Source organism: Mytilus galloprovincialis, chromosome 12, assembly GCF_965363235.1.
Source record: "Mytilus galloprovincialis chromosome 12, xbMytGall1.hap1.1, whole genome shotgun sequence".
Taxonomy (NCBI): Eukaryota; Metazoa; Mollusca; class Bivalvia; order Mytilida; family Mytilidae; genus Mytilus; species Mytilus galloprovincialis.
Genome location: NC_134849.1, coordinates 31,569,822 through 31,625,953, shown reverse-complemented (window position 1 = coordinate 31,625,953; position 56,132 = coordinate 31,569,822). Strand labels below are relative to the sequence as shown.

The window sequence follows — 56,132 nt, the reverse complement described above, 5'->3', positions numbered from 1 at the left end:
ATTTACAAAAAGAAGCATTTAATTCTTAGATACAATGTAACCTGCCTAATCAGACATCTGAGTACTTCAACATTGTGCTTAATCCGACATTTGTCGGATAACACAGGTTATTTTGTAGTTAAATTTCTACATAGCTACAAATCATCCGATTTCTATATTGCCGAAAGTATTCAGAAAATGAGGGTGTTTGACCCATTCACTAACAATGTAGCTTTGAAAAGTAAAGGAGCAACTATGCATCATTATTAATAAACTCATCATAGATACCAGGACTAAATTTTGTATATACACCAGACGCGCGTTTCGTCTACAAAAGACTCATCAGTGACGCTCGAATCCAAAAAAGTTAAAAAGGCCAAATAAAGTACGAAGTTGAAGAGCAATGAGGACCAAAATTCCTAAAAGTTTTGCCAAATCCAGCTAAGGTAATTGATGCCTGAGGTAGAAAAGCCTTAGTATTTTTAAAATTCTAAATTTTGTACACAGTTAATCTATAAATATAACCATATCAATGATAATTCATGTCAGCACAAAAAGTGCTGACAACTGGGCTGGTGATACTCTCGGGGTAATATAATAATAAAATATATATCAATAAAGGTGAATTATGTTTTTGTCAAAATGCTCGCGACAATGCTAAATATCAAGTTCTATCACTTATGGTTTATCAAACACATATCTTATAATTCTAAGTTTAAAACAAAAGAAACAGGACAAAAATAAAAGCAATAAAATACATAGAGAAAATATCATTTAATTTCAATGTATTCAAGTGTTCTTAATTATACAATGATAAACGCGTAGTGAATGAGTCTCTTTTTCTGAAGTTGGGTTTTTAAGTGCTATTGTCATCAGATTATTTTAGCGTCTTATATTGTTCAGTTTCAGTAAAAATGTTTATCAAATTCGCAATGAATCATACTTAATACAGTGATGATATAAGCATTTTCTTATTTATCATTTGTAGATAAATAGGTAGATAAAAGATGATAAAACAGCATACTAACATTATATCAAACTATCTATTTTATCATGTATAGTGTATTTATCATGTCTCAGGTATGTCGTCTTAATCAAATATGAAGATATAACTGTAAATCATGAACATGTATAAATAATATCACAAAATGCATATATTCAAGTTTGATTACCAATGTTTGTAATCTTGTTAATGTTGACAATGCGTGTTGTGTCGGGACTTCTATTGATGTCATTCCTTACCAACTTTCTAGACAGTCACGGTAAGTGAAATAATGTGGAAGGTGAAAGAAACGTTTATAGTGTTGTCAGAAAATGAACGTACGATTGTAATCCGTTCTGTTTTAGGTTAGTTAACTTTTTTGTGTTTTCTTTGTTCTCCTTTTTCGAATATACCTATATGGAGTTATTTTTTTTCAGAATCAACCCGGACGATACCATGTTTCAATAAAATATGCTCCAATGTATAAGATAATGACATGTGTGAGGTGATTATTTTCCTTGATAAAAATGCAATCTATAATTTACTTCAAAATAAAAATCTGATAGTTTTTTTGTTGCCGATTTGGAATGTTATTTTTTAAAGTTCGGTCAATGATCAGTGTAAAAGAAATCGTAATTTAGAAACAAATATAACTTGAAGTTCTGTTATTTTATCGCTACAATACAGAAACATTTTTAAATATCTTATTGATTCATACTGAATATGTCGATTGATTGTTGGTTGCTTACTTAACGTCCAGTGGCAAATATATCATGCATGTTCAGGACGATACACACTGAATATATAAAAAAGAAGATGTGGTATGATTGCCAATGAGACAACTGTCCAAAAGAGACCGAAAGGACACATACATTAACAACTGTAGGTCACCGTACGGTCTTCAACAATGAGCAAAACCCATACCGCATAGTCAGCTATAAAAGACCTTGATAAGACAATGTAAATCAATTCAAACGAGAAAACTAACGGCCTTATTCATATAAAAAAAAAATTGCACGAAAAACAAATATGTAACACATAAACAAACGACTACCACTGAATTACAGGCTCCTGACTTGGGACAGGCACATACATAAATAATGTGGCGGGGTTAAACATGTTAGCGGGATCCCAACCCTCCCCCTAACCTGGGACAGTCGTATAACAGTACAACATAAGAACGAACTAAAAAAGTTGAAAAAGGTAAAACTCATCAGATGCAGAAAAATACAAGTGGACGTGGCTGGGAACTTATACATCCCGACACAAAAAAACAACGAACAGATCTGAGATTACTCGCAGTTATCTGGCAGCTAGTTCAAAGCCACTAACAACTAATAAAAAAATCATGCATCTAAGACTAAACTATCAATCCGTACACATCTAACATCCAATGGATTTAGTGTAAAGACGTCATAAACAGCCAGAGAAAAACATGACCTTGTGCAATGCCAAGTTACAGGTATCGACAGATTGAGATCCATGAATATGTAAATGTATATAACATACTAGTAATATTTAGTTAGCTTTTAGTTTACTAATAACAAAATCAATATTTATACCAATAAAACAATATTCAATGATCTTATTACAGTGTTGAATAGGTAACCTTTTAGAATAAGTTTATTTAAAGGAGCGACAAGTTCACATGGATTATTTCTAAATTTCCGGGCACGGTTAACAACATTTTCCTAAAATGAGGATGTGCTATCCCGTTTGAAACAAGTACAGGTACAATCAAACTTCAAAACCAAATCTTTATATCTATGGAAAAATTTAGTAAAGGTTTTAAGTAATTTATGGTAACGATATCCCTGGTTTAATAATTTACCAGTAATACATAGATTGCGTTCGTTCAAATCAAAAACGTCACAACAGACACGGCCATAGCGAACGAGCTGTGAAACATAAACACCGTAAGATGGTGCCAAAGGAACGTCTCCATCTAAAAATTGAAAATTAACTATAGGGAACAATAGGCAATCATACTATGACCTAAATGTATTTTTTTTTTTTTCGTCTTCGTGTAAGTTCGTAACATTTTTACATTTATCATGTTTATGTATACCTTCTATTCTATTAAATGATCAACTAATAAGATATTTTTATATCCTATTGAATAACATTCACGTAACTCAAAATAGGGTCAATGGGGAGGGTATATAATTATATCTTGATTATCTGTTGAAAAAATGTTTTGCTATTCAAAAGACAATCTTTCTGAATATTTTATTCGATTCAATCAAAATTGTTAAAAGAAAATAACCACTTTTCCAAGATAGAAATGTCATAACAAGTAGAAAAAAATACACCCCCTTTTCCCATAAACTAAGTTGTTACAATAAATAACTTACAATGTGTCGTGTCTTGTATTTGCCATACACCGTTATCGGATGGTAACAATTCATTTGTTTCTTTCTTCATGCAGTTACAGTAGTATGTTTATTGCGTATGGATAATAATTTTTAAAAGGTTTATATCTAGATTAATTAGCGAGTTTTATTTCACATTCTAAATGAGCCGTCGGGCGTATTAACATCAATTCTCTGTATGCATCAACCAACAGCTGGCCACATAAAAAAAAATGTGATAGAAAAACTACCTCTAACATCAAAGTTAGTTGCATTATTCATAAAAATCACATTAAAATCTTAATCATCCCAGTCCTTATTGTCGGTTGCTAAGGAACATAATTTTCCTTAGTAACCAAGGAAAAATTTACCTCAAAATGACCAAATTTCAATTATGAACAGCTCATTTACTATGTCAGATAGCTTTTAATAGTTTACCATTAAATGAACAACAGAATATGCTTTATAAAGATATATTTATTAAAGTAAATCATATACGGTGAAATACAGTATAGAATGTCAGAGGTAATAGCTATTGTAGGTACTGTGGATCTTAAGCAAAAAGAGGCAAAATCGACCAAATTTGGCCCCTAAAATATTTTTTTTTGCAGAAATATAGCCAAAACATGACTCACTACACTTAAAGATTAGGTATTTAGCTAATCATTAATGAAAAAATATCTCTGGGTAAACATATTTTAAATCAATGGCGGATAATTCAAATTGGGTCATATTAGGGGTGTAAACTGTTCATGTAGGTCAATTTTTCATATTATTGCTATCATACCAGACAATTTCCACCATATAAACCAACTAACATGTTATATTTATGTTGGTGTTTGTTGAATATGTTTGTTCAAATGACTGACCTATGGTTGACAATAAAAAAAAAACCTTAATGCAAACATTTAAAAAAGAGGGGCGGGAGGGGGGGGGGGGGGTAGTGACATATTTTTTTTTTTTTTTTTTTTTTTCTTTTTTGCACAAAAAATTTAGAAACAGAGAGGTACTAAAATCAAAGAATTTTGGGATGGATACTACAAATGATTTTCTTTAAATACAGAGATAAACAAAATGGGTTCATCACTAGGTTCATTATATTTATTTTACAGGGTTTACCTTGGGTAATTAAGCAAAAACTCTTTTGAATCAAAACTGAACTTATTTATATAACTTGGTAATTTTTTTCTTCAATTCAATTTAAAGTAAAGGTTAGAGGACAAAATACTATATCTTTGTTGAAAAACCGTAATTTTGGAATGAAGTGTACATTAGGCAGATGCTAATTTTAATAAGTATCACTTTTTCTATGTTGTGATGTTATGCTATTGTTTCAGAACTAGAGTTTCTAAAGAGCCTGTGTCACTCACCTTGCTTGGTCTATGTGAATATAAAACAAAGGAAGCAGATTGATTCATGACAAAATTGTGTTTTGGTGATGGCAAGACAAGACAAAATGTTTTATTTCCTCAGACACAAACGTGTACAAGAGGTCAAAACATAATAAAGTATACATATAAATCGATGGTGATGTGTTTGTACATCTTACTTTACTAAACATTCTTACTGCTTACAATTATCTCTATCTATAATGAACTTGGCCCAGTAGTTTCAGTGAAAAATGTTAGTAAAAATTTACAAATTTTATGAAAATTGTTAAAAATTGACTATAAAGGACAATAACTCCTTAGGGGGCCAATTGACCATTTTGGTCATTTTGACTTGTTTTAGGTCTAACTTTGCTGTACATTATTGCTGTTTACAGATTATCTCTATCTATGATAATATTCAAGATGATAACCAAAAACAGCAAAATTACCTTAAAATTACCAATTCAGGGGCAGCAACCCAACAACGGGTCGTCCGATTCATCTGAAAATTTCAAGGCAGATAGATGTTGACCTGATTAACAAAATTATCCCTGCCAGATTTGCTCTAAATGCTTTGGTTTTTGAGTTATAAGCCAAAATCTGCATTTTATGTTCAATTTTTAGCCGTGGCGGTCATCTTAGTTAGATGGCCGGGTCACCGTAACACATTTTTAAACTAAATACACCAAAGATGAATGTGGCCAAGTTTAGATTAATTTTGGCTAGTAGTTTGAGAGGAGGAGATTTTTGTAAAAGATTACTAAGATTTACGAAAATATGTTAAAAATTGACTATAAAGGGCAATAACTCCTAAAGGGGTCAACTGACCATTTCGGTCATTTGACTTATTTGTAAATCTTACTTTGCTGAACATTATTGCTGTTTACAGTTTATCTCTATCTATAATAATATTCAAGATAATGACCAAAAACAGCAAAATTTCCATAAAATTACCAATTCAGGGGCATCAACCCAACAACGGGTTGTCCGATTCATCTGAAAATTTCTGGGAAGATAGATCTTGACCTGATAAACAATTTTACCCCTGTCAGATTTGCTCTAAATGCTTTGGGTTTTGTGTTATGAGCCAAAAACTGCATTTTACCCCTATGTTCTATTTTGGCGGCCATCTTGGTTGGTTGGCCGAGTTACCGGACACATTTTTTAAAGTAGATACCCCAATAATAATTGTTGCCAAGTTTCGTTTAGTTTGGCCAAGTACATTGTAGTTTCAGAGGAGAAGATTTTTGTAAAAGTTAACGACGACGGACGAAGATTTTCAAAAAGGGGAAATAACTCATTTTTCGAAATTACATCCAAATTAGTTTGAGCATGAAATTTTCAATTGCTGGAATATGTCATTTGATATATTTACCCTCAATACATCTAAAAATAGTTTTTTTCATAAGAAAGGACTATTCTATCATGAAAATATTCATATGAAAAATATTTATTTACAAATAGAACGTAAAAAAGGGGAATTTCAGGGTAAATTACAATGATTAGTATTCCTCTTTTGGCAACTTTCTGCAACATTTTCTAAGAATTTTTTGCAGCATTTTGTTGACAAAACATCCATAATTTTATGGTCCTTTATGTGAGGATTTCTGCGTTTTCGGTAAAATCAGATGTAAAAAATGACAAAAATCGGGAAAAATCATGCCGATTTTTGTGTTAGGGGGACCCCCTCTTGGACCAAAAAACTGTTTTTATTCGAAAGATTTGTCAGTTAGCAGTTTAGATGATTGAATTCTTCTCTTATACCCATGAGAATAGCAAAAAATGTTATGCTTTATCTCATTTTTACCATAAAATACGATGTTAGCCATTTTTCCTCGCTATACTAATATTTACATATGATGTCATGCTGTTTCCATGGCAGCCAGACTATACAGATTTTTTTTATTGATTTTTTTTTAACTTGACTGTTAGTTTGGACCATTTAAACTTAAAAAAATAAGTAATCGAAAAAAATTATCTGGCCAAAATTTTTCATATTTGGTGTATTATTACAGAGAATTGATGTTAAAACCTAAACACATTAGAAAGGAATATCCCACTTTAGTGTGGTCGGTTAATTGGATACTAAATTTTGCAAATCTTTATAAAAAAATAATACTTTTTGACGGTATATAAGTCAGATAAGGCATATTTTAAGGTTTTTCTTGTCGTAGAACACACCTCAGGGTGTCAGGATTGCCCAAAGAAAGACCTCCCTACGGTCTGTCTTTCATTTGATTAATCCTGACACCTGTCGGTGTGTTCAACGATAAGAAAATCCTTAAAATATGCATTATCTATAACATAATGACGTTGTTAGTTTTTATCGACTTCTGTGGGTTTTGGATGTTCCCCCTTGGTACAATGTAAATTTAACCTGTTATTTTTTTTAACCAATTAGACAATATCTATTTCGTCAAAGTATTCGTACGACTTGATTGATTCAAACAAAAATTATGTTCATTGTTTAAAGTTTTGTTTTGCAATCATTCTGTATAGGAATGCAATCATTTCAACTGATCTAGCATTATCCATAGTTATTGATAAAAATAAATGTTTTTCAAATTATTTAACCTACCGCAAATATTTAACAGAGCCCTATATAAATACTTCAAATCTATATACCATTATACCGACGACATATCTTATTTTCTTATTTCAAGCCAACAATAACCGTTACGGTTTTTTTGTTTCTATTAAGGTTTGTACCTTTATTATTTATGTTATGAATTTCTATGAGAATGCAAACACTGGTGACACTAACCTACGACAACATTGCTTTTTTCTTCTTTTTTTACTTTACGAGTATAACTAAGTTATTACATATGTATAACCATCAGCTGACTTACAATCAGAAAATGTGATGATTTTTCTTGAATATTTCCTGCGAACTTAATGCTTCGTTGACTAGCTTATTTTTTTTTTAATATAAATACATATTCCTTTTTTTTTTGGGGGGGGGGGTAAACTGTTATGAGTTATGTTTGGTTCCATTGTGAATTCTCATTTTGTGTTACTATTTTAGTTTTGCTGTCTCCACGTGGACTGTTCACCTGGATGGAAGCATATAACACATGTAAAGCCAACAGTGGATATCTGGCTTCTAAGATAAGCTACAAATTAACAACCAATTCCACAAACTCGTCGTTAGTATGGACTGGAAAAGTTGAACTACAGTCAAAATGGTTGCAAATTATTGGTAAGAATTGCAAACTAATGCATAAGCCTGAAATGTATTCATTTCATAATGTTTTAAACGTTAAAGAAAAAAATATAATCGTGAGGGCACTTGTAAAAACTCGAATATTATAATAGACTTTGGAAACACGATATCAGTTCAGGATTTCGTTTGAAATATGAGAACACGAAAGTACAAACTGAATAAATCATGCTGTCAAGTGGATCACACATGGAATACGGTTTGATTTGTGTGTATTCTATAAACGTATCTGAAGCACTTTAACAATGAGAGGACATTGACACGGACTATGTGTTTTCCTTGACTTTTCGTAAAACAGCTGGCACATTTGACTTCCTGCAAGTTTACAATTACCCACAAATTTGTATTTAAAGAGCACACGTATTAAAGCTAATGTTTATATCTTACAACCGATAAAAGTTATCAAAGGTACCAGGATTATAATTTAGTACGCCTGACGCGCGTTTCGTCTACATCAGACTCATCAGTGACGCTCATATCAAATATGATGAGAAATAACATCAGCAAACCCATATAGATTTCAAAATCTAACGCATGTTTTAAAGGTTGTCGATTTTAAATATTCACCAAATGAATAACGTTAGGTAAAACAAAAATATGACATTTGTATCAAGTAAACTGCTTTGTTGTAAACATTGGAACAATTGAAAAATAACTTGTGTTCGAGATGTTGAAAATTTCCAAGATAAATTGAATCAGAAACAAACATAAGACAATATTAAATCAAGTCACGTTAAAAGCCTCAGATTTCAAAACAAGGTGCATGAACAACCGGACGTATACCAACGTCCGATGCGAAAATTTATTTATTTGCTAAGCTTTGAAAATTGAATTTCCGATTCAAACAGGGAGTTGATTCAGAAGTATATGTTCTTGGTATGTAAACAGATTATCGTCTTCAACTGACATATGTTATATATAAAAACGAAAATACAAATGTATGTATAGACTTACACACTGCAACTGTTGAATTTTCTAGACAAATATTTAATTCAATGTTTATATTTAGGTTGTTATTACTTTAATGATGCTAGTGGAAATATCTTTCAAGTACCGACAATAGCTAACTGTGAAATGGTGTGTAGAAGGTACATATATTTTACATACAGGGTAAGAAGTAAATAATTTATTTTTTTGTAAAAATGTGGGGATGATTTGATATAGTCCTTTGGTGGATTTCATTTCGTTGTTATACCTTGATTTTTTATTTTATTTTATAGTAAATAATGTAGATAAATATCGTTGGTTTAGGATCATTGCATTGGTCTTTTCCACATTATAGAACTGGTCTTGTCAATCATTGATAATCAAATAAATTAGATTAAGCAACTACTGCTACATTTTTCTCAATTTTGTAGCACCGTCTGAATGCACTAAAATGTTTGTTGGGTTATTTATAAATCTAGTTCAATTTTTCTGTAGTTATTTAAACAAATCAAGGAAACAGATATTAGTTATTTATGATTTTTATTTTGATTATTTTTTGTCTATTTATTTTATGTGTAAGAGTAAGCGAGAATTATATTTTGTAGAAGCAGAAATAGTGTTTTGTTTTTAATAGAAAGTCATTTTTAGCTAACCTGACCTGAAAGGTCAAGTGAGCTTTTCTTAATACTTGGTGTCCGTCGTCTGTCGTCGTTCGGCGTCCGTCGTCCGTAAACTTTTACAAAAATCTTCTCTTCTGAAACTACTGGGCCAAATTTAACCAAACTTGGCCACAGTCATCATTGGGGTATCTAGTTTAAAAAATGTGTGGCGTGACCCGGCCAACTAACCAAGATAGCCGCCATGGCTAAAAATAGAACAAAGGGGTAAAATGTAGATTTTGGCTTATGACTCTGAAACCAAGGCATTTAGAGCAAATCTGACATGGGTTTTATTGTCTATTAGGTCAAGATATATCTGCCCTGATATTTTCAGACAAATCGGACAACCCGTTATGAGGTTGCTGCCCCGAAATTAGTAATTTAAAGGAAATTTTGCAGATTTTGGTTATTATCTTGAATTTAATTATAGAAAGAGATAAACTGTTAACAGCAATAATGTTCAGCAAAGTAAGATCTACAAATAACTCAACAAGACCAAAATGGTCAGTTGACCCCTTAAGGAGTTATTGCCCTTTATAGTCAATTTTTAACCACTTTTCAAAAATTTTAGTTTTCCTTTACAAAAATCTTCTCCTCTGAAACGATTGGTCCAAATTTAACCAAACTTGGCCACAATCATCATTGGGGTATTTAGTTAAAAAAATGTGTGGCGTGACCCGGCCAACCAACCAAGTTGGCCGTCATGGCTAAACATAGAACATAGTGGTGAAATGTAGATTTTGGCTTATATCTCTGAAACCAAAGCATTTAGAGCAAATCTGACGTGGGGTAAAACTGTTAATCAGGTCAAGATCTATCTGCCCGAAAAAAAAATTATGACAAATCGGACAACCCGTTGTTGAGTTGCTGCCCACGAATTAGTAATTTTAAGGACATTTTGCAGATTTTGGTTATTATCTTGAATATTATTATAGATAGAGATAAACTGTAAACAGCAATTATGTTCAGCAAAGTAAGATCTTCAAATAATTTAACATGAACAAAATGGTCAGTTGACCCCTTAAGGAGATATTGCCCTTTATAGTCAACTTTTAACAATTTTCATATTTTTTGTGAATTTTTGTAAATTTTTTAAAAATATTTTCCACTGTAATTATTTTGCCAAGTTCATTATACATAAAGATAATTGAAGCAACAAGAATATTCAGTAAATACAGATCTAAAAACACATCACCATCACCAAAACACAATTTTGTCAAGAATTTATCTGTGTCCATTGTTTAATATGCACATAGACCAAGTTGAGCGACACAGGCTCTTGAGAGCTTCTAGTTATTAGTGCAAGAGGTTAAGATATATATTATTCAATAATGACCGTTTTGAATCATATGCAAATTAATAAAAATAAAATATAATCAAATTCAAAACCAGGCACATGTAAACCCGCTGTGTGTATGTTTGTCGCAAAAACCAGAATCAATTGTACTTCCACATTATTGTGACAGCCTCGAAACATACAGATATTCAATTGTGTATGGCAGTAAGTACTTAATTCAATATTTTATAAAACGTCATATTTTTCTTATGAATAAAGTATACAACAAAAAAGCGCCAAAGAGTTAGGCTATATTTTTTTTTTGCATTTGACTATTAACTTCAAAATAAGTTCCGCGTGTATGGACGAAGATATGAATTATCTGTCAAAAAATCCACTGGTTGTTTTTTTTTTTGTAATATACCTCATTTTTTATACATGTTTTCTTTTAAAACGTTTCATCTCGAGTTAACTTGTTCAACGAGAAAACTGTAAAAGATTTAGTAAGCATTTTTTTGCTATTTTAAAGTAAGAAATGTGGCATGGTGGCTAACGAGAAATTTATTTATCAAAGACCAAATGACTTGGAAGTCAAGTATATATTTTGTAAAGCTATTTGTAAACTTTATTCATGTGTTTTGTTCCTTTCTGCTACGCATTTGTATTTTAGGATATCCACGATCAACAATGTATGAAAATAAAATAGGAAATTGTATGTATAGCTCATGTGTTTCGCCTTCTGTGCACATAGATGGTCCTTATGTGACCAATTGTACTTCAACTGCAATAAGAGGGGTTTGTGGTAGGTTTCATTGAAGAATAACAATCGATTTAAAATTAAAATTACACTTTTGATTAAAAGAATTAAGGAAAATAAAGATAATTCGGTTATTGTTTTCCAAAATTCAAATGCTTTTTTCGCAGTTTTGTTTTGGTCAAAATCGGACACTGAACCAGTGCTATTTGTTAAAATTGTCATGAAGATCATTTCAAAAATATTTCCATTATAAAGAATAAAGGATGCATAAATACCTATGAACGTAAAGATCTATATGACCGAACGGGACAGAAAGAGACCTAGATCAAATAACAGATTGTTTAACTGTAGCAGACACTGTCAAGTAAACAAGTTACGTATACACCCGCATTCTTTTTCATTATTGTCATATATATATATATAACCTCGTATATTGAATAATAGAAAATTGACACAAACTTAAAGAAAATTGTTTTTAAATTATGTAGAACTCTAAAGTGCGATGGAGACGCTAAAGTACGATGGTCAAGCTAAAGTGCGATGGTGTACGCTAAAGTACGATGCCTCCACACGCTAGAGTGCGATGGTCCGCGAAAGTATAGACGTACTAAACGTACTTGGATTATGACGTTAACAGTCGTTTATACAAACCAAGAATGAACATGCTGGAAGATGAAATAAAAAAAAATGGAAGCGAAAAGATGCATATTAATGTTAAATTAAGTTTACGTTAAAATATTGTCAATTTTATTGAAAAGTATAAACGTCGGTAAAATTAAGGTACACGTTTTCTAGCGTAAATCATAAATTGTCCATTAAAATATCAATGTGTACATTGTTGTAAAATACATGTTTAAATACAAACCTCTACCCCTTGCGACGTAAAATCTGACACCCCGAGCAACACTTTATATTTTGATGAATAACAGTTTTAAAACCAATTAATTTTAACTAAGAAACTGGTATTTGGTATAAGTCAATGAGAGGAATACAATTCTATATAAATGATGCGAGGGATGGCTGTGTAAAGTAGTTTTTTATACCGAAATTTGCATATAAAGCCTCAAAATCTGCAACACGGAAAACTAGGGCGAGGTGTTTGAGAAAACTGAGCACTGAAAACGACTGCTTCTGCTTTCAGGAAATAGATTATGTTGCGGTTCCTTCCGTGCAATACATTATATGGTACTGAGAGTTCTAGAAATAAGAAATTTTGATGCTTGAACTTACCTTCTTACTTTTTCGTCGCTTCAAAATTGCCACCCCATGTCAAACATAGCCGACATCCCGCATGTGGCGTTCTACACGGTGTACTCGCTACGAAAAAGAGAAATGCTCGAACAACAACCCCTTTCTCTCGCATTTGAATTAAAGCATGTACAAATAAATTTTATCCATTCTGACAATGACCAAATTTTGTATTTTAAACTGACAAAGAGATGTGTTTACATTAATAGGCTGTGTAAACGGCAAACTACATCAATTATCCAATACGCCCCTCGTCCTGAACATGCATGAAATATTTGTCACTGGACGTTAATCAACTAACAATCAATCCAATACGACCGAATTGTTCAAAATTCATTTAAAGAAAATATAGTATTTTGTGACACCTAAATTACCTTTTAAGCAATTATTACTAGGTCATCTTCTAAATTTAGAAACAGTCACATAAGACTACCAGTAAAGTAAAAGCCTATCGCATTATATGTTATATCATAGCAAACTAGATTTTGCACAAAAGACTTGTTTTTAAAATAAGTGCCCTTGAACCTTTCTCTTTTGTTCCATCGCACTTTAGTGTGCTATACCATTGCACTTTAGGAAACAAACAACCATCGTACTTTAGCGTGAGACACCATCGTACTTTAGCGTACACCATCGCACTTTATATAACCTTGTATATTGAATAATAGAAAATTGACACACACCTATTCATTATTTAACTAGGTAATGGTGAACCGGTTGAGGATGAATTTACCGGATGGCATAAAGGTTTGAGTGACTGTATTGAAAACCACGGAACATACTTCTTAAAAAAATTTCGACAACATTGTTCCTCCGTTGAAGCACCTAGTTGGACAAATATATTTAGACAGCAATATTCCTTTCAATACGAAATACATACCCATGATTGTAATTATGTATACAGTATTTGTTTCAATAGCCTTCGTGACGTTATATTGCACATTGTTTGCATGTAGCATCAGTGTGTTTTAACAAGTTGGCAAAAGAAGTTTATATCATTTTTATAAAGTATGTTTGACAAATAACTAATGAATAAGTGTGATACTTGTTAAAAGAAAACTTACAAAAAAGCTCAATTAAAGAAAAAATATTTCATAATGATTCTCAATTTCTGAACAAACGTCGAGTATTTCTCATCTGCACGATATTACATTATATTATGAAATTTAAATATTTGTTAATAGTTGTTGCCTATATATATTCTTATGCACGACTAAATAGTAAGTAGTGACTATCTGCAGTGATAATGAACACATCTTTATAAAGGTATTTACATCCAACTTTTAATCTTTTTTTAGATGAAATCACAACTATTCCACTAAAATGTGGCTCAACTGAGCTGAATGATTTATCTTGGCCGTTGACCGTAAACGGGATAAACTCAAAAACACAGTACATATATATGGACTGCAATACAAGATTGCCTTACTTTATCTGCGAAACTGGTAGGAACTATATATTAAATGCAATAACAAAAACACATATTTAAGAAACGATTTCCATAAACCTTACAAAACAAAACGCTAGATTTAAAATGTTTGATATCAAAAAACGACACAACTAGAAAACAACTGTCATACTGTTGAGTTTGAAATGACATTTACGAAGAAAAAAGTTGGTTGGTTGGTTTTATAGCTATCTTGACCTCCTACTTGTACGATATTTGTATGTAGTCTAGTTGTATTGTTACATCTTTTTGAGCAACTGAAACAGGTATTATTGGTTAGCATATCAATAATTAGGATACGGCAACCAACATTGTGTAAACATAAGATCATAGAAATACAATCAAAAAACAAACAATACATCCGAGAAATTCTGTTAAACCTTTTACATAGCCTTAACGACTTATAATAATTTATTCAAATATATATCAATGGTTTCAGTCAAAGCATCAATTATGAAACATCTACTTACTCAATAAGTTAAAATGCTTCCTATACAACCTTTTGTTATTCTTAATATATTGTGTTTGAATTAATCAGGTAGTTTATTTACAGCTTCTTCACAACTTGTTACCATCTATCCCAACTATCCACCGTCTACAACTAAAAGTCAGAATGTTCATAGTAAGTGTATATCATTAAGAAATGACCAGTGTGATCAACCGAGTCCCTATGAGGGTTTCAAAGTGTTTGCTTTTAATCATTGACCAGCTATAATGGTTGACCATTATGGAATATACAATGTAATCCCAGATGGCAGATAGGTTAAAAAAAAGCAGAAACCACAGGCCTTTTCTCATTTTGTTTTCCATGTGAGATCATTAGGTTTGTACTTGCATAAGCAACACGACTGGTGATACATATGGAAAAGGTTATGCTTTCCGTACAGGAATACCTGATATTATTCCTAGCTTTTAAACGGAAATGTGTTGCTTGTTGGTTAGTTGTTAGGTTTGTTCTTTTTCCCTCTCATTTTGTGTTTGTTTGTGTTTTTATTTTCATAACAGTCTAAATGTATTCCGTACGGTGTAAGGGTATTGTAATGTACCTGACCTATGTTATGCAAATTTGGTTAAAAAAATTGTTAGTTCATCTGTTTACCCTTCAGAAGTACATGATCTCACTCTAGTGTATTTGTTTTAATGGGGTGAGTGTTGCTTAGTTTTTATTAAAAAAATATTCTTAAGTTAAAGTTTACTTGTCTTTTTGTCTTTTTAGTTTTCATTGCCATGGCGTTGTCAGTTTGTCATATTCCTAGGTATCTTCCGCTACTCCTTTAACATGTTTAAGGAGTGTTTGTTACTTGGTTAAAATTTTACATGTATATGGTATATCAATTTAATCAATGGTTTCATTCAAACAAAGTTATCGTTATAGCATTTTAGACCAATGCTTAAGAATAAAAGGTAGAGCTGTACATGAATAAGACAACATTCTAACATGACGTCCTTTAAACGATTTGAGTACACACCCGTGGTAAAATATGAATATATTGCCAGTGCTGTTCCGATTGTACTCCCACGTCATATGCTTTTTTATGAATGAGATACCCGACGTCATAGAACATCATGAATACGTTAGAATGTAAGCATTTTACGGGAAAATACACGCTTGTGAATCCGAAAATCATCACAAGGAAACATACACAAATGATGATAAAATGTGGCAAAAGCCCTTTATTGTACATCATATAAGACATATAAATAAATTATCATTCAAATTCACCCAAAACTGTCAAATACATTATTTTAAATAGTTTAAGCATGTCACTAATGCAGTTTGCTCCGTTCTTTTACGCTAGTTTATTAGTGCGTTTATTTATGGGAACGGCAAATATTTGCCTACACCTAGAGCGCTTCGATCCAAAAGAATTGCCGTATGTGTCCTATCAGAATCGAAATAATTCATGGGGGCTTGAATATATCTAGATTTTACCACGGGTTGTCCCTTTATGCCGATATTTTACCCCTCGCTATCGCTCAGGGGTAAAATATTTGTCATAAAGGGCCAACCCGTGGTAAAATCACGATATATTCAAGCCCCCATGAATTATTTCTTAAACAACCAATACAAGCAATTTGACGTTCAGGGAAAACAAACAAGTATATCAATTCAAGTCTCAATCGCACTGGTGTTAAAAAGGTTGTGAACAACGTTTACATGGGCTAACGATGATTCCATTGTAGTTTCATGTTCCCGTAATGGCTTATAAATGATGATGCTACTATTTTTTATAGTAGTACAAGCAACGTCCTTTCCTTCCGAGGGAATGTTTTCATTTGCACTACTTGTAACAAAAAATAGAAAGTCTAACAGTCTTTCGTCTGAAATGGTTGACCAGATCATATTTCTAAACAAGAATAAAATCAAAGTGACCTGCGATGAACCCTACGCAACTGATTAGAGACATTTTTAACGGTGTTTGGACACGGATCAACACCTTCATTAATTAATAATTAACTCATCACAAGCCGTAAAAAGTTACCTTTGTTTGTTAATCAGACTTCTATGTAAACGTGATTGGCATGATATGTACATTTGAATCAATTTAATTACTCTGTATTTGAAACTTAACTATTATTGATTATATTTTACAATTTAAAGATAGGTGAAAGTACGAGAGCGACATTCAAACCCAAAGTCGAAAATAAACGGACAACGTCATGGTTAAAAAAAATAAAAAATATGACAAACGAGATAGTGCAAAAAAACAAAACACAGAAAAGATAACACTGAGCAACACGAAAAAAAACCAAGTAATTTGAACTGTTCAGGAAAAGATGATACATAAATTGTCTACTTTGTTGGACTTTATATGCAATTATTTTTTATTTAATTGGAATAAGGTTCATGAACACGTGCACAGACAATAATTGATATTATGATAGGTTATTAATAGAAACAGCGGTCGGTAATTCATTGTTAAATTGACAAAACAAACAGAGGATGAAGCTGTGTTTTTAGTATGTTTGTCTTTCGTTAATATGTTTATGAAAGGTAATGACAAAAACACTGCATTCCATCTAAAATCTAAACTTATCAATAGACGTATAAGATTCATCCGAGTACTCGCGAGTACTCGATTATCATGACCGAGTATCCGAGTATTAAATTTCAAATCTTTTGACATCCCTAATATTGACCGATGAGTTTCTAATAGGAAGCTTTAACAAACGAAGACATATGTTTAAAAGTGTCGAGGCCTCCCTAACTTCCAAAACCATTTATTTATTTATATCACAAATGGCATAAATTTAAATATTTCAAGAACAAAATAAATGTCCAAATCCTTAGGTAGGCACACATGGCCAGGGTACTTGTTATTTAGATACATACATCATGCTTGTCAATATGAACTATACTATCTGCCTTTGAGCCAATACAAAACAACATTCAGTTGTATCCTTGTGTCATAAGCGGTAGAATTTATATATAGAAAATAAACATTTTCAACCCTAAATGCAAATATGATGTATCTATTATAGAATAAAACGTCAAAGATGGCAAGTCCGAACCCGTGTTGTCTATCATACAGACTGATATACAAATATAAAAATAAAGAGATGTTGAATGATTGATAATAAGGCAAATGTCCACAAGAGATCAAATGATTCAGCAAATATTTAATTTTGATCACTGTACGACCTTCAACAATGAGCAAAGATAAAAAAAAAAAAGACAAATGTTTAATTGTTCAAACGAGAAAACTAACGGCTAAATTAAATATACAATGATCAACGAAATAAAAATATGCAATAAAGCAACAAACGAAAACCACTTAATTGCATGCTTCTTACTTCAGACACATTCGGAATGTTTGAATGATATTGAACGTGTATAAAATCGACGACCCAGTCTTCAACATGTCTGTATTTACTTTGATAAACTTGAGTACTTTTTTTTAATAATCATCTTCTAAAAACTTTATTTTTTATTCGTTCTTGTCATTTTAAAACGACCTTTCAAAATCAATGCAATGTACTACATAAATCATTTATCAACTATGGTTTCACTATATGCAAATACCCATTGATTTACTTCTGACCTATGCAGATTGTTTCCTTATTACAGATATTTCTATTCTTACAACTTCGTCGCCTACAACAAGAAAACACAGTTCGCACAGTAAGTGATTCTATTTTAACAAAATTACAATTGCAAAGATCGGTTACAATCGAACAGACTTTGCAGAATAAGGGTTGTTTTTTAAGTGCCAGACGATTTCAGGTTATACATATTTTAAAAGCATGATATTTGTAATCGTCATGATACTTAATTAGATAATGCGTAAGTTTAAACTATATGTTTTACAAAACAGCCAGACTGAATTTATAGAAAGAATAAAACTTTTAAATTTTGACCAATAAATACAATAATTTGCATGCAATGAAGGTAACAACTAGAATGCAGATTGCATGCTGTTGCAATGTCTTATAGGTTGTTTTTTCCTCAATGCTCTTCAACTTCGTATTTAATTTGCCTCTTTAATATTTTTTTTATTTGAGCTTAACTGATGAGTGTTTAATAGACGAAACGTGCGTCTGGCGTCAAAATAATATGATGAATTTATTTATAATGCTTATGGGGAAAAAAACGGTGAAATAGTTTAAAGGCAGAAACACAGTTGTCATGGTCAATCAGACCGCGTATTCTTATTTTTGTATTGTCTTGTTCCAAGGAATTAGATTCAGTTGTTTGCAAATGTATAATATGAAACTATTTCGACAATCAAGAATTTAGAGGCCTGTTTTGTTAATACGTTGTAGATAAAACGCGCGTCTTGCGTACACTTTTATTCAGCTTGATATATAAGGTGTCGGTATTTCCTACAAGACTGGTATAACCATACCAATTGACATTTTAAGAAAATAAAGCATTGCTTAGTAAACTCACTGATCACTGTCCAATTTTCCATATGCCCAAACTGGTTTGATAGAAAATATCCTCATATATACATATATGTCTGTAATTTAACAACATCTCTGATGTTTGTTTGACTACGATATACTTTTTCACATACCGAAAATCTACACTGGTCATTGTTTTTCAACAATTAAGAAGTATAAATATATATAATTGTACTAACAAATATATTATTCTTACAGATCCCTCACATCAGACTACTTTACCATCTACAACAAGAAAACCCAAATCTCACTGTAAGTTTTCATAACTAGAGTGTTCTGAATACATGTAGGCGTATTATCATCAATTTGATATGCTAATTGAAGTAATAAACATTAATGCGAATCAGTAAATTTTATTTGTCATCTCTAGAATAGTAAGAAGCATATGTGTTGCGGCTTGTATTAAAGTATGTCGGACTGTACGCACGTTGATTGATTGCACATCCAACCGTTAGTTAATCTTGTAAAACCTAAGTTTAAATAACATAACCAAGAATGTGTGGTGATTTAATATAATAACTAAATTAAGACGAATGCTCATCCTGATGAGAACAATATTAATATATAATCTAAATGCGTATCGCATATGGTCTGGAATTTGATTCTTACTTTCAGGATTCTCATAAGGTAATGCAATCTAGAAACAAAAAAGAGAAAAAAAAACATGCAAAGCAAGCAACTAGTACTCAAAGAAAGACAAACAATATTAAGGCATAAAGAAATAGACCAAATAACAGTTTATAATACTATACAGAATAAAACATCATAAATAATATGAATCTTATCAAACACTGGGTGATAAAAAGAGAGCAGCTCATTTACCCAACTGCTGATTATTATTCGTTGGATACCAATTTTCGTTGGTTTTTTTGGACTTAGATGAACCACGAATTTAAATGTTCAACGAATAACACATTTTCTATAGGCTTTGTATGCAGTTATTGTCAAAACTACGAAATTAAATATACACGAAAATAAATGAATCCACAGAAGGCAAAGATCATACGAACATTGCAAATAAAAATTAAAAAAAAAAAGATAAAACAGAAACTTATAGCAAAATAAAAAAATATCTTTAGTGCACACACGTTCACAACGCTCTATTTAGAAAACTATAGACGATCAAGACGGACACATAAACAAACCAATGTAAATTAATGTGCTCCGAAAACGTTAATTAGATCCTGTTCCAGATATGACATGACAACCGTTGTGGTATTCCTATGTGGTACATGTTGATATGGAATTGCAAATGGTGTTGTCAACACATGAAAATCTACCGCTTGTACATCATGACCATGTGTGTTACAAGTCTTAATATATTCAATTGTATTCATTGATCCATCCCATTTGACTACTCTACCATCTACAACTAGAATACACCATTCTCCTAATTGTAAGTGTAATAGTCTCAGGATACAAACCATTTGTATGAATGATTGTACACAAAGTGAAACATTTCCTGTTTATTGAAATCTCAGATGAGAAGGCAAACTATTACATCTAAAAAATAATTTTGATGACACTTAACAATCGTAGAGAGCAAAACCATACGCCGGTGCGAATTCATCTCAAGTAATAAAATAACTTATGATGAACATAAATCACAACGAAAAAAGCTGCAAAACTTTAAAAGGACAAAAATCAAGATAAAAATAGCTTGGGAGCATTATAACGATGAATCAAAGGACGACAAACACGTGGCCATTTTGCTTTGCAAAAGAATCAAATATTGAGTCCACGATGAACGTGTCGTCATATTAAGTGCATTCTCTTTTTTACAATCCAATGGATCTGCTTTTGTGTAAAAGACGATTGAAAGAATATATAGGAGTGAATTATTATAAATTATTGTCTGCTTTTGCGATACTTATATGCATCTGCTCACTTTAGTGTGGTATCGCACGATTATGTATACAGTATATGATTAAGTGAAATTAATTGATATTTTTTTCTTAATTGATATTCGAAACCCTTGAATTGGAAAGAAACAAGTGAATCATCAAATGAAAAAATAAATATCAATAATTCAATTTTGGATGTAACGCGTCTTCTGATTTGCTGACGTCGTTTTGTTTTTCAGTCCATAGACATAATTGTGTCATGTGTACGTGACATATTCAACGTTTTTTCTTGATTTACTCAGTTATAAAATGAAATAAAGTATTAAATTATACGAAATGACTGTAAATACAATTTATTGCTTTTCGAAATAACATAAATATATGGTGCACACTTTAAAATAACCCGCTACGCAGTGTGCATTACGTTTTTTATGTTATTTCTTCATAGCCAGAAGAATTATTACAGTCATTCCTTAAATCTATAAAATAATGTTTATATTAATTACATAGAAGTAACAGCATTATTCGATTAAACGAAGAAAATTGAATATTGAGACGTTTGTTCTCAAATATGAAACTGCTTATAATTATGTAATATTGCATGGTTACAAGTTTACATACATATACTATATTCATTTTAACAGATCAACCCTCTCATCCAACTACTGTACTATCTACAACTAGAAAACACAACTATCAAAGTAAGTCTAAACCATTAGAGTGTACTATATGCACGTATGGGTTGCACGTTATTTGTTGGTTCAAAGGAAAAAGTTTTATATAACTGGTTAAACATCTTATCTGATGTTACATTATCATATGTATGTTTATACAACTTATTCTATTAAATTGTTACAAAAATTAGTAGCAATGTAAGGGACGTTAACAGTCAAATAATAAACAGTGACCAAAGACGACCTGAATACATAAGTACATGTAATAAAAAACATATTGAGGGATATAGAATTGAGAATAGAAATGGGGAGTGTGTCAAGGAGACAACAACCCGACCATAGAAGAGACAACAGCAGAAGGTCACCAATAAATATAGTATAATATTAGTCGCTCAAAGTTTAGAGTTGTAAATTGCTAAACATCAACCATATCAAAAACTTACATATTATTATATATAAATGCACGCTATACCAACTGCCGTATCCTATTAAATGTGATAATATTATTACTACGTGTCTTGTGAAAATATTATTTGATTGCAATAGGCGTAATGAACTGCCCGTGATTTGTTTATATTTTTTGTTATCTTTATACTGATTTATCCAGCGTCGATTTTATCATTATCCAGGGAAAATGCATTGCCATGTTTCGTGGTTTTTTTTGTTTACAAGTACATATTTGCCGATCACGAGGTATAACAGAGAGCATTGCTACTTTCCAATAACTTTTTGTCTTTTACTGTGTGTATTGGTAACGTCTGAATAGAATGTTCATTTACAGATGCCACATATCCCATCCCTATACCATTTACAAAGAATAAACAAAACTATCTAGGTGAGTGCATAATTTAACACTTACAGGTCACATCAAATGCCGTTAGATGTATTTAACTGCTTAAAAACTCATTAAAGATTGCCATTATCCTTTGTAAGATATGAGATTCAGTTTTGAGTGTTTGTTTAAACATTTATTTTCTTACGGCACATCAAGGTATATATATATTGTAATTGTTTTGTTGTTTTCCTCTTATAGGTGATGTGTTTCCCGCGGTTTCAGTTTGTAACCCGGATTTGTGTTCTCTTAATCGATTTATGCTTTTCGAACAGCGGTATAGTACTGTTGCCTTTATGTATAATGTTTATGTAGTAAAGTTCGTTTTTATTTGTTTTTAAGTGCATAATTCTATGCGTTTTATTTGATGTTCCTACATATGTAATAAATGAGAGGAGATTTGGAGGACATATGCAATGCAATAGTGAATTACTATTAGGAAAACGGAAACGCAACTCTAAGTAATGTTAAGTACTGCATTGAATCCGAAAAAAAGTCTCATTCTACTGCAATAATAAAACATTTTAATCAAATTTAATCTAATAGCCGTTTTTACCAAGTTACGGGCATTTTCTAAACTTTGGCAATTTATAAAATGCCTGAAATTATGTTTTGGTAAGAAATAATCACATAAACTACGACATTACATGCAATGAACAACAGAGCAATTTTATGTATGATTATTACTTAATTCTAACACTCGCATATCGTGAGTTTTAATTATAAAAAATAAATTATAATGAAATATTAAAATTTCCTACAAGCACTGAACTAGAAAATTATTTCGATATGTTTGTAATTATAATTTTTCTACATTCTCTTATAAGAATGGTCAGTTTCATTATCAATCTAAAGATCTCGCAGACGCTTTTAGGGTTAGAAATTTTAACAAACTGATATAGGAGACTAACGCACCTTGCGCTTGACTTTGTTCATAAATGGTATTAAACATCATGAACTATAATCTGCTGCTATGTGCTTCGTATCCTTTATATCATTACCATTTATGACAGATACAGCACTGAAAATATAAGAATTAAAACCTTGAATACCATTATTAAATTATTACACGTGTCTAAACTCACCAAGCAGTCATCAAGCATTTATATAATGTCTTTGTTTTTTTAAAGGAATTTTACAGTTTTCTGATTAAGTTGTAAGGAATGCTTAATTTTGACACTCGTAGTTGGTTCCCAAGTGAATTTATGCCATGCAATTATTTAAGTATTCTATCTATATTATATTGAAGAATTTTTTGATTATTTTTATTCCGCATGGTGTTTTTTTTTTTATCTCAATTTAGGTCATATTTAAACCAAGGCCGTCCATCCTCATCGGGTACTCTGGCCATTATTTCGATAATGTACTTGATCTAATAATATCCTTGTATTTTCAATGAATGCGATTTTCTTATAATAGAGCACTATATGTTCGTATCGATAAAAAAAAATCAATCAAAGCATTAAAGACCAAACAGCCTATTGTGTATGCGCATCAACTAACGCAACTTGGTAGTGACATAAAAGCTCTATGACGTTGATTCTAGCAATGAAAAAAACCGTCAAGTTATAACGTCGTATTTCGCGTTTTCACGAATTCCAACATGGTGTACGCTTTTAAAAAAATACGTCTCCCAAGTGAAGAGGAATTAATATCTTATGGAAATTTAACACAAATGGACACAAAAGACACTAAACTTAACCTTCTTTCTAATAAAAATAATAAAATCAAAATTTTGATCTCGACTTTTTGCATTTGCGCCGATCTGTATTTCATTTTTTTATTCTTACACAGGCGTGATTTTGTCTTATATTTGAACCGATTGTGTACAGGTTAATTAGATAGGTGAACTTTGTTTTTATGCCCAATTTATGGTCATTATGTTTTCTGGTCTGTGCGTCCGTCCGTTCGTCCGTCCGTCTGCCCCGCTTCAGGTTAAAGTTTTTGGTTAAAGTTTTTGGTCAAGGTAGTTTTTGATGAAGTTGAAGTCCTATCAACTTAAAACTTAGTACGCATGTTCCTTATAATATGATCCTTCTAATTGTAATGTCATTTATTTTTTTCTTAAAATTGAGTATTCAGAAGGTCTGGCCGATAAACAATTATTCCTATAAGTTTTGACATACTGGCAACGTATGTATGTAACTGATGTCTGAATGATTCTCGTAAAATACTGCCCGACCTAGCAATGAAGTTAAAAAAAATTATACTGCTTATTTGACAAAATCTTAAAATGAAAAAATAAAATTATGACAAAGGGTCATTGTCGTTTGTCATTTGTTTCATTTCAAATTGTCTTAAGGAGAAATGATTAACATTTCGCCTGATCTCACTGAAACTTACAGCTAATTTCCTGATGTATGTAGATCAACACTTTGGTTAGCTTGCTTGCTTCGTTTGGATATTTTGATAACGTCCAATTGAATTGATTTTTTTTATTTTCAATAATTTTGCTAATGAGGGGCAGAGGACAAAAACAGACTTTCCTAACAAAAGCGGCGTGATAGGTAATTTCAAACAATCTATCATTCCGACGGATGGTGTTTCTGAATGTTAATATTTTGCGACAATAACATAATAAGATCTGATACTGATAAATGCATTTAATCTCTTGTATTACCGGATAATAAAGTATGTGAATACAGTTGTTATTCTTGGAAATTTAGATGTGGGTTTCAAACGTCCAATTTGCAATTTTTTTCAAATAGTGCGCCAGCAAGGAAAGTTTGTACTATAACGTCAGATGCATGTTCTGAAGAAAGACAACTCTTTTCTTCAAAACGAACGAGAAAAAATACATGAAAATTACTCATAACTTTTTTGAAAGGTCGGTAACATACATTTTTTTTTGTTTTATTTTGAATAGTACACATGGCACTTTCCTTCTTGAAATTTTTAAGAAGAAATCATTGGTAGATATTTTTTAATACTGGAAACGTTTTTCATTTTTACGTTTTATTTTTGGCGGGAATGAAATAAATCATATTTTTTAAGTTCAAAACAATATGAGTCTTAAATTTTTGAACCTGTATTTGATAGATACAAATCTACTGTTTAACTTGAAACACGAATTTTGCTTGCAGGTTAGATATAAAGGATTTTTTAAAGCAAATATTTTGTTAATATTCGGGAAAACACGAAACTGAGGTTGCTATAGTGACAAAACTAAGTCAGTGACCCCCAATTTTTTTCATCATATTTTGTTCCTCAAATCATGAAATACCTTCACACAAAATTTTAAGAAAAAACGTAGAAATGAATAGGTTGTTTGGTCTTTAAATTCAACACTCTGTACTTATGCTGATGACTTTTTTCTTCTTCTAGGTGCTATCATTGGAGGCATTATTGGTGGAATTGGACTCATTCTTATTGTTTTACTTTCACTATTTATTTGTAAGACAAGGTACGTTATGTCTTTTGATCCAAACTAGATGATGATGATAAATGACTACTAACATCCGGCAGGAATAACATATGTATATTCAAGACGAGAAAATTTTAATGTAATACGAATATAAGCCCTTCATTGTATAAGACTGACAGGCTACGCAAGATATTTCAAGTGCTAGTTTCGAAGGTTATCTATCCGCAGGTAAAGATATCCTTACGAAGGCACGTCATTTTTACTCTTGTCTACAAGTTTTCCTCTCACTTCTTAATGCTGCGAGTGTAGTGGAGTATTAAAAACTACCAATTTATTAAGGATGTACTTAGGTGATCTAAGGGTAAAATTAAATAAATCAAGAATTCAAAATTGATACTTTAAGCTGGAAGACTATTAGTTAATGATCAAAATAAGCTAAAATATTGATAGGTCGTGGAGCTACTTTTCGAGATATTTGATGTATAAAATATGTCTGGAAAAGGCTGAATCGGAATTTTACCTTATATTTGCATTGGTATTAATTGGGTCTCAAATTAAAAAAACGAAAATCAAGAATCTGCTTAAATTTTGTCAAATGACCTTTTATGAGTTATTAAGTCCTATGTTAAAAGTATATATAGGTGTTGTGGGTCAAAATATATTTTACCTTTTTTAGCTTGTATCGTATGGAAAACCACCAAGGAGTCCGTACATTTGACACTTATTCCAAAGCCTCATCTAAGTACATCCTTTAGTCTGTGTTTGGACTTGGCCGGGTCACGAACCCATAATCTCCCTCACTCGTGGCGAACACGCTACCACGAGACAACTGAGGCGGTTAATCTTAATTAATAGCATTGAGGACCCAAAATTGAGATGTACGGGTAATAATTCCTAGTCAGTAACAAAAAACGTACAAACATAAATCCATTAGGTTTATATTAATCAACCAATGAAATAATCAAATGGATATAAGAAGATAAAAGACTGCCTTGGATCTACAGGTCATCAGTGCTGTCTTGCAACTTTCAGAGTTTCAATCCATTTTGTTCATACATTCATATTTATTTTATTCTAATTTCTTTGTTTTGTCCTTAAGAGCATCATTGGAATCAGCTGCTTTAGTTATAACCTTTTGTCAACTTCCATTCATTAACATTTTATCTGCCCTATCATATGACGTGTACACATATGTGAGGGGAGTAAAAAGGGGGGGTATCTGACGGAAGAACGCGAAACAACATTGCTATTTCACGATGAACCAACAATTAAAAATTTCTTGCACGTTGATCTTTTTACCAATTTCATGACACACTGTGAATCACTAACCTTTTTCACGGCTGCACGTGAAATCAAAAAAGTTGCTCGAAAATACCCTGTACCCCCCCCCCCCCTTTTCATATGTTAATGATACACTGGTACATGCAAACCTGTAGCAGGTTACATTAAAGAAGACGAGCGTCGATATCGAATAAACATGTCAATAATATTGAAATGTGAAGGTATTGTTGAAGAAAAACCGATGACCTTTGATTCTAATTGGGAAGTATACCACACGTCTTTTTCTTGGCCAATTTTGGTGTTGCTAAAACTAAAACGGAAAGAAACACACATCAGAACGTTAATATAAATTACTGAAAAGTTAATTGAATACAACATACTTTTACATAAATGATATATACTTTTTCAGGAAATTACTTATATTTAGAAAGACATTTGATGCAGACTGTGAAATATTACAACCATCGGAAAACGTGTCCGATAATTCACGACAATGTGATATAAACAATTACAACAATCAGACTACTATTGATAAATATTCTAACAGTACAAATGAAATAGATGTTATACCTTTACATGAAAGACTTGGAAAATATGAAAATGAAAGTAATGGGTATTTGAAAGATAACAAATCACGGCTACAAAATTCATTCAATCCTGCGCAAGCACAAGTTCGAGTGTCAAAGCAACATATACCATGATTTAGGAATATGGTTTTCGATGTTGAACATGTTCTCCTACCTGTGATGCAAATTAAAACAAACTTTGCCAATCTTTATATAGGACGGGAGTTGCAGTGACGACCCATTGGTGGCGGCTTTTGTCTGCTCTACGGTCGGGTTGTTGTCTCTTTGACAAATTCCCCTTTTCCATTCTCAATTTTATGTTTTTATTTAATGAAAAACATCGAAAGTATAATATTATTGTAACGTGTAAACTAACCAAATAAACTTGTCATAACCATATTTTATGTTTTCTCATTATATTTTAATCACCTATCATGAGATGTATGTGTCAGTTTTATTATTTTCAAATAATAATTCATTATTTTAAGTACAAATAATAGCATTAGCAGCCACGCTTAATTATCTTCATTCAGTTACACAATTGTTCTATGTATTTATTATCTTACATTGATAGAGGAACAGTCAAGACAGAATGTTTCGCGAGCTAACAATAAAAAGGTTTCGTTGATTTAAAACAAAAAGGAGGCATGGATAAAATTGTCACATCTCTTCTGAAGTTGACAATTTGGTTATATACCATGTCGACGTTACATTAGAACGGAAATATATCATTTGAATATGCCAACAATGAAGAGAATCACAAATAAGTGGATGAGCGGTTAAAACAACAGAATTGTAATTCCTTAATACCATTTCCAAAGGACCAATTTATGTGTTTTTGATTTATTCATAAATATTCAAGCTTATAATGAGTTCAGTATAAAGATCTATCAACTTACGAAAATGATTTAAAATGTAGACACTGACCCTTTAAACTGTTGATTTATCTATTTTCGTGGCTATCAATTTTCGCGCGTTGCTGAAATCTAGTATTCTCATGGATATTTGATTTCGTGGTTTTGCCAATCTGTATACAAAGCTTATTTAAAATATATAAATCATTGAACATTTGAATTTGTGATTCACCTGTGCTAGCAAAACCCAGGTAAATAGGTTTCCAACGATTAATAATAAATCTCCAGTATTTAATGCTTTTTTTTTTCTTATTATGTAAACCCGCATAAAACATATAAATACCATGTAGGTACTAGTAGAGATATTATATTGTAAATGAGACATAATACAAAAGAGGGGTAAATCTATAAGAGGGAAATTCAAACTCATTAATCGAAATTAAACTGGCAACGAAATCGCTAAAAAAGAAACAGACAAACAATAGTACACAAAATCCATCATAGAAAAACGAAAGACTATGCAACGCGAACCCCAGCAAACACGGGATATGTTCTCCGGTGCCACTGAAGGGTAAACATATCATATTCCACATGTGGCATCTTTTGTGTCGCTCATGATAGTAAAAACCCGGTAACAAGTCTAATTTGGTAAGCCACAATAGTGAAAAGGGAATAGGGTTGTAGTTACGATGATAGAACATATCCGCTATCATCTATGAAACGGATATTTCATAACTATCAACCAACTCGTGAAATTTACGAAGGGATCGTTTCAACTTTCACCATTAGGAACAACATCCCAGTAATAACAGTTTATTTAGCATTGATTTGAAGTAAAAGGCTGATATAGTTATCGCTTTTTTCTAATGTAATTTATGTTTCTTTTGCGGTAGAGTGAACAAAAAAGAAGATTTCCATTAATAAAATAGATTGATGAACTTGTCTACTCTTAGTAACTGAAATTCAAGAAATTAACATTTGCGATTTACCGTATGATCGGAAGACACCTTATGACACCTTATGAATATTTTCTGATTTAAAAAAAAAGGAATAAAATTCTGAAGACTTTTTATGTGCTCTTTGCATTTTTTTTTTCTGCGAAATAGAATTCTTTATAACGTTGGGTAGCAAAATGCTATCGTTGAAAAATATATCACAGTATTGTTAGTCGGGACATGATTATTTAGTACATGATTAGTTGCTTGTACAATGATAACTATTCATGTCACTTAAGACGACCTTATTAGATAATTGTACATATGTTTACAAAAGAAAAATGTATACATGTATATAGATAGCTTTTCCTGGTTCAACTTTTAAGATAATGTATTTGATCCAGAAATGTCATTGGTGTCATGTTTTAATTTGTCTTCATCATTCAAGTTTATTTCTTTTTTAAAAAGTATGTAGTAAAGGCAACAGTAGTATACCGCTGTTCAAACTCATAAATCCATGTACAAAAACAAAATCGGGGTAACAAACTACAACTGACGGAAACGCATAAATATAAGAGGAGAACAACGACACAACACTACAATGTAACTAACACACACAGAAACGGACCAAGCATCAGACAAAATCCCACGAAAATAACAAATATAACATCAAAACCAAATACATGAATTTGGGATAGACAAGTACCGTGACACGTCTTATCGCAATGTCAATTTACACTCAAAAATAAGAGAAAACAAACGACGCAACGTTAAACTGTAACACACACAGAAACGAACTATAATATAACAATGGCCATATTCCTGACTTGGTACAGGACATTTTTAAAGGAAAAAATGGTGGGTTGAACCTGGTTTTGTGGCATGCCAAACCTCGCACTTAATGGCAATGTTAAATATAACATAGAAATGACAACATAATATTACAGGACTACAATACAAATAAATTAGGAAAACGTATTAGACAAAGAAACACATGATTAATGAATAACAAAAAGCATCAGGTTTAAAATTTAATACGCCAAAAACGCGCCTCGTCCACACAAGACTCACCAATGACGCCCAGATATAAAAGATCGAAAGCGAAAAAAAGTACAAAGTTGTACAGCACTGAAGATCAAAAGTTGAAAAAGGTTGTGTCAAATACGGCTAAGTTTGTATGCTTGGGATAAAAACGTCCTAATTATTTAGAACAATTAATGCTATTGCAAACAGTAAATTTTATCAAATGAATATAACAGATATACATAATGAAACTGAAGTATTAACTCATTACATAAAACAAACACGAATACATAATGAATGACCAACACAGAATAGACACACCCGACTCAGTCCAGGCCTCAACGCAGTAAATTATGAAAATGACGTCACATACGACGGTGAAAAGGCATTAAAAATTACGTCACATACGATGGTGAAAAAATTTGAACATATGAAATTTCTGAAACAGCAGAAAAATTACGTCACATATGAAAAACTATATCTCAAAAGTAAGATAGAATTAGGATTGATTAAAGATTAAAATAGAACTAAATACTGATATTGCATTTAAACACAATGCATATTGCAATACTTATTAATAGCAATTAACTATAATATGTATATGTGCAGTTTGTTATGAATCCAACTTCAAACTTAAATTATCGTACAGATTATGTTGACCAAAATTAAATCTAATAAATGACGGCGGTGATTAATTTTTGTTTCCATAACACATAAATATAATAGAAAAGACGTCAACACATTTGACAAAATCCGATGAGAATTACAAATATAACATTAAACATTTAAACTAAATACATGAGTTTGGGATAGACAAGTACCGTAACACGTCTTATAGTAATGCGAATTCACACTCAGCAAAACAGTCACAATCGAGAATAAGTCACGTTTGGTAATTAAAAGATTGACGACATAATGACAAACCACAATCTACCATGTGGTAAAAATGTCCTTAGCTAGTTTGGTTAAACACACATCGTATGGATCCACCAATTCGTGATGGTGTCCATAAAATTTATGGAGTGTCAATTTTAATCTGTCCTCCTCATAACTTTGTTGGAGAAGTTTCTGCGTAAGTAGCACACTCCTGTATATGAAGTCCGTATAGTGTGAACAAGCACGTGAATAACGTATCAATTGTGATATATAAACACCATACGAAGGGGCAGATGCTATGTTACTGCTGAGAAATGGGAAATTGATAATTGGGAAGTTGAAATCGTCCCGTTTGTCATAGATTTTCGTGTGAAGTCGTCCATCTACGTCAATATAGAATTGGTATGGAAGTAATTGGTGATTTGTTTAATATGAAAGTAAGGAAATCTGAGCGAAAAATGAAATACCACAAGGTGGTCACAAAACACCTCTACAAGATACAATATGAAGAGCGCTCGTATACATAGAATACTTTATCGACACGACGGGTGCCACATGTGAAGCAGGATCTGCTTACCCTTTCGGAGCACCTGATATCACCCCCAGGTTTAGTCTGTGTTGTGTAACTCTCTCTCTCACTCTTTCTGCACATAAACTTTCCATTTAATAACTTATCAACTGACCTGAAGTCATTGCAAAAAATATGTGTACATTCGGCCGTCAGTATTTTAGTTTTAATTATTTACATTGTCATTTCTAGGCCTTTTGTTACTGATTATGCGATATTGGTTTTGCTCATTAATTAAGGCATACGGTGACCTATAGTTGTTTTGTGTCATTTGACGTCTTGTGGAGATTTGCCTCATTGGCAATCATACCACATCTTCTTTTTATATGTTTTTGTCCTGATAACGTATATGATATTTGACAAAAAACAATATGCTACTAGTGCATGTAATGCATGTAATGATACAACTTACATTCATACAAAAAAAATCGTTTTAACAACTAACAAGATTGCCAGACAAATTTCAATGATTAGTAAAACCTATTGGGTCTGTTAAGCTATACGGTCAATAAATATCAAAACAAAAGGGCCATTCAAGTGGTACTATAAAGCACGTACAATGTGTCATATTTATATTCTAATGGTAACTTATTTATTTATCATTTTGATATATAAAAAACCTAATCTATTGGCACTCCGATCTCAATACATGCAGGATTTACAACGACTCCTTTGTAATTGAGAAAACAAAATAGCTAACATTATCTGACTGAGGATAAATTTTAAACGAAAATATTTATATAAACAATTAATCTCATGAATCAGCACACTTGACTTATGTCGAATTATCTATTTTATCTGTTTTGCACATCGCCACGCACTCAAGGTGTAGTTATCAGTTAAATAAATTGTCAATGGTACACAAAGATGAATAATGTCTTTTAATTGGGATAATAACAGACAATGCTTTTTCTCGCTAGAATTTTGCTTGTGTCATTCTTTGGCAGCTTTTCGGAAAGTCATGGTAAGTGAAAAAAGCAAGATAGATAATAAACACATTCAAAACGTATGCAGTATTTACAGTTGAAGTCCATAAAATTTCTAGTTAATTCACGCCATATTTCATGTATTTAGAATATGACAAAAACAATTTGTATTACCGTTCCTTAAAGGTTCAACACTTTCATTCGATTCATTTTAAAGACATAAAATATCTATATATTTTAAAGACATAAAATATCTATATATTTTAATAACAGCACACTCCGGTATGAATCAAATAGCAAAATCAAAAGCTGCAATATCTCACAAACGAATGAAAAACAACTGTCACTTTTTTCACTTTCTACAGGTATTTTTTCATGAAACAAAATGTGGATTAAGCATGGTATATATCTAGCCAAACCTCTCACCAGTATGAGTCGTGATAAAGACACTATAACATGCAATGAATTTACAACGTACGCTTTGTTGAAACCTCTTTTGACCCTCTTTTATCGATTTCTTTTTAATTCAATAAAGAAGCAAATGATACCGATGGTACTTTCAAACTCATGTGCAGACGAAACAAAATGATAGTGCCATTGAACAACGAAAGAAAAAAATAATGGAGAAAAAAATTGGCATCTCTCTTTAAAAAAAAAAAAACTATTATTTTATTAAAAAACACTTATTTTTCCTTGAGACGCATTTTTATTATTTGCAAATTGATTAAATAGCTGATTCAATCATCCCTTGTTCTGACTTTAGTTGGAATAATATCAATTATATTCAATAGAAATAGAATGTTTCAGGCTGCCAAATTTAAATTATGAATATCTAGAAATATGTTTCATTTACGGCCAGTTTGACCAAACATCGATCAATATATGATTCATTTACCATGTTCACACGTTTGGTTTACATTTGTTCATTTCAAGATGTGTATTAAAAGATCGTGTTTCTTTTCTTTTTTATTGTTTATTAAATTAGTCTTGTTGTCTCCACGAGGATCTTATACATGGAGTGATGCCTATGACAACTGTAAAGCCAATGACGGATATCTAGCCTCAGATATAGGCTATAATTCTACAGTTGATTCACAAAAATCTTCCTCCGCATGGGTCGGAAAAGTTGAGCTGACATCGAAATGGCTGCAAATAATGGGTAAGATATGTTAAGACTTGCTTTTCAGTGTGAGTTGATAATAAGTGTTTCGCTCTCTACATGTACTTCACTTTTTTATATATAAATTACAATTTTAGAAGAAAAAGGAATCATAAAGTCTTTAAAGCAAATATTTTGTCCTCTGAAAACGTTGGTTAAGTAAATCAAAGAAAAATTGCATTGCTTCGCATTCTTATATGCGAAATGAATAACAATAATAAAAAGAAGGTGGATTTGACAAGTCAAAAACTCGCACTTAATATTTACAGTTTTTTCACATTGAGTTTAACTTTTATATTATCGTTAGTTTTCAAATGATTTTTCTCCATGATAAACATGATTAACACACGATTACATATTCTGTTTTAACCTTAATGTTTCAATATGAGATAGTTATATTGAGTTATTTTTTAAGACTAGAATTCGATTTAGAAACAATATTTCATTGTCTTGTAGGTTGTTTTATCTTTAATACTACAAGAGGCAATATATTTCAAGTACCAACAATAGCCTTTTGTGAGATGCAATGTAGTAGTTTTAGGTACTTTGCATTTAGAGTGAGTACTGGTTGTGTATATTGTACTATCGCTTTTTACAGTTAAGAAAGCCATTTTTAAAACGTTAAAACACCTCAACAAATTGTTAAATTACCAATTTGTGTTAATCGAAACGGAGGTAAAAAACGTCATTATAAGACTAAGGTGGGATAATACATATGTCAGTAGAATAACAGAACGAAACACTGCCCACAAATGTACGATTTAGAAATAGGTTAGCAGCATGCTGTTTGAAACTAGGTAGATTCGACAGACAATTACTTAATACTAAAGTCATGAAAGTCTAACATGGACGTATGATAATGTTGACATTTATTGGACATTAACACAGGTTTCATTCAGTCTCTTTTAACAAGTTTTTGCACAGCTTCTATTATTTCCAAAAGTAATATACAATTAAAATATCAATACAATCAAATATATGAAATATATGAAATCAAGCTTAAATAGCTAGCAATTTATAATTGTGTACATTAAATTTTTGACAGGCACAAATTGAACCAGTATGTTTATGTATGTCACAACTGCCTACAAAGTATTCAAACGCGTATTCCTGTGAAAGTGTTCATACTTACAGATTTTTAATCGTTTATAGCAGTAAGTAATATTATAAAAATCTGTTCAATATCGTATTGGTCATGTTCATTGGTATATGAGTTCAGCTCTGTCATACTTTTGTGTATCCATTTACGTATATAAGTTTAGTTTTGCGAATTATTTAGCTTTTTAGTCTAAACTGTTTGAAAATGTTTTCCTCGATAAGTAATTTACAAAATATGTTATTATTGAATATATCAATGGTCGTACTAAAACACACCTATGAATAAAGGTTTCCCTCTTGATACGTAAAATTGATTATAAAATAACTTATCTTGAAATTCAAATAGAGAACAGTATTCAACGAGTGACCGACCATTTTTTTTTATATTTGAATTCTTTGAATAGTTATGTTTTGTATTACATTGGCAAAATGAATTTAAAGTAGAAAATGTAAGGAACTATATCTTTTTCTACGAATTCACAATTTCTATTCATCCGTCGTTATCGACTTATTGACAGCGTCTATTGTTGTATTACGTCAGATGAATGAAATAACCACGCTCATTTCACATGTAAAATTAGCGGGTTTTTTTTATTTTACTTGTTTGTCTATTAATTATATATATAATTCATTCCAACCAATGTAATAATAGTTAATCAGTTTATGATATTATAGACTTATAAAGTCATATTAAGATGGTTTGAATTTGTTCTAGAGTGACACTTTTTGATCGATACTTCAAGCATTAAATCAGTGGTCGAAAAAATTGAATGCTCAATTTTACTCTATTGTAGGATATTTACGGTCCAAGTCTTATGAAAATGCAATAGGTAATTGTATGTATAGTTCATGTACTACATCGCCAATGCAAATAGATGGTCCTTATGTGGCAAACTGTACGTCTAGTAGTGTACGTGGCGTCTGTGGTAAGTTTAATTATTACAAACTAAATAACAAAAACTCGTGTAGCGCATGCAATTTATTTACTAAATATTAAATAATTGACCTATAGGATGGATAAAATTACATCATCATCATATAACAGAATCTTCTTAGATATCAGATTCGTATAGTGTCTTTTATCTCAGTTTGAAATGATTTGTTTCTGCTATTTATCTTGTCTAGATACTGTTTGACGAACAAACACAAACTGTAAACATGTCACAAAGTATCAACATATTACATATGAATAAAGGTGAAGTTCAGAAAATATGACAATCAAAGGCACAACTATACCAAGAAACGAAAAGATTGAAACAACAGTCAAATTCATACCAAACGTAATCAGTAAATCATGAAAAAGTGGAACAGATACATTGACGCGGAATACCAAGCATTATTAATCAGGGGAAAAAAAACGGATCTTACACCACAATAAGGAAATATATGCTACAATAATAGTATAACCCAGTACATTTGAGTCTCTAAATACCGAACAGACGTTCAACCTGCTTTTCAAGTTCAAAACGGTCCCTGTTTGACTAGAGTGAGTTGAAATACAAACATTGCAACGATCACAAAGATATATTGACAAGAAATACATGTATGCAAATAAACTCATTATAGATATTAGGATTGAATTTTTATATTTCTGCCAGATGAGCTTTTCGTCTACAGAAGACTCGTAATTGACGCTCGAATAAAAAAAAATGTTAAAGTCCAAATAAAGTACGAAGTTGAAGAGCATTGACTGCAATTGGTACCCTAGTTATGTTTTATCTTGACAATGTACAAATATGTAACTATTCTAAATTTTCTACAGGCCTTGGAGACCTTGTTGAAGATAAAAACATAGGCTGGACTAATAGTTTGAACGAGTGTATTAAACATTACGGAACATACTTTCCAGAAGATTTCCGAAAAGTCTGTTCCCATGTTTCATCCTCAAGTTGGACAAACATATTTAGACAACATCGTTCGTTTTTCTACACTATATCTTCTAATAATGGTAAGTTTGTTGTTGCATATTTTGCAAAAAAAGTGCAAAAAGGTTTAATATCAATCATGAGACCACCGAACAGGATTTAAAAGAACAAACATAAAATGAAAACCAGTATAGCAAAAACCTTACATTACAAATTAAATCTCAACAGATTACAAAAGCACCAGACACAGAGAAAATAACGAATAAATATATAACAGTATACAAAATTTCTCGCAGTTATAAAAAGCATGCTGAAAGTACATGACATTGTTATTTATTCCCAAAAATTATTAGCCGCATGTATTGATAAACAAAAATATATTTTTATATCTTTTATATCTCTAATTCTAACATGACATCCTTCAAACGCTTTGAGTACACACCCATGGTAAAATATGAATATATTGTTAGGGCTGTTCCGATTGTACTCCCACGTCATATGTGTTATTATGAATGAGCTACCCGACGTCATAGAACAATGACGTCGGAATATAAGCATTTTACGGGAAAATACATGCTTGTGAAACCGAAAATCACCACAACAAGGAAACGTAAACAAATGATGCTAAAATGTGTTATATTAACCCTTTTTGTATACATATGAGACATATAAGTACAATAATCATTTAGATTCATCCAAACTTATCTAAATATGTTATTGTAAATAGTTTAAGCATCATCATTTATTCAGTTTGCTCCGTTATTTTACGTCAATTTAATAGTGGGTTTATTTACGGGAACGGCAAAAAATGCCATCACCTAGAGCGCTTCGATCCAAAACAATTGCCGTATTTGTCCTATTAGAATCGAAATAATTTATGGGGGCTTGAGTATATCGTGATTTTACCACGGGCTGTCCCTTTATGCCGATATTTAACCCCTCGCTATCGCTCAGGGTAAAATATTTGTCATAAAGGGCCACCCGTGGTAAAATCACAATATATTCAAGCCCCCATGAACTATTTCTTAAGTATATTTCACCAATCAAAAATAGTTAAGGACACATTTGAAATGTGTAAGGTTTATTCATTATAGTAACGCAAAAAACTTGATTCAAAGAGCCATTTTTCAATCAAAGCTGCATGTTGAATTGTTTTCCCAATACATCTTTATACTTTGGCTGTAATTAACAAATCACAAATCACAAGGCTTCTTCTTGTGAAGAAAATAACATAGTATAAAGTTTTCAAATACCTTTCTTCAGATATTATTTTCCTCAGTATTTATAATTTGACTGAATTATTTTCATTGGAGCTTCTAGAAAAATTATCAGCACGACGAGCTACAAACCAGTCAATATTGGCGAAATTTTTTGAAACAATAGCATGAATAGGAAGAGAAACTGTTAACGTTAATCAAAGATGTAACAGATATAAATTTTAAATATCCTAAAAATACTGAACCTTTTCTATTTAAAAAAGACTATGGGTGGATCAAACTTAGTCACAGTCCTATCAGTGACCTGTTGTTGTTCTTACTCTTAAAGTGTTGATCTTAGGTAGATCCTGTCGCATAGCCAGTCGTACTTCATCTTATTTTTTGTCATCTCCTTGCATCTACAAGACAGCTGTCACTGTTGCTAATGATTTTAATGTTGCATTTTTTTTATGAAGTGACCAACTAAGGCTCCATTTTTTTAAGACAATGTAAAAAGTAAACGCTTTTCTATTCAAAAAAGGATAACGTATATTTCTTTCCCTCTGTTTTTATCCCGAAGAAATGTTGTATCTAGATATATTTCAGTAAATATTTGTCATCATTTATCGTTGTTCATCCCAATGAGATTTCTCGCTTGAGCTGGTACGGTGAGTTGAGATGACCAATGATAATTAGGTCTTTCCACTTTTCGTGGAAAGACCTTTAGTTTTTCTTCTGATTATTTTTTTTTTTCTTCTGCCGTCTGAGATGCTTTTTTGTCTTACAACATATCGAAAGGATTTTTTGGCCAATGATGTTGTACAGGAATGGAGGTTTCAAAACTCACCCTGTGTGACCGAACACTTATTCTTATAGGAGTTATCTCCCCGCGTCCCCTTTTTCTTGTTATCGCTATATCTCTAAAACCGTAAAAGATTTTAGCAAACTGTTTTCACCAAATTTTTCGTCTACTCTTGAGAATGATTTGGTTTATTTGACTTTAGTGATCGGAAGACATCTAATGGGAGTTATTCCCCTTTGAAAATTTAAGATAGGCGATTTGTTGGATCAATTCATACGTTATAAGTCGTAGAGTCCTACAGTCTTTTGATATGAAGTCCTTGGTCCATTTGAAGGAAATTGAGGTCAAGGTCAAAGGTCAAGGTCATGTTCTAAATTTTGAATTTTGCTTGTTATCGTTATACCACAGAAACTGTGACAGTAAATGATATGATGTGTTTGCCAAATAACTGTTTACAATAAGGCACAACTTCAACCTGTTTCAGTCAAAGTGTTTTGGTTAACCCTTATAGGAGTTTTCTCCCCTTATGTATTTCAAATCAGTATTTCTCCACAACCATACAAGTGATTGACCTCCGGTCTTCCGTTTTGTGTTCACTGACCTATGACCTTGAAATTGAGATCAAGGTCGAAGGTCAAGGTCATGTTATAAATTTTTGAATTTTGCTTGTTATCGTTATTCGAAAGAAAGTGTTACAGTAAATGATATGATTTGTTTGCCAAATTGCTGTTTACAAAAAGGCGCAACTTCAATCTATTCAGTCGAAGTGTTTTGGTTAACCCTTATAGGAGTTTTCTCCCCTTATGTATTTGAAATCAGTATTTCTCCACAACCATACAAATGATTGACCTGGGGTCTTTTGATTTGAGATCACTGACCTTGAAATTGAGATCAAGGTCGAAGGTCAAGGTCATGTTATAAATTTAGAATTTTGCTTGTTATCGTTATTCGAAAGAAACTGTTACAGTTAATGATATGATTTGTTTGCCAAATTACTGTTTACAAAAAGGCGCAACTTCAACCTATTTCAGTCGAAGTGTTTTGGTTAACCCTTATAAGGGTTTTCTCCCCTTATGTATTTGAAATCAGTATTTCTCCACAACCATACAAATGATTGACCTGGGGTCTTTTGATTTGAGATCACTGACCTATGACCTTGAAATTGAGGTCAAGGTCAAAGGTCAATTTGACGATCTAGATTTTGACCTTTGCTTAAAATTTTTTTCTGTTTAGAATAAAACAATTAAGTCTTCTGCATATACCTATTAATCTTATTTTTTTATATCAATTTGAAGAACCAAATTACATCAACAAGGAGTGACATTTTCTATCATCGTTTTTTTTAAATTTCCTTCTTATTATCGAGGTGGAAAGACCTTCAATTGGTCTCTGAAGAATTGGTTTTTAATCTGTTTATCTTTATTCTATCTATGACGACGTTGTTAATTTCAGTGACAACGCCACTTGTGCACTTAGTTTCTAGCGATAATTTTCATATCACTCAATAAACACTTTTCAGTAAGTAAGATCAACGAAAAATTTCGCAAAACATTTTAAAATAGTGACTTAACATTATACCATTGCCATCTTTGAAACGTATAACCAATTGTTTCAGATGAACTCAGTCACAGAACTCCATTAAAATGTGCTTCAATTAACATAGATAGTCCATATGGATCGAGAGTGGTGAACGATAAAGTGTTACTTACTCAGTTTGTATCCTGCAACACTAGATTACCATATTTCTTATGCGTAACAGGTAAGACATTTTCTTTTATGTTAGAATTCATTGTTCTTTACCAGTATTTAAATGACGCATGAAATCAATGTTATTTATGTCATGTTTATACAGAAGGTCGTTAGACGGGTGTTTTATAGTACAAACTTTTTTAGAATTATCTTTCATCCTTTTTATGTTTTATAAAGTAGATAATTAAATAATTTCCCACAGACATTCCAGAATGATAACTTAATATCAACAGGGAACTAGTATATTGTTTAGATGCCATCTTGAAATTGTCTCCGGGTGCGAGATAATCTCGATGCGTTTAAGACCCATTGGTTGTCTTGGGTTGTTTACTGCTTCTTTGCCTGGTTTCTCAAACACATCAAACGAATGGAAAACAGTTGTTATATTTATGACTTTGTACAGGCATTTCTTTATGCAGAAAATAGAAGATTACACCTGGGTTGATAGCTAGCTACATCTCTCATGTGTATGACAGTCGTATATAATTCCATCAATATCCTCTGTTGGCCTTGTGTTGCTTTATCTGTTTTTCTTCCTGTTATGTTTTTATTTTCTCTTTTGTCTAGTTTCCTTTCAAATCTATAATGCCATGTTTATAGTCTGTATTCAATTATGTGATTTTTAAGAAAAGGTAGATTAAAACGGAAAGTGGCATATTATTATGTACATACTAAACATTTGATATCTTAGTATATCTCTATGCGTGCTATTGCAATTGTACAAATGTGCATGTTCTTAACAGACACAAATGAATACTAGTATAACTTTTTAATTTCCTCAAAGTACGTAGTGAAAGCTTATGCTTTGTGGGTTTATATTGTGATTTTTAGAGAGAGAAAAAAACATTTGAGGGGGGAGGTGGATAGAAGTGTTCCATTTTTGTCACGAACATGTAAATTGTCAATATCGACTTTATCATCATCTAAATAAAACAGCATGAGTAGCCCATGTACTTGTCCTCTTCATTAGCAGTTTTCAAATGGATATAATTCAAAGAGAGGCGAAAGATCACAAAGGGACATTCAAACTTATAAGTCGAAAATGTAAACTGAAAAAGCCACGGGGGGGTAACTTCCTATTATTGGGTATACGGGGATGTGCCAAAAATATGGGTCATAATTTTGCGAGATTTTATATAAAAATGGGCCTCCTTTTTAATGACATCCTATATTAAAATGCATTTACGTTTGATAACTGTATGTTGATTTGGGGTATGATCTACATATCATATATAAATATGCTACCGGTATTGAGAATCTTACATTATTAATGGTCAATTAATATTAAATTGAATCAATTCATTTGAAAGTTGTTCACCTTTCAAATAAGTTCCCAAATGTGCACCAAACGATGTCAATTCATATATAAAAACTTAAGGGTAGCTGGTATGTTTATGAATTATCAGGGAGTGATGATGAGATAGTGCTTATATATATATATATATATATATATATAAGCATGGGTCATATTTTAAATATTGTATATAAATATAGGTCATTCTTTCTTAAATATTTATATAACTATAGGTACTGAATTTCAGTGAATGTTATATTAAAATGGGTACGTTTTTTGAGGCAAAAATGGCACACCCCTACCAAAAAAATATCGAAGTTACCCCCCCCGTGGAAAAAGCCATGGTTAAAAAGACAAACAGACAAACTAAAGTACACCAAACATAAAAAATAGAAAACTAAAGATAGAGCAACACGAATCCCATCAAAATTTGGGGGTTATCTGAGGAGATTCAGAAGGGTCAGCAAAGCTCGATAGGATAGATGTGGTCAACTCAGTCACTAAATTTTTATTACATAAATTATTATGTGAAAGACCATCATATACTAGATAAAGCGGATAGTAAAGTTAAATAATACTGCTTACTTCTTTTCTTTCTCGGAAAGAATAGTAACACAGTTGGTTCCTATTGGAATATCGATTGTTTATTGAAAAACACGTCCACTAAGCATAAATAATATGCTGCCAATAAAAAAAAAGCAAACACCAGTTTCAGACAATTTTCTGTTTGAAACAGTGTTGTTTACAGATTAGGATGTATCCCTTCCAAAGACGAGTTGCTTGTACCTACGTCGGTCATTCGGCGTTTTCATTTTGTTGGGGTTTCTTTTTTTGTGACAAAAAGCTGGACCGAATCTTTTAAATTATGTTTTAGTTTGGGCTGGGAAATTCTTGTGTAAGGAAAGTCAAATACGTTTGCAAGATGAAAGAGTCTTAGATTGTATGTATTCAAAAAGATCTTTTTAGTATCCACATCTGATTCACGACACCTCTAGAATATGTAGTTTCACAGTAACCTTGAAGCCCGGGTTTAATTGCTGATGAAATTGATATTATTAATTTAAAATGAGGTTTACAAAGTTGACGTTATGTACAAGTGTGTTGGTTGTTATGTTGTAATGTTTATAAAAATGTTTTTTGTAGCCATATTTTCTTAATACCATGCATCATGTGACAGTTTATAACCAAAACATTGTACTAATTCTTATATCTAGTAAATTTAAATATGCTTTCTCTGATTGCTTTAAAATATAACTTATTTTCTATTACATATTTCATAAACAGATTCCCCACAACTGATTGTTAGTTATTCATCGTCTATCGTGTCTACAGTCGCAAACCAGAACTCTGATAGTGAGTATAATGATTTAAAAAGTAGTTTCGGTCGACAGCAGTAAATTTGTTCCAGGAAAACGTATCAAGGGCACTGTCGACGACCCTTTCCTCTGCTGATAAACTATTGTTATACTTTACGTTAAAATGCCAGATTTTGATTGGTAAATAAGAAGGAGATAATTCACTCTATCCAATGGCTTAGAGAGAGATATTGTTTTCAAAGTCTCGTATCGACCAATAAAACATCGATAATCAAATAGGACAATGAAGTATTTGACGGCAATACTTAAGTTTCACATTTTCCTTCTAGACAAGGACACTATAAACCAAGTACCTAATGCTTTGATACACAATATTATTTATCTATATTCAATTTGTCTATTTTCACTGAACTAGTGCACATGTGTGTTTAAGAGACAACTGAAGCCTGCCTCCTGGTTTGTGATTTTCCTGTTGTGTTGAAGACCTGTTGGTAATCTTGGGCTGTTTTCTGTGTTTTTGGTCGGGCTGGTGTCTCTTATTAGTCCCTGTTTTAGTTTTCAATTTTATTTAGATTTTTAACGTTATTTTTATGATCTGTGGATATCTCGCTTTATAGAAGATATAAATAAATATAAATCAAGACAAAAGAATAGCAACTTCTTCGGATAACCTGATACGAATTCTGAAGTTTCCTTTCAGAATCAATTCCTATAATTGCCCTCCGAAATATTTGATCCTAAACAAGACGTATCGCAGAAAAAGGTGTACTGAAATCGATACACATCAAGTTATCAGTTTATTTTTAAGACGATTTAGATTAACTAATAATCAATTTTGACGAGAAATCCCAAAGTAAATCAATGTGGTCGTATTATTTACCGGCGACACTGTAAGCTAATTTTCTTCTATCTTTTGAAAATATATCGTGCTTTATTTCATTACGTAATTCCTTTTCCTTTTCTTGTCTTGATAGTATGATTTCGAGGTATAAATATAATCTTGTGAATTTGTAAAACGAAACATACAGCAATTCAGGTTAATTTATTAAACTGGACAATATTTTTGCGAAATACCCAAGAGAATGATCAATATAAAACATTTTCTTTCATAAAATATTATTATACATTTATTTCCTTTTAGATGTGAATAAAAGTATACCTACGACAAACGAAAAAGATGTGAAAAACAAAAGCAATACAGGTATTGTCAGATATAAATCATGTTTTTAAACTGTGGTTTACATATTTACCATAATCCTTCAACCATTGTACTTAATGATAAATGACAAAATTGCAAAAAAGTGAAACGACTTTGAGATCTCCCTATAGAATTTTAGATATAATCAAAGGCCTCATCTTCGCTAGCCAAGGGTTACGATCCACTTCATTCCTCTCCACTCTTGGCGGATCGAGATAGAATTTCGAAGACACAAGGTAATGATTTGCATTGGTTGCAGTCGAAACTCGCTGCATCCAATCAAAAAGCGCCTTGATCACGTGTAATGTAGAAAGTTTATGTAAACAATTACCAAGTGCTTATTTTGCAATAAGTCTTTACATCTCTAGACATACAACTATATCTAGTGACAATTTGAATGTTTTAAATCAACTAATAGAAGTTCCTGTGTATGTTTCTTGTACAAATGCATGAATGTCAACGTATATTTTCGTTTCCTGTTATCACAAATGTTGGCTTAATTTGCCAAGGGTGGAGAAGAATGAAGAAGATCGTAACCCTTGGCTAGTGGACATGCAAAGGCCTTGGGAACAGTATATCCAACGGGAAATGAATTTGATACGCTTATCGAAGATATATTTTTTCATATAAAATTACCAAAATAAGTTTGATTTATTTGATGTGAAGTGCTTTATGATAGTTTCGGAATTTGTAATCATCGCGGCAATGGCCTCCATTTTTTCATTACCTTGTTTGCATTTCACACAATTTTGTGATGAAATGCTTACGATTTTAACAAATTTGATGTGGCAGAATATAAGCTTGATACACTTGCATCACGATAAAACTAGTTTGAATTACATTTTATTGATATTATTTAAAAAATATATAAGTATAACAGCGAGTCCGTTTTAAACACATGTTCGTTTCCGTATCGTATCTTTATTAACTTTGGCCCTGACGATAAAATCGACTACAATCAGGTAGTATCAAGTCCCGTCAATATATATGTTCCTGAAAGTCCTTTAGCACACCAAATTTTTTTTTTACAACATTTCTTTTACAGAGAATGATGTAGTGTGCTTAAAATGTGTTTTATTGTCAGGCATTTACTGATTTCTGATTGTTCCAAAAAAAAGTAAAATGACAAAAATACTAAACTCCGAGGAAAATTCAAAACGGAGAGTCCCTAATCAATTGGCAAAACCATACGCAAAACACATCAAACGAATGGACAACAACAGACACAAGTTAGATGTTTAGATCTTATATATGTCAATTTACATCTTATTGTGACACAAAATGGACATCTATTATCAGACATTTATTATAGTGACTTTAATGTCTGTTATCTTTGATTATTTTATTCAATAAATGACCACAATATAACTTGCTATTCATCTATCAATAAAATAGTTTAATATAAGTGTAAAAGGATTGAATATATTTGAGAAAATTTTCAATTACAGGGATTTTTTTCCTACTTTCTCCCTTAATAGGCAAAGACAGAAGAAAATAAAACCCTTTCTTTGTTCAATGCCATAATGCTTTTGATTATTTCTGTCATTCGAAGCAAGTTCATCTCAAGGTCCAAAATTGCCAGGACTGGTCCAATTCAGGCACTACAAATTTTTAAGATGTGGGTAAATGTTCGCTTATTTTCGCTGATAGAACAAAATCGCCAAAATAAATTCCGCCAATTTAAAAGTGCACATGCAAATGTATTGAGAAAAGTTTCAAATCCGCCAAAATAACAACCACCAAAATATTTCGTATACCTTATTCAATGAAAATCGCGAAATTTTACACCCGCGAAAATAACCCGCTATATACGGTATCATAGCTCACAACTGTTTTATCTTTGAGTACTATAGACTTGATGGAAGATCTTTGATTATCTCTTCCATAGATATTCAAACTTTTTCAGCCTTCGAACGATTTAGATTTTGGCGTATTTCATAGCCATATATACCTTCTGCTGACGACCATAAGATTGTGTTTATATGTCTATCTAGTTGTTTTTATAGTATTCAACAAAAATTACGTCTGTATACTATCATAAACAAGCTACTGTCCATGTTTGGTAGAAATCCCAGATATTTGAAGAAAGTTAGAATTTTAAAAACTTTTATCTGCAAAGTGAATTTTATGTTAACTGGTCGTAAAACTGAGTATATATAAGTAAAATTTGGATAAGCAGTGTTTTTTTTTACCAAAATTTACTTCTGGATACTATGATTAACACCCTTCCTTCCAAGTTTGGTACAAATCGATGATAGTTTAAGAAAGTTGTTTAAAGTTCAAAAAACTTTAACCACAGAGTAAATATTAATGGACGCCACGCCGACGACGCCAACGACGGAACATAGGATCGCTATGTCTCGCTTTTGTAACAAAAGTTACAGGCTCGATAAAACATGACTTATAAAGAAAACATGGATAGTTGTCTCACAAAGTTATCAATAAAGCAATTTAAACTCGAAAATATAGACTGATGTTTATGAAAAAGAACTTAAGTTATTCGAATTTAGCAGCACTAAACTGATGAGGATAATTTTTTTTTTTTTCAGGTAGTATCATTGGCGGAGTTGTGTGTGGATTAATTGTCCTCGTTGTTATTTCTATTGTACTGGTCATTTTTAAGAAAAGGTATTATCATGACAGTAGATATCTAAAACGCATACACACAAACCATACGATGAAAAACGTGAAGTTTCCGAAACAATCTGGTTTATATTGATTTACATTTTCAGTGTAAGCTTTCCAAAGAACTTAAGAAAATCAAGTAATAAAATAAAAAAAACAGATGGTAGTCTGGTTGTTTTAACATTCAAACAATATCATACAACGAAGACCAACACTGTCTATCACTAAGGATCATTATAAAACCGATAGTGATAAGCAACCCAACAATAAAATGAAAAAAAAACATTTCAATTATCCAATTGATAAAAAAAAGAATATAAAGAATGATTGCCAATGAGACAACTCATCACAAGAGACCAAATGTATGGCACAGAAATTTTAAAACATCTTTAAGTCACCATACAGTCTGTTGTGTATATTTTTTCTCGTTTAACTTTTGATTCTCTATAAGCTAAAAGGGTTTACATAAATCAATATAACATTTATTCACAACTAATGTCTTTTATAAATTTGCAAGTTTCTTTATTGAACCAATGCAAAATAAAATTTGAGTCTTAATAAATTGCATACTTGTATGAGTGAAACATAATCAAACTTGTATGATTAAAACATGATCATACTGTATAATTAAAACATGATCATACCTGTATAATTAAAACATGATCAAACCTGTATAATTAAAACATGATCATACCGGTATAATCAAAACATGATCATACCTGTTTAATTAAAACATGATACTTGTATGATTAAAACATGATACTTGTGTAATTGCATTTCAATTATGTAAATTATCTTTTAGATCAGTTTCTATGTGTAGGATGAAAAGTGATGTAAGTGTAACGGAAGAGTTTTCGAATAACGCATCCGCGTCCGATAAAGTTGGTTTAGAAACTAATGATGATATTGAAAATCAGAAAACAAGAAGTGAACACTTCAGTTATGGTGATAGAGTGAATTCTACTCATTTACTTTGTGAAAAGTTACAAAGCGGCGGAAAATATGAAAAGAACATATGTGAAAATGGTTCTGATCATGAAATTGTTGACGAAGCTGACAAACAATCTGACAAACTAGAGGATGGCTCTGATTTTGTTGGCAGCATAAACAATGCACAGGATGGAAAAAAGAGAGCTGCAAGCATTGACTTTAGTTCGGATTTTCTTGAACATGTTGAAGATTCGAATTCATGAACAAACATTTTAAAACGTTGTTTCCGAATCCCATATTTGAACTTTATGTAACATTTTAAAATTTTATTCTTGTAATTTTTCTTTAATAGATACTGTTTCAACTTAAGTTCGCCTTAATCAAAATCAGAGATGTTCTTTCTCTGCTAGTGGTCGTAAGTGCAAATTGAAATGGTCTTACCGCAATTTATTCATCAAACTAAAAACGATATTGAATTTCAGAGGTCTTGAAAAACGCGTTGATGACATTTAATTGAAATAAAAAATGGAAATTAGAAACAAAACAAAAGTGATATTGTAAAAAAAGACACGAACGGCTTCTAATAATAGTATTCTACATTATGCAAGTGAATATCAATACATCTGTTGACATTTCTAGTTTTTTTTTTTAATATCTAGGGAAAGTTTGTAACTGTTTGAAAATGGAATTGTTATAAGAAAATCTAGTCCAAATAATTATGACGTCTTGGAAGGCCATTTTCAATTTCTGCGACGTCATAATGCTGAAGCCACCATTTTCGGTTGGACTTTGAGAGCATATTTTGCCCTCAACTTTGAGACCCAGTTTAGCCATAAAATGTTCATTGAAGGTTTATTTATTTTGCATATATAAAAATTCTTACCTTTTATGTGTTTGTTTGTGCAAATTTTTTCCAACAAATCCCTTTAGTAATAATAAAATAAGTTACGATTCCATCCGAGGCGGGGACTTGTCGACTGCTTTTTTTTAAACGTTTATCTGCTTTCTTTATAGGAGATTATAAAATAAGTTTTGCACCAAACTCGATGCTTAGCCAAGTTCTGTAAAATTGTAATGTCAATTTACAAATGATATTTACCTTCCCATTTATTCATGCATTTGTAAATATGTTTGTTATATTGTTGTACTATCATGCCTCATGTGAGGCCTTTAGTGAAATAAAATGTTTCAATGTTTCAATGATAAAATTTGAAAGACCCGAATTTCCGGAACTTTTGTATAATATTATCCGGAAATTCAGGTCCGTCAAATTTTACTGAGTTTGGTTCAAAAATATAGTTTATACTCCCAAAATGAAGCATCTTGGAAAAAAATCAGCTAAACGTTTTTATAAAGCAGTAAATTCCCTCTCAATTCCAACTGAAAATATGAGTTCGGCGTTATGACGTCGATGTAAGGCGTCAAAGAAAAAAAAATAACAGCCTTTCAACATGTCATAATTATTTGGACTAAAGAAAATCCACTATATAATATAAATGTCATCTTTAATTGTGTTATACATGTACATATAATGAAAACAATTCAAGATACAACCCATGACACATAAACCGAAAGAGTAATTAAACTTGGACGAATCCAGCTTATCTCATCCGAAAAGTGCCATTGTAAATTTTCCATATAGACTTTATCATCATCTTAACAGAACAGCAAGAGTAGCTCATGAACTATTGCTCTTAATCAGCCGTGTTCGGATAAATATAGTTAAAAGAAAAGGCGAAAGATACCAGATGGACATTCAAACTTATAAGTCGAAAAAAAACTAAAAAAGTCATTACTTAAAAAAATAAAAAGACAAACGGACAAAAAAAGTACACAAAAACAAGAACATAGAAAACTAATGATTGAGCAACACGAATCACAACAACATATGAGGGTGGTCTCGGGAAAGATCCTCAAAGGCATGTGTCATATGAGGGTGGTCTCAGGGAAGATCCTCAAAGGCATGTGTCATATGAGGGTGGTCTCAGGGTACATCCTCAAAGGCATGTGTCATATGAGGGTGGTCTCGGGGAAGATCCTCAAAGGCATGTGTCATATGAGGGTGGTCTCAGGGTAGATCCTCAAAGGCATGTGTCATATGAGGGCGGTCTCAGGGTAGATCATCAAAGGCATGTGTCATATGAGGGTGGTCTCAGGGTAGATCCTCAAAGGCATGTGTCATATGAGGTTGGTCTCAGGGTATATCCTCAAAGGCATGTGTCATATGAGGGTGGTCTCGGGGAAGATCCTCAAAGGCATGTGTCATATGAGGGTGGTCTCAGGGAAGATCCTCAAAGGCATGTGTCATATGAGGGTGGTCTCAGGGAAGATCCTCAAAGGCATGTGTCATATGAGGGTGGTCTCAGGGTAGATCCTCAAAGGCATGTGTCATATGTGGGTGTTCTCGGGGAAGATCCTCAAAGGCATGTGTCATATGAGGGTGGTCTCAGGGTAGATCCTCAAAGGCATGTGTCATATGAGGGTGGTCTCGGGGAAGATCCTCAAAGGCATGTGTCATATGAGGGTGGTCTCAGGGTAGATCCTCAAAGGCATGTGTCATATGTGGGTGTTCTCGGGGAAGATCCTCAAAGGCATGTGTCATATGAGGGTGGTCTCAGGGAAGATCCTCAAAGGCATGTGTCATATGAGGGTGGTCTCAGGGAAGATCATCAAAGGCATGTGTCATATGAGGGTGGTCTCTGTGTAGATCCTCAAAGGCATGTGTCATATGTTGGTGTTCTCGGGGATGATCCTCAAAGGCATGTGTCATATAAGGGTGGTCTCAGGGTAGATCCTCAAAGGCATGTGTCATATGAGGGTGGTCTCAGGGTAGATCCTCAAAGGCATGTGTCATATGAGGGTGGTCTCTGGGTAGATCCTCAAAGGCATGTGTCATATGAGGGTGGTCTCAGGATAGATCCTCAAAGGCATGTGTCATATGAGGGTGGTCTCTGGGTAAATCCTCAAAGGCATGTGTCATATGAGGGTGGTCTCTGAATAGATCCTCAAAGGCATGTGTCATATGAGGGTGGTCTCAGGGTAGATCCTCAAAGGCATGTGTCATATGAGGGTGGTCTCTGGGTAGATCCTCAAAGGCATGTGTCATATGAGGGTGGTCTCTGGGTAAATCCTCAAAGGCATGTGTCATATGAGGGTGGTCTCTTAATAGATCCTCAAAGGCATGTGTCATATGAGGGTGGTCTCAGGGTGGATCCTCAAAGGCATGTGTCATATGAGGGTGGTCTCAGGGTAGATCCTCAAAGGCATGTGTCATATGAGCGTGGTCTCAGGGAAGATCCTCAAAGGCATGGGTCATATGAGGGTGGTCTCTGTGTAGATCCTCAAAGGCATGTGTCATATGTGGGTGTTCTCGGGGATGATCCTCAAAGGCATGTGTCATATAAGGGTGGTCTCAGGATAGATCCTCAAAGGCATGTGTTATATGAGGGTGGTCTCAGGGAAGATCCTCAAGGGCATGTGTCATATGAGGGTGGTCTCTGGGTAGATCCTCAAAGGCATGTGTCATATGAGGGTGGTCTCAGGATAGATCCTCAAAGGCATGTGTCATATGAGGGTGGTCTCTGGGTAAATCCTCAAAGGCATGTGTCATATGAGGGTGGTCTCTGAATAGATCCTCAAAGGCATGTGTCATATGAGGGTGGTCTCAGGGTAGATCCTCAAAGGCATGTGTCATATGAGGATGGTCTCTGGGTAGATCCTCAAAGGCATGTGTCATATGAGGGTGGTCTCAGGGTAGATCCTCAAAGGCATGTGTCATATGAGGGTGGTCTCTGGGTAAATCCTCAAAGGCATGTGTCATATGAGGGTGGTCTCTGAATAGATCCTCAAAGGCATGTGTCATATGAGGGTGGTCTCAGGGTAGATCCTCAAAGGCATGTGTCATCAGTCGATCGTGTTGCTCATGTCAGTACAAACTCGGTTATAAGTCTAATTTGGTAGGTCACATTCTGGAAAAGGGGAAAGAGTAGAAGTAATGAAATTTGGGATATATCCGCTATCATCTGTATATTCTATATCGGAAACCATATCGTGATGGCGTCGTAAAATTTATGAAGGTATAATTTCTACTTCACCGCTTGAAACTACTCTTCGTTTAATAGCCTCCTTGTAAGCATTAACCCTCTATCATATAAATCATAATATGAAATACAAGCTCTTGTATATCGTTATAACCGGGAGATATGTACTACTTATGCAGGCGATACTTAAATGTTGCTACATAGAAATGGAAAGTTCTCAGTTGGGAAGATGAAATCACATCTTTACAAAAAGTCAAAACAAGAAGAAGACTTAGCTGTATATGTTGTATCATATACCTCAAGCTCGATAGGAATATATAGTTATCAAAGGTACCAGGATTATAATTTAATACGCCAGACGCGCGTTTCGTCTACATAAGACTCATCAGTGACGCTCAGATCAAAATAGTTATATAAAGCAAAACAAGTACAAACTTGAAGAGCATTGAGGACCCAAAATTCCAAAAGTTGTGCCAAATACAGCTAAGGAAAGGTGTGTTTAACATAGTGACTAAATTTTGAATTATTTAGTGAGGGATCATCATATACTAGAATATAGCGGAATGTAAAGTTAAGGTATTCTCTCATATGAATAAAGGAACAAGTCGACAAGAAGAGGCCGGGGCACAGTTGGTTCCCATGAATGCCGATTGTTTGTTGGAAACACGTCCCCCAAACGTTAAAAATACGTTGTCACTCAAAAAAGTTAAACTCTGGATAACATACGTTTCAGAAAAAAAATGTTTGAAGCAGAGCGTTTATTTTGCAAATTAGGTCATTCGGTGTTTATTATTATTATTTTTTTTTGTCTTTTGTGAAAAAAAGAAAGCAGGACCGACTCCGTCAATTTATATTTTAGTTTGGAATTGGAAATATTTGAATAAGGAAAGTCAAATGTTAATAATCCTGCAAGGTGAAAGAGGTAAAGATTGTATATAGTAACGCAACATCTAGAATATGTAGTTTCACAAACTACATATTCTAGAGGTAGCACAAAAACTTTGAAGCCCGGCTATGATTGCTGATAAAATTGCTGATAACAATTTAGAAGGGAGTTTTACTAAGTTGACGTTATACAAGTGTCTCGGTTGTTTTGTTGTAATGTTGTCAATTTTTTTTTATATTACTTGTTTTCTGCTGTGAGTTAAGCCAATTGCAACGGGTTTTTAAAGTATGTTTTGATCACCTGATGTGCTGGTACACCACTGCCCAAGACGCTTACAAATACGTTCAGTTCATCACATACTTCGTGTGTGTCCAAAGTTCGGAGTACGAGGTTGCTGTTAAACATGTCTTCCATAATTATTTGTTAAAATAAAAAATAAAATTTTATTAATTGGGCTTTTAGCTTCTCGTTCGGGTTGTTTCATATTTTGCTTGTCGTTTTATGTTACAGCCGACTATACAGTATGGGTTGTTTTTGTTGAAGACCGTATAGAACTACTACGACGTTAAGCATCCATCCGTCATCCTCATAATTAAATATAGTATTTTGCTATTCATTACTTATTATTTTTTCCTCCAAGATAAGAAGAATTTATCGTCACAACAAAGTAAATATGGACTTAAACCCCGAATCATCAATGCTTGCAATACTCTTTTTTTTTTTCTATCCTGGGCATTGTGTGTAAGAGAGGGACGAATGAAATTATGATCAAATAATTGTTATGAAAACAAAATGTAAAAGTGGCTTGGTACTTCAAGCTTCAGGGTGCCAAGAATGATATCCTTTGCATGATTAAAATTTTATGATTTTTTATTTATCAAGCGTATGAACAATTAACCTAACTTAAAAATTAATATATGTAATAAAAAGAAAATATTTCAGGATCTTTCTCTTACATATTCAAACAATTGTGGAGAAAAAATATTTGTGACTTTATGTCCTGCGACATTTTGTCCTGTGACAATATGTCCTGTGACTTTTTGTCCTGTGACTTTATGTCCTGTGACTTTTTGTCCTGTGACTTTATTTCCTGTGACTTTTTGTCCTGTGACTTTCTGTCCTGTGACTTTTTGTCCTGTGACTTTCTGTCCTGTGACTTTATGTCCTGTAACTTTATTTACTGTGACTTTTTGTCCTGTGATTTTTTTGTCCTGTAACTTTTTGTCCTGTGACTTTATTTCCAGTGACTTTTTGTCCTGTGACTTTATTTCCTGTGACTTTTTGTCCTGTGACTTTATTTCCTGTGAATAATTTAATTTTGGATGTAACGCGTCTTCTGATTGGCTGACGTTATTTTGTTATCAGGCCATAGACATAATTTAGTCATGTGACCGTGACGTCAACGTTTTTTCATGGTTTTCTACGGTTTAAAATGGAATTTAAATTATAAGAAATGACTGTAATATTTTTTTCTGTCTATTCGAAATATCATAAAAAATGACGTGCACACTGTTAAATAACCCGCTACGCGCGTTATTCAGTGTGCACCAAATTTTTTATGTTATTTCTTCATAGACAGAAAAAATACTACAGTCATTCCTTAAATAAAAGAAGATGTGGTATTATTGCAAATGAGACAGCTGTCCACAAGAGACCAAAATGACACAGACATTTAAACTATACGTCACCGTACCTGACATAAGATTGAGCAAGCCTGCAACAAAACACAGTATTTCTTTTTCCTTCAGTACCAATAATGTTAGGACAGCACTAGTCAAAGCTGCTACAAATGACACAAGATAGACATAGGAAGATGTGGTATGAGTGCAAATGAGACAACTCTCCATCCAAGTCACAATTTATAAAAGTAAACCATTATAGATTACATTAGTCGTATTTGGCATAACTTTTTGGAATTTTGGATCCTCAATGCTCTTCAACGTTGTACTTGTTTGACTTTATAAATATTTTGATATGAGCGTCACTGATGAGTCTTATGTAGACGAAACGCGCGCCTGGCGTAATAAATTACAATCCTGGTATCTTTTATAACTATTTACACTACTGGGTCGATGCCACTGCTGGTGGACGTTTCGTTCCCGAGGGTATCATCAGCCCAGTAGTCAATACTTCGGTGTTGACATGAATATCAATTATATGGTAATTTTTATAAATTTCATGTTTACAAAACTTTGAATTTATCGAAAAACTAAGGATTTTCTCATCCCATGCAAAGATTACCTTAGCCGTATTTGGCATAACTTTTTGGAATTTTGGATCCTCAATGCTCTTCAACTTAGTACTTGTTTGGCTTAATAAATATTTTGATATGAGCGTCACTGATGAGTCTTATTAAGTCTGTCTGGCATACTAAATTATATATTGGTACTTTTGATATCTATATAGACTATAGGCAATGTACGGCCTTCAACACGGAGCCTTGGCTCACACCGAACAACAAGCTATAAAGGGCCCTAAAATTACTAGTGTAAAACAATTCAAACGGGAAAACATCTATATAAAAAAAAACGAGAAACGAAAAACACGTATAAATTACATAAACTACTGTACATCAGATTCCTGACTTAACTACAGGTGTAACTATTTGCAGCGGAATTAAAAGTTTTAATGGTATCAATCCTTCTACTTTTTTTCTTAGACAAAAGTATACATTTGTAACATCACAACAAGGTAAATATCAATTGGAAGACTTAACTCAATAAAAAAAACTTAAATTAACAAAGATGCACATTTCGACAATCAGTATCTTTTCAGTGATGATCGGGGCCAAAATATTTGAAAATCCAAAGCATATTAATAAGACAAAGCGCTATAAACCAAAATGAACAAGAAAAGCTAAAGCCGAACAAGGTCATAAACATAATATTTTTTCAGAGAGTAGGTCGTACGGCCTACAAATGAAAAAGTATTGACCTATTGGCAAATATACTAGGAAGTTTTAATTTTCATAAGATGAACACATAATCTTTTAATCAGTTTAATTGAAGTCAGAAGTTGACATGTCAGTAATTGCTAGTAGTCCTTTGTGAATTTATGTATCATTGACGTTGTCCTATTGCTTAGTTTATTTTGTTACCTTTTCTGACTTT

The 56,132-nt window shown here is 32.4% G+C and overlaps 2 protein-coding genes across 2 annotated transcripts; both read left to right on the top strand.

Annotated features, from left to right (window-relative positions):
• Nucleotides 1-1,091: 1,091 nt before the first annotated feature.
• On the top strand, nt 1,092-28,626 carry LOC143054664 (uncharacterized). The gene is made up of 15 exons (XM_076227685.1): nt 1,092-1,241; nt 7,708-7,881; nt 8,912-9,012; nt 10,881-10,989; nt 11,435-11,566; nt 13,472-13,657; nt 14,068-14,214; nt 14,770-14,838; nt 18,286-18,339; nt 19,320-19,373; nt 20,461-20,517; nt 21,610-21,666; nt 22,421-22,474; nt 25,796-25,874; nt 27,526-28,626. Exons 1-15 carry the CDS (start codon nt 1,154-1,156, stop codon nt 27,815-27,817), a joined length of 1,653 nt encoding a protein of 550 aa, XP_076083800.1. The 5' UTR covers nt 1,092-1,153; the 3' UTR covers nt 27,818-28,626.
• A 4,143-nt stretch (nt 28,627-32,769) lies between these two features.
• LOC143055492 (uncharacterized) lies at nt 32,770-49,291 on the top strand. Its single transcript, XM_076228643.1, has 11 exons — nt 32,770-32,902; nt 33,850-34,023; nt 34,480-34,580; nt 35,069-35,177; nt 35,916-36,047; nt 36,884-37,069; nt 40,600-40,743; nt 43,312-43,380; nt 44,485-44,544; nt 47,091-47,169; nt 47,969-49,291. Exons 1-11 carry the CDS (start codon nt 32,842-32,844, stop codon nt 48,357-48,359), a joined length of 1,506 nt encoding a protein of 501 aa, XP_076084758.1. The 5' UTR covers nt 32,770-32,841; the 3' UTR covers nt 48,360-49,291.
• The last annotated feature ends 6,841 nt before the right edge of the window (nt 49,292-56,132 follow it).

Excerpts from the sequence above, each read along its gene's own strand:
- LOC143054664 (XM_076227685.1), top strand. The coding sequence starts at position 1,154 with ATGTTTGTAATCTTGTTAATGTTGACAATGCGTGTTGTGTCGGGACTT. Across the intron at positions 13,658-14,067 it reads CGAAATACATACCCATGATT|ATGAAATCACAACTATTCCA; the intron begins GTAATTATGTAT and ends ATCTTTTTTTAG. Across the intron at positions 19,374-20,460 it reads AAGAAAACCCAAATCTCACT|ATCCATCCCATTTGACTACT; the intron begins GTAAGTTTTCAT and ends TTGTATTCATTG.
- LOC143055492 (XM_076228643.1), top strand. The coding sequence starts at position 32,842 with ATGCTTTTTCTCGCTAGAATTTTGCTTGTGTCATTCTTTGGCAGCTTT. Across the intron at positions 32,903-33,849 it reads CAGCTTTTCGGAAAGTCATG|TCTTGTTGTCTCCACGAGGA; the intron begins GTAAGTGAAAAA and ends TTATTAAATTAG. Across the intron at positions 34,024-34,479 it reads GAAATGGCTGCAAATAATGG|GTTGTTTTATCTTTAATACT; the intron begins GTAAGATATGTT and ends ATTGTCTTGTAG.